Raw genomic sequence first — 71883 nt, 5'->3', positions numbered from 1 at the left:
AGGTGGCACCAGAAAGGCTTCCAGTTACAGAGAAACGGCCCCATGTAATAGCACCCATTGCTGCTTTCTCCCCATTGTAGCTGTAGAGGAAGGGTAGGAGTAGGCTGACAGATGAAGGAGGTTGCTGGTGGATAGAAAAGCCCTGCTGATTTTGGAAAGTGCTTCCAGGTGTCAAATGGGAGAGTCAAAGCACTTCATCTCAGCAGCAACCAACTCTATTTCCATCAAAAGCAAGGGAAGTTTATAAGCCTTCCACCTACAGGTGCTCCCTCCTCTTCCTCCCTGCCCTCTGCTCACTCATGCCCAACTGAGACAGGGTCACACCTGCTGGTGTGGCCACCAAAGGGACCCTTGTGGTGTGGTCACCCACTCCACAGCCCCAGGATTGCTGCTGGCCAGCCCAGCTCAGGCACAACCTTCCACTTGCCACATCTTTGCTATTCAAAATCCAACTCCAGCAGCAAGATCTGAGCAGCTCCATGGAGGCTGGCACCCTGTGGTCCCACCAATGCTTTACCAGGGGTTGTAGCAGGGATGCTCTGATCCCTGTTCCACCAGACATCAGAGGAAAGCATCAGAGATCTTCTTTCCGAGACTGGTAGGAGTGAGAAGTAATTAAATGTTGTTTCTCACTAGTTATTACTTTCCCTGCCTCTGCAAGCAGCTGTCTCCTGGCTCTCACTTGCATTTGGAGCTTGCTGGAAACATCCCTGGGTTGCCCTTTCTGCTCTTCAGCAAGCTGGCTTTCCCAAGGACTCTCTTCTGCGCTTCCCTGCAGGAAACAAAGCAAGCACTGCCTTCCTCCACCAACTCATAATCCTTTACTCAAACTTACAGATTATTTAAAAATAAGCAGTGATTTCATAGTGGGTTTTGGAGTGCAAGAGACTCGAGAGTATTAAACTCCACCATTTTATCTCTAGCAGGCTGAGTCCTAACGCCTTACTGCACAGAAATAGAGCAGCTATGCTGAGCACTGGAGGAGTGATCACTCTTCCAGCCCTGAGACAGAGATCCACATCTTCCACTGAGTGGGAAAACACAGGCGTCACAAGCCAGCACTGCCCACCTCCTGGAAGCAAAGCGGGCAGCATCCCAAGGGTCCTTCCACTGCTGCAACCGTGGGTTAACGTTGTGAATTCAGCTTCTGAAGGAAGGCAAGAAGTGCATTGTTCCACATCACAACATGCAACACAGTGCCTCCAGTGCCCAAACTATCCGTGACCACCAAAGTCAGCTCAAGGGCTACCCAGGAGAAGAGACCAACAGCTACCAGAAGGTGGTGAAATGGGAGAAGCAGCAGCAGGGTGGGCTTCTGCTGACTTCGCGACTTTATTCTCTTCTCCCTCCCGTCCTGTCTGCCCTGACCATGGGGAGATTGCATGCACAGCTCCTCCCACCCTCCCCACCAGCTCAGCTCTGGGCTCCCTCTATCCCAGGGCATCATCTAACCACCAACTCCGCATCTCTCTCCTCCTGGCACACTATGTCAAATCCCTGGTTGCACTGCGCTATAGAGCCACCTCTTTGATGCCAGATAAGCACCTCTGGCTGCTGAGATTGTGCCATGGTGTCCAAGGGTTGAGCTTACATTTCCTTCTCCTCAGCCTGCAGCCTTTTTTCCTAGAAGTCTCAAGAAAACCATGTTTCAGCCACATCCATCAGCAGGCAATAGCATAGCAACCTGAAGTCTGGATCCCTAGTAAATGAGCTGATAGAAATTAAAGGAGAAAAAAAAAAAGGAGTACTGGGATATCCCCAGTTTTAAGAGGTACAACAGCACATCAATGCCAGAGATGCTGCTGTGTGGGAACTTATAGCTCTGTAAGGGGGACACAGGGAACCACGCAGACCTGCCGCAATGGGAGGACATACTGCTGCCAGACACACGCTTCAGCACCAGCAAACCCAAGTCACCCCAGTGACCCACACCAGCACCAGCTTGCTGGCTTCCCATGCTCCTGGTGCTGGCCGACTGAGCCAGTGACACCAGCGTCAGGAGGGTGGGATGGGGCAGAGGGACAGGGACAGTTTAGCAGCACTGCTAGAGTAGAAAGATGCAACGACATGGGGTTGTTATCGAAGGCTGCAGCCTGCCTGTGCAAAAGCAGCTGACTCTGCTTATCTTTTAAATCTACTGCCCATTTGGTACCAGTGCAAGAGAGGCTTTGGCAATGCCTGTAGCCCTGGATGGAGGTGTGGGACATGAGCAGGTCTCCTCAGCAGCCATACAGGGAAGCAGAGTGCTGTAGTGCACAAACAAGTGTCCTGGAATTGAAAGGATCAGGCTGTTCACTAACCCAGGGGGAACCAGCAGGACAGGATGACATGTGTCCCTTCTGAGCACATGCAAGAGGAGCATTTCCCTCAGCTGAGGATGAGCTAGAGCCGGGTTGCAGTAGCGCCTTGCCAACATGCGCTCCTGAGCACAGCCACACTCCAGCACTGGTGCTCCTTCTGCTATTCCATCCCTGATGGCACTGTCCCAGCACAACTAGGCAGAGCAATGGACAGGATAGCAGCAGAGAAAGCCTCTCCTTACACGTTTAACCCCAATACACGTACCAGGCAAGCGCACACTTCTGCAAACTCTGAAGCCCTGGGCAGCAAATACTACTCAAGGAGCAGAAGCTCCTTCCCCCCATCCCACCAGACTTTCACTTTTCCAGCAAGTCCATATATAAGCCTGTCTCCACCTCCTTTCCCAACTGACCTGATCTTTACAATGAACCTATTTCCCCTCCTATCAGCCTAAAAACCCCAACAGGACTCCTTACCTCTTGCTCATGTATCTCTAGCAGCCTCTAGGAGTGTTACCAGCCACTGCTGACACCACGGCTCTCCTGTGGCCTTTGTTGTCCTCAGCTCCTTACTCCTCCAGCCATCACTATGAAGGACTTCCCAAACTCTTGCTGGAGCCCTGCCCTTCCTTTTAAGTCTGTTGTACTTCAGCAGTTTGTAATTGGGCAATTGATCGCAGCCTGGGTAGGTAATGAGGCACCTCTTTAACCCTTTCCAGCTAGTAGCAGAGTGGGTGGGATGTGTTCACCCTTCTGGTCGGGGTGAGAGGGTTTTCCCTGCCCTCTTTTAAATCCATCTCTGCCAACACCAGAAGCCTAATCATGGAGGGATGGGAAAGGTGGCCTGCATGGCTCCCAGGACACCATGCACGGTGGGACAAGCACAAGCACACTGAGACAGGGGTGCAGGACATCATGGAGCGCTCTACTCCGCAAAACAGGAGTTTTGCCACCCTGCCACCCAGCACCCTGCAGGCTGGTGTCCCAGTGTACAGAAATCGCTCCATGTGCTGTGGTCCTGGGGATGGGCGCCGGTGCAGCTCCAAGGCTGCGATGGTGTGGGGGGCCACGCATGGCTCCCCAAAATACACTGTGTGCCCTGCATGCCCTTGTCTCCATGTGCAGGGGCGATGGCGCAGCCCTGCGAGTGTGTGCGCGCTCAGGAGCCAAAATAACGAAGCTGTGTAGGAGGGAGGCTGGCTCTGACTCACCCACTGCTCCAAAATACCCTTTCCTCCAGAGGAATCAGCTTTTTCCTCTGCTCCTTGCTTTAAAGAGGGCTTTCAAGAGGTCTCCCCTCACCCCAAACCTGCAGCGTACTGCTGGTGGTGTCGCAGGTGGTAAGAGCCCGCACGTCCCATGGTGTGGCACAATTTTATAGTGAAAAGAAAGGAGAAGCGTCGGGGCATCCCAGCACACTGCTCGGCTGCTGAGCTGGGGGGTGCTCTTGCAATGTATGGGGTTTTCTCCCCAAAACACCACCTCTCTCCAAATGCCTCTAGTGACATGGCTGAGGTCACAGCGATGCAGCTGGATAGGTCTTAGGTGTGTCCCTGGGCATTTCTGCTTCTCCTCCCGTGGATGTAATCCTGTCTGTGAAATAAGAGCAATGTAAAATTAACATGACATTATGAAAATGTAAGATCTCGCATCCTTGCCAGCGACCTCACCCCAGCCAAAGTAAACAGTGGACTCCATAGAGTCACACATGCCCTCAAACGCAGCTGTGCTGGTCAGTGATAATTACAGAGGTCAGTCTACCGGTCCTGATGCCGAATAGGCAGAGGTGGCTTCAGTATGTGGCTTCTGCAAGGAGTCACAGTGAGTGCAATAAGGACGTACATAATACTTGAGAGGATGCCAGGCAGCCACAGCAAAGCTAAAAAATTCTGAAATTATGGGAAATAAGCTCCATGCTTCAGACAGCGAAGGAGAGCAGCATGTAACTGGGGGGGGGCGGGAGAGTGTCCGTCACACTGAGTTTCCGATCAGGACAGAGCATTTCGGCACAGGATGACGTGCTGCCTGGTGGTGCTCAAGAACCCTCCTTTTCATTCCCTGTGAACCTCCTGCATTTCCTTTATATAAAGGTCTTCATGTAATTGGGCACGAAAACACTTAAGAAAAGGTCTCCTCATACTGCCACCGGTCCTTTTTTATATTTCTTCTTCTTTTGATTCTACCCAATTAGCCCATCACAGACAAGCTGTATTTTTTCTTCCAAAAAAGAGATAGTATTTATTGCTGACTCCATGCTTGCCACCTGTATTTTCTCTGTTGTTGTTTTTGGTGGGGTTTTTTTGTTTGCTTGTTTGGGGTTTTTTTGGGTTTTTTTTTCCCCTGGCTTCAATGGCTCTGCATCATTGTTGCGCAGCTTGTTTACTGATCTCTGACTCTGAAAACTGACACTATGCTCAAAGAAACCACCCTCCAGCCCATCTCTCCATCCATTACTGTACGCTAACTTTGCCACTCTCACTTTTGGCACTACAGTGCAACAGCAATCCTATCATATGGTCATTTTCATACAACTTCAAACCGAGCATCTTTATTAGCAGGTGCTAAATTGCTGCTCCAGCTGCTGAATGGTAACAATTAACTCAATTAACATCTAAACAGATGTAATTTTTGAGGAAACGAACAACATTAATAACCACCAAAAGGGGAAAAAGGCTGCAATTACAAATGTGGAAAAAATCATGCACAGCTACAGACAGGCGTGTGCTCTTTTCCAATGTCCCCTGGAGAGCTGTTAGAGCACGGCCCTTTCTCTGAGTGCTGGCAGTACGTGCAGCTCATAATAGGCATCATACTTGCTGCTACGGCCGAGGCTGTGTCTGCAATGGATGCAGCACAGATTGTTTCTGCAAAAAAGGCTTAAGAGTTACAGACTTTATTTGTCACTAAGAGGCCCCCCACACGTTGCAAAAACAGGAGGGTGAGCCCCTCCCAGCAAAAGCAGAGCTTTGCCAAAACAGCTCTTCAAACCACATTGCAAATGATGGGCTTGAAAAAAATACAGATAGCTTATAAATAATATTTTCTTGCATCTCCACACTTCCTGGCTGTCGGTAGGATACGGTGAAAAGGTACTGGATGTGCAGATGTGTCGTGTGATGCATTGAACCACAGCAATGTGTTACTGAACAGTCACATTCTGCAGTTCACAACCCGAACACCCCAACGGGCTCCAGCGTTTCTCTGCCGGCTCCATCCGACGGCCCTGGAGATCACATTCCGAGCCCTGAAACCACACGGATGCTGAATGACCACCTAAACTCATCAATGAACTAGCTTCATCCTTGTGGAGTCACAGTCTCTCCTACAGAAAATGCATTCATTAAAGAAATCAGACAAAAGCTGCAAAGACCAAAAAAACCCAGGCTTCTGCATTGCTCCAGCTTGGTGACCTTTGTTTACCAGGAGTGACCTCCTGTCACAGCTCCGTGTAGCACAGAGACATCAAATGGCAGAGGAACAACACTGCAAATGGTGCAGCTTAAAAACACGTTATTGCACAGGTGGAAACTTTGGTGAAAAATGTAAATTTCCAGGCTGAGCTGTTGCCGTGGCCTTGGCTGTGCCCTTCCAGCTTGTAGGCTTTGTGAATGCTTGTGGAGCAAGACTTTTCTGCCCCAAATGTTCATGCAAAGGAAACGTCGTTGCTTCCAATCTATCTTTATTTTTATATCCACCGCTGCTCCCTGAAAACTTGAGTCTTCAAATCGCTGTCCCAGTGTAATTTGGTTATCATAAAGCACCTTTGAGAAAAGCTTTTCTCATGGCCTGTGAGAGCTCGGGAAGCTCGGCAGACAGTGCAGTGAGAGGGCGCTGGCGGTTACCTGTGTTGTCCCCAGAGCTCTATGGCATCTCCCCACCATGGGGCTGTGCTTAGTACCTTGTCTTCTGGGCTGGGGGCAAGGCAGGAGGTGATGCCCTGGGTGCTGGTCTCAGGGCACTAGCGGCCTTCTTCAGGGGAGGTGGGCAAGGATGCTCTCTGGTAGCCGCAGTTTGGTCACCAGCCCTAGAAGGGTCTACCCATGCCCAGCTCCCCGTGTTGCAGCTATTCACAGGCACCTTTTCCCCAGCAAGACGTGCTCCGTACAAGCGAGGGACAGGACCCCTTCCCTTGGGTCCTTTGTGCCCAGGAGCGGGGCGACGAGACAACAGGCATAGCGGCCAGAGTTGGGGATATAATGTCCTGAAGTGCCCAAGTGATCCAAGGCTCAGGACATCCAGCTGCGGGAGATGCCCAGGGAAGGAAAGACAGGCTGCTGAGCAGGACAGACAGCCAGGGATGCTCCCAGCTGTGGGGCGTATGACAGCTTGGGGCTCCCCCGGGCACCTTGGCGTGGAGGAGATGAGCACTGCACCTGGGGTCTCCCATGGCACCTCCAAAGGTGCTGCAGAAAGGGAGCTCACCCAGCCCCGGCAGACCCCACGGGGCTCAGGGAATATGTGCTAGAGCCAGCCCCAGCGGGCAGATACCCTAAGTGCAGGTCTCTGTAAGGTTTAATGTCGAGATTAAATTTTAAAGAGCGTTTAATTGGCAATCACTCTTGCTATTCCCATTTATTCGCCCTACATCTCGCTGCATTTGCTCGAAGGTAGGTGGCTTTTCCCCTAAATTTACATCTCATTCCAGATGTCGGCACGGGGGAAGTCAAAACCCAAATTTGTATTTTGCTCAGGATCCTGGCATTTCCATGTTAATTTTCTTTGCATTCAAGAAGAAAATAAAATGTGCTGGGACAAGCAAGAACATTCCCTTTTTGTTTCAGCCAATTCTCGATATTTTGTAATTACCATTTAGGTCAGGGGTTTCTAAAGAAAGCAAAACACAAGTTCCTTTGAAAGGAAAGAGTGCGGTGTTTTGCTTTGCTAGCAATAGCACAGTTTGCCAATGGTATACTCAAAACAGGATTTCATCCTGTTAATACTTCTTCATGAAAAGGCTCCGCTTTGACTTAACAGCATCTTTCAAGGGGAAGTGGCTTCTCTGAAAAAGTTTGGGGCTAATTATACACAAATGAGCTGGATGGGGTTTTGCCCTCTTGCAAGTTTATCTCAATTTTTATTTCAGTGTAAATACGATCTCTAGAGTGATGCACTCGGTCACATAGCCCACATCGTCCCCTCTTTAAATTTTTAATTTGCTGTAGTTAAAAGTCCTACTGGAAACAAGCAAACTTGGGGATAAAAATGCTCACTGTGTGGGGTTTTGCAAGGCAATGGCTTAACCCAGGGTTTGTTCCAGAAAAGGCAGCTAAAAGAGATTCAAGACCTCTCCCAACATGAATAGGAACATTTAATCTTTATTTAGTCTCTCATTCAGCTTAAGTGTTATGGACGAGAGTGGCTATTTGCAAAATATACAGGCTGCGCTCCCACAACAGCATCCCTGTATCAAGGGATGCTCTTCTGCTTTTCAGACAACACACAGCAAAAACATCTCTTGGCGCCTGTTCTCCAGGTATTTTTGCTTTTGTCCCCAGTGGCAGTGGGCCAGTGATTTGGGTAATGATGCCTCTGCAATTATTTATCACCAGTCAATACTTGTAGGGGTTTATCTGGCCACAGGTAGATCATCGTTTCCTTCTGGATGAGAAGATGGAGGTTTACAACACCTTAACATTACCCCAGGATGACCATTTGATGGGCTGATGACAGGACAGCTCACGTTCCCCCAGAAATCAGGGTGGCTGCCAAGGCTTCCCAGGGCAGGCAGCACCCAGGCCTGGTGAACCCCAGCATTGCCCAGTTCCCCTCCCGCTGGCATATTTACTAATGAGCTGCAAAACCATTGCAAGATAAGAAATGCTGCCTGGTGGGAGCTGGGGAAAAAAAAAAAAAAGACGACAGCTGTTCTCCTATCCCCTGGAGAAATGTTTTAATGAGACAGAAATGCACTTGGGTTTTGGTTTTGGATAGGGACAGAAATAGAAGTGGTGCTTGAGGGGGTCACCCCAGTGGTCCCACAGATGGAAGGTGCAGCGGCATGGCATAGGGTTTGTCCGGCCATGGTGCATGAGTCCACCATCGTGGTAGCCCAGGTTTCATCAGCCTGCTGGAAAAGAAATAATAAAAATGAGGGAAGTCTTTTTGGCTGCATAATCCATTACAGACTGCTGACCGGGTATGGACCCCTCCCAAAACCTCCATGCCAAGCCTCAGCAGCTTGTGCTGGTCTTAAATGCCAAATGCCACAACACCATGGGCAGGTTTTCCACCCATCCAGGTGTGGGCTGCAGCTCCCCTGGCAGCAGAGAGGTCACAGTGGGCTGTGAACACAGAGGGGACTCTATTTTAGTCCCCCACACCCGCAGAGTGACTGAGCCAGCAGTGCCCCATCCCATCCCTCCTGTGGGCACCGGGGTGCTCCTGAGCCAGCCCCCCATAAGCAGGGGACTGTGGCCTTCTGTGACCAGGGTGAAGCACTTGGCTCCTGTCCTCCAAGCTGTTTTGAGCCCCATGTGGTTGCCTTGCTGCTCACCTGCCCAGAAACACCCAGATTGCTGCCCGTTCCCCCAGCAAACCTGCTCATGGAGGAACTGACGAGTCCTGAAGAGCCGCTGAGGTCCAGACCTGTCCCCTCTTGAGCCCCAGCTGAGGCTGCCCGAGGATGCGGGAGCTGGAGCCGATCACACCCGCTCCTCCAGCGGGATGCTCTGGGTGTCCCACGGCACGGCTCTGCACCTCCTCGCGTGGCTCACATCCCAGAGGGGCTTGTGGGGACGGCGGGAAGCCAGGACGCATGAAGCCATCTGCAACAATCATGCTCACGCTTCTGGGGCCGTTGGTCCCATGAAAGAGCTTTTCAAGTAGGCAGGGCCTGGGCAATCTCTTCTGCATTTGTAGGCTTGAAGTGCGTGCCTGCGCTCTAATGAGGTTTATTCATGCCAGTGTTTCTCGGTATTATGTGCAGTATCTGGATAAAATAACCCCGTCCCTCAGTGGGGAGTCTCCAGCACAGTGGTCTACACAAATACAATAACAAGACTCAGTTGCTTTTTCAAGCAATAATGGAAGTCATTCAGGATATGAGCCAATTCCCATCTCTTTTAGCATCCACTTGGTCTCTACTCCAAAGCTTTTTGGAAACCCTTAACTGGTAGCTTTGAAGCATTTGGAAAAAAATGGTTTCCCCTCTTCATTGATGTACTGTCTCTTTTTTCTGCCAAAACCCACACTTTTTTTTGCCAAAATAAAAACCCACTAGTGTATGAAAGCAGAGCTCATCCTCCGGGGAGGGGAGAGCTAGCAAGTAAGAGCTGACAGAAATAGAAAAGCTTCCAGGAAATAATATCTTCAATGCCGTTTTATCTGCTTCATCATACCGCAGTCAGAAGAGGTTTTACCAGGGTCCATATGAGCCAAATTAAAGCTTTCTAATTTTCACAGACCTCTCCAGAAAAATATGTCGCAAACAAAGATCACAAAGACGTCGTGGAGACCATGTCACTCTTCACAGTTTCTATAACCCTCCTCTCATGACCACGACAAGTCTGGCTGTGAGGTACTGTGCCACACAGTGTGGCTTATGCCAAGTCCCACATTGTCCTCAGGAACACAGAGGTGGCCGTTGAACAACCGTATCTCTGCAAGAAATTCATCACCTGTTCGTAGTTCATTAGGCAGGGACAACAGACCTTTCTGGCAAGGTTTGCAGGAAATGCACCCGCGGGTGCTGCGGGAGCTGGCTGAAGTCATTGCTGGACCGCTCTCCATCATCTTTGCCAAGTCTTGGGAAACGGGAGAGGTGCCTGAGGACTGGAGGAAAGCAAATGTCACTCCGGTCTTCAAAAAGGGCAAGAAGGAGGACCCGGGCAACTATAGACCGGTCAGCCTCACCTCCATCCCTGGGAAAGTGATGGAACACCTTATCCTTGGTGCCATCTTAAGACATATCAAGGATAAGAGGGTCACCAGGGGCAGTCAACATGGCTTCACCAAGGGGAAGTCGTGTTTGACCAACCTCATAGCCTTTTATGAAGACGTAACAAGGTGGATTGACGATGGCAGAGCAGTGGATGTGGTCTACCTTGACTTCAGCAAAGCATTTGACACCGTCTCCCACAGCATCCTCACGGCAAAACTGAGGAAGTGTGGACTGGATGATCGGGTAGTGAGGTGGACCGCAAACTGGCTAAAGGAGAGAAGCCAGAGAGTCGTGGTCAATGGGGCAGAGTCTGGTTGGAGGCCTGTATCTAGTGGAGTGCCTCAAGGGTCAGTACTGGGACCAGTATTATTCAATATATTCATCAATGACTTGGATAAGGGAATTAAGTGTCAGCAAGTTTGCTGATGACACCAAGCTGGGAGGAGTGGCTGACACGCCAGAGGGCTGTGCTGCCATCCAGCGAGATCTGGACAGGCTGGAGAGTTGGGCGGGGAAAAATTTCATGAAATATAACAAGGGGAAATGTAGAGTCTTGCATCTGGGCAGGAACAACCCCAGGTTCCAGTATAGGTTGGGGAATGACCTGTTAGAGAGCAGTGTAGGGGAAAGGGACCTGGGGGTCCTGGTGGACAGCAGGATGACCATGAGCCAGCACAGTGCCCTTGTGGCCAAGAAGGCCAATGGCATCCTGGGGTGTATTAGAAGGCGGGTGGTTAGTAGGTCGAGAGAGGTTCTCCTTCCCCTCTACTCTGCCCTGGTGAGACCTCATCTGGAATATTGTGTCCAGTTCTGGGCCCCTCAGTTCCAGAAGGACAGGGAACTGCTGGAGAGAGTCCAGCGCAGGGCAACAAAGATGATGAGGGGAGTGGAGCATCTCCCTTAAGAGGAAAGGCTGAGGAGCTGGGTCTCTTTAGCTTGGAGAAGAGGAGACTGAGGGGTGACCTCATCAATGTTTATAAATATATAAAGGGTGGGTGTCACAAGGATGGAGCCAGGCTCTTCTCGGTGACAACCAACAGTAAGACAAGGGGTAGTGGGTTCAAGCTGGAACACAAGAGGTTCCACTTAAATTTGAGAAGAAACTTCTTCTCAGTGAGGGTGACGGAACACTGGAACAGGCTGCCCAGGGAGGTTGTGGATTCTCCTTCTCTGGAGACATTCAAACCCGCCTGGACGCCTTCCTGTGTAACCTCATCCGGGTGTTCCTGCCCTGGCAGGGGGATTGGACTGGATGATCTTCTGAGGTCCCTTCCAATCCCTAACATTCCGTGATTCTGTGATTCTGTGAAAGAGATGGTAGAATTAGCCTGATTTGGATGGAGTTTGTGGCTAAGAAAGCAAGCACACAAAGAATGCTCAGCTCTCTAAGGGTCACTCAATGTTCAACACTATAGGAGATGTTTTCACCAGGGGGGCAGAAGGGACCCCAAAAGACAACCCCATCCATGGAATCAGGGGCAGGGCCACCTCCCCGGTGACTTGAGGACTCCAAGGAACCGCCGTCCCAATTTCCTGCAGGTTTTGCTGAAACACCTCCCATCCCACCACATTTGAGATCTCTGGATGAGCCAGCCAGGCAGGGCTCCTCTTCCAAGACAGATGTTTGGGAGGTGTTAGTGACCAGCTCCTTCCCAGTGGTATTTTCCGAATGCAAAACCATTGCAAAGCTGGGAGGGCTTTGCCTCTGAGTGCACATTGCAAGGAGGGCTGGTTAAAAACCCCCCAAATAACTCCAGCCTGCCTTACTTTTAGCCAGGAGCTTGCTGAGGTTGCAGAGGTGACTTTGGAGAGTGGGAGCAGAGCTGTGGGGGCACTCACAGCAGGGTGACAGCAGCGCAGGGCAGTGAAGCCCGGGGACATCCCCATCAGACCAGCAAATAAGCCACGTTGCTGAGTCCCCTGACACCAGACCAGCGTCTCCCAAGCTCAGGAAATCTCAAGGTCCCAGGCCTCAGATTTCAATTAATCTTTCCCACAGGGAAACCTACAGGTTTCAGGCTTCTCCCTGAGCAGGGACCAAGCAAAACCTGACAAGTCTGACTTAACAGATGATGCTGGCTTGATTTTGCAAGGTGTGCACCCTATGCCTGGCGCTCAGCAGGGCTGTGATCAGCTCTGGGGGGATGCAATCCCTGCCGCTGCATGTCAAGTTTGCACGCTGGAAGATGCTCTTTGGGGAGATTGGCAGCAGGTCAGGCTGCCAGAGTCCCGCTAGGACACGTGTGTTCCTTTATGGGTCCAAAGGGAACGTTTCTCATTATCTCTCCTTGCAATTTAATTAATCTGTGTTCAGTAATGAACCTTGAAATTTCAATTAAAAACATCATTACTAATCAGGACAGGATTCAAAACAGTCAAGGGGCTCTTAATAGCTTTACAGAGGCAGGAAGTTTGGGTTCAGGCTAGGATTTGTATGCTCCGATCTCTTTATTTTTGACACAGATCCACAGAGTTTTACGCTTCTGCGTGTCCCTCCTCCCCCATCCTGGCAAACCCAAGCATGGGAGATACATCTTGAATTTCCTTCAGGCTTCTGCTTTTGACAGAAAAACACAAGCCTCCAAAATAAACCCGAAAAAGGGAAGTCAAAAAAAAAAAAAAAAAAAATCATTGAAAAAATATCAATCAGTCCCACCACCTACTCCTGGGACAGCCCCTGCCAGAAGCCGTGCACTCGCCTGCACATTGTCCGGTGATTAAAATCTCGCAAAGAGAGTTCTGCTTATCCTCAGCATCGCTGAGCTGCGCCGGCTGGCAGCAAATCAGAGAAGCTGCAGAATGCAAGTTCTGCCCCAGTAATGTCAGTATAACCTGACCCAAATGAGGCATCCCTCCCCGTGCCCAGAAAAGAGCCTCCTCCAGCGGGGCTGGATGTGACTGGTCGTGCCCTGCTGCTCCAAACACCATGAAGCCATGAAAAAATCACTCTACCTCCAATGCCTGTGCTTAAAAGTCACTCCTATGACTCTAAATACTGAGCCACAGAACTAATGTAGCCCTTCGTCTGGCTACGCTCCACCAAGTAAAAACTGGTTTGTGGTCAGAAATCCAGGGAATACTTATCTGGAAAAAATAGCAAAAGTAGGCAATGTAGGAAGGGGTAAAAGAGAAACCAATCCTGTCTGTGTATCCCAAGTAAATAAAAGAAAGAATAATAAGTATATTAATCGGAAGAGAATAAGATTGAGATTTTTTTTTTTTTCTGAGGAAAGCTATACTTCTAGAAAAGTTTTAGGTGGATCAGGAAAGCTCAGTGGGCAGGGGACACAGGAATGCCAAATGGCCTTGCAGTGCAACCTTCAAAGGGAAAAACAGACAGGGGAAGTCAAAGTAATATTTTTTTTTATCTGATCCCACAACACTTGGACTGTAGTTTTCAAGCCTGGGCATCCAGAAATGTTATTTTTTCATTATAAAACAATGCAACACGCCTTTTTTATTTAAATAAACTACAAGTGGTATTTTTCAGAGCAGTCAGTGCAGACTTTTCCTCATTGCTGTGGAGCTGCACTGGAAAGGTTTCCAGAGCACTGCATGTGCATTATTTCCCAGATACACAATTGCATGCTGATTGTAGCCTTTTGCAAAATGTCCGGCAGATTGAATTATTCAACCCAGGATGTATCTGTGTAACCATGCCAGCCTTTGAGCCAGGACAAGTTTGGGAAGAGCCGCGACCACAGTGCTGCTGTGACTGTCCCCATCAAGAAATGAAGCAACACACGGATGAAGCAGGAGTCCCTGGGAGGGCACCGGAGACTGAGGCAGGCAATGCCCAGGCAGATGCTGGTGCTAACTCCAGGCTGCTTGGTCTGGAAAAGGTTGGAGAGCAACATGGACTGAGATTTGCACGCGGGCATCTGAGCATCTCTTCTCCACTTAGAGTTTCTGCGCCCTGAATTTCTGCTTTGAACTGGATGCTCAAGAGCAACAGACACAAATTATTCCCCAAGGTGCCTTCGCAAATAGTTTTGAACTGTGGATATGATGAGAAGAATGAAGTTCAAGTACAGCCACATAAAGTGCAGGTAAAAGCCCCATCATCCCATCTGCCTCTCCAAGGAGAATGCAACTGAAAAAGGGTAAATGGCAACTCCGGAAAAAAACCTCATTTCATGTGCTGTTTCCAAAGCCTGGCTAGCCTACAGCTTGGATAATTAGATTTCAGCTGTAGAGGCAAAATTCACGGAGTAAATTATTAATCACAGATTGTTTGCCCAGTATCAAGTAAGAAAGAAGTGAGCATTCAAAAAGCCAGCAGCTTGACGTTTCCACTGCATTACGAAAAGACGAGGTGTAAGCAGCAGTACCTGCATCTCAAAGATATTCTCCCCATCGCCCGCCCTGCAGCCTCGATCCCCAGGTGGAAACTGGGATGGCGAGATGCCTCCTTCACATACAGCGTATTGCACACGCTGTACGTTGTGCCAGAGCTAAGCAGAAAGAGCTGGGCTCTCTTGCCCAGCACCAGGTGCTTCCCAAGCATCTCCCCCAAAAAAATCCTACTCACACACAGTGAGCATAACCCTGGAGAGGCTCAGTCTGTGCAAGGGGGGTCTAATCCCATTTCGTGGCTCCTGGCCCCTGCAGCTGGTTTGTGCCTCTAGTTACTGCCGTGCCTGCCCACAAAACGACCATCCTTTCTCTGAGCCTGGCTGGGCTCATGGCTCAGAGATGTTCCCTGGCAAGGAGCACTGGTGTAATTTTGTGTGGGGCCCACACCCAGGATTACGGCTTTGAAAAAGGAGGAAACATGGGAGCTTGGCTCAAAGGAGCACAATCATTACCTGAGCAGAGAAAAAAAAAAAGCGTCGTTTCTTTCCTGGTAGAAGGCATCTGATAAAAGCCTGAGACCAGTGGTATTTATATTAGCAGATTTTACATCCTCCTTGTGTGTACTTGGACTGCAAGATATAAATCAAAGCAGGGGTTCATTCCAAGAACAGTTTATTTTTATCTGAGAAGTATGTGCTAGCAAACCAGATATTGGTATGTTGATTCTGCTGGTTCGGTGTGATTTGTAATAGCTTCTATGGTTTTATAGTGTGTTTCACTCCGGAGTACCTAGTGTATCCAAGTCATGGGTTCAGGTTTTTTTGTTTTGTTTCATTTAATGTATATTTTCTTATGGGTGGTTTTAGGTTTTAGTGGTTGGCTGCAGTGTTGTAGCACTTAAATGCCAAGGAAGAACGTAAAACCATGAAAACAAATTCTAAATGGGCTTGCAATCAAACGTAACTCTCTCTAAATTGATTTGTGTGAGGTGGAAAGTAAAGCAGCACAGAGTGCTTCCCAATATATCATTGGGAATCCCTAGAATTGATGCATTGGGAGGCTGAGGTCCAGGGTGGCACTTGCTGCAGGGGAGATACAGCAGGTACCAGCAGGCTTTGGAGCCCTTGGTTGGCTGATACTGTGCATGGGATGCCATTAAAACTGTCAGCCTGAAATATTTGCTCACCAAAATGAAAATCACAGGAGGTGAAGGGATGTAGCAGACAGGAGACGGTGGGAAGCACCGTCCACCTCCAGCAAATCCTACCTTGCTGCTGCTCTGAGCCGGTTAGGAGGCTTTCCTACAAAACAGCTAGGACTTCGGCCCACATAGCCCTTTAATTTAGCTGCAGAATGTGGTGTGCCATCCAGGATCTCTTTGGTGCGTGTTGTACCCGCTGCTGGTGTCCCATCACAGACAGTGGGATGGAGCCCACAGCCTGCCTGGCCCTGCAGAAACCTCATCCTCACTGCCTCCCATGTTACTACACCAATGCCAGCCGTCTAGTCTTACACCCCCATCTCTTTTTGTTAGCAAACATGATAGGCACCATCACCAGGAAAGGAAGAGCCCTGAGAGCCATGCAGAAAAAAAGCTGTATTCATAGCTCTGCGCCCAGATTTGCTCAGCGTCTCCTTGACTCTCCCAAGGGAGCACCGCAATCCTGGCAGATTGTACCTGGAGTCCTTGCGAAGCTTTGCAGGGGGTGGGATTTTGGTGATTCTGCAAGGACACCCACGGTCACGGCTTTGCTTGGGCTCTGCTGCTGGTGAGGTTCGTGCTCCGGCCATGGCAAGGAGAGTGTGCCCTGTGCTGGGCTGCTCATCAGTGCGATGCCTACGGCTGGTGATTAAAGCAGGGAGAGAGAGGGACCAAAAAAAAAGAAAGGAAAAATCACCTTCTTCAGGATTTATGAGAATATAAACTTGGGAGCTGAGATGTTCCTATCACCACTGATGAGGCCCAAGGGACAGCTTTGACTTAATGTAGAGTCAGATGTTTCTCTCGGTTATGAATTCAGAAGGTGATCTGGGGAGTTCGAAGTGAGACGTGCAAGTGCTTAAAGAGGAGCAGCGCACAAGCCTCGGCACTGCCAACTTTGGTCTTGGTGTCTTATTTCTACAGCAGTACCCAAATCCCATAAACCCCATGTGGACTCAGGGAGGGCAGTGGTTTTGGGAAGGGGTGGGTGGGTAGCAAGGTCTGAAGCCCACGTCCCCAAAGACTCATGGAGACCACATCCCCAAAGGCTCAAGGAGACCTATCACAGCAGCAAATGGGCTGAAGAGATGCCTGCCCCACCGAAGAGAGGTTTGCTCAGGTGACAACATTTTGGTGACAAAGGTTTTGGACTGTGTCCTTTGGGGTTTGGAGCACCAAGTTCTCACCTTGTCCACCTCTGAGGAAAGCCATGGGGATGTTACATCCTTCCTGCTCTCCCTTTAATCCCAGCAGCCTATGGTGAAACCTCCATCAGGGAGGCCAGAAGGATCATGGCCCTGCTCTAAGAAACAACTCATTAAACAAGGAGAGCAAGGAAAACCAATGCTTAGGGCTCTCCTGCCCCAAGCACGCCAGTGCCATGGCCAGGAGGACTCCACACCAAGGAGAGGGAGGCACTGCGGACCCTAATATAGCTTAATAAAAAAGAAATGTAAAATGAATGTATGTCCAGGGGGGAAAAAAAAAAAAAAGAGCTGTGCCAAGGAGAGTCTTCAGGAGAAAGTATTGAAAATGCAAAAATTAAAACATCCAACCTGAAGAATTTGTATCCACTTTGGAGCAGGACAGAGTGAGCTGGAGCAGAAGTTTCTGTAAGCTGCCACTGACTTCCTGTAAGAGGCGGGTAAAGCAAAGAGAGCCTTAGCATTTCGGGTTTCGAACCCTCCACGGGAAACTCGTCCGCCCCTCAGAGTGATCCCCAACTTCACTGATGAAACAGCCGCATACATTCCAGTTAAGGTAATCTCCTACCTTAATAATTCATGGCCTGCTTTCAGGGGAGCTTGAAGCTCAGAGGAAATCTGAAAGCTGATATATACATTTCGATTAGCAGCACTGATCAGTGCCTACCTTTATAAAAAATAAAAATAGAAAACAGTGAAAGCATTTTTATTAAGCTACAGGGTCAAATTATAGCTCCTTCCAAGCTACAGAAGTCACGTCTGGTTTATTTACACTTAATTTCTCTCTTTAAGTCACATAATAAAAGCATTATCTTGAAAAGAAGAGAAAGATCTTAAGATGAAAGGCATGCTACATGACAAATATGCTTTTAACAGCCTGGCAAACCAGACTGCCTCATAGAAAGGTTGTTCTCAAGGAGCTGTCCTTCAATGGAAACATCTCCATAGATGGTTTGCATGCCCGCTTCCATATTGCCCATCATTATTACCATCATTATATTCTTTAATTGTCCTAATTGCATTAGTGCTGGTGGATATTATTCCCGTGGGGCCTTGTATCTGCTGAGACTTTGCAGACTAACCCAGCAGGTCAGGTGGGAAGCGAGGAGGTAAGGAGAGGTGTGGGAGGGCAGGATGGCATGGCCAGCATCAGCCAGGCATGTCCCGTGGTCCTCCCTCTGTCCCTGGGCTGCGAGAACCTGGGCTTCACTGAAAGGTGATGATGCTCTCAGAGATTTCAGCATGATATCTCAGGGCAAGGGCTGGCTGGCATCGGCCACTTCAGAGCTAAACCTGCCTTTTCCTACACCCGTCTTTCCTCTCAAGCCTGTTCAGCAGAGCCCCTTCTCCCTGTGTGCCTCTCTACAGCATCCTCAGGCTTTGCTGGGGCCTCTGCACGCAGGTGTTTGCTCTGAGTAGCATCACTCACCACAAAGGTGCCTGCACAGTCGTGCACCTGACTTCCCGGCCCTGGGGCAGGCTGCTCCATGGGTACCACTTGCTCCTGCCAAGGATTGGAGACATGTGCACCCTGGTGTCTGTGGCCAGGGGCAGACTTTCTTGCGATGTTCAGTGTCTGAAGACCTACATGGGCATGGGTTGCCTTTGAAGCCCTGGTTCCTCCTACCTCCAAGCACAAAGCCTTGCTTTACTGAGCCAAGCGGAAGCAGTGTGGTTAAGAAGACAAAACCCAAAAGTACCTCCAATTATAACCTATCATCTCCTCCTTCCCGGCAGAAAAGATGCCTTTCAAAAAATGTCTGAGGATGAGACACTCACCTAATTACAGCCTGGCATGTTGTTCAAATTAAGCAAAACCTAAAACATATAACAGGGTGGCTGTAAAATGGCAGAGCTCATGGAGGTCCAGGGAGATACTCTGATCTATACCAGCTCGAGGTCTGACCCTTTACTATTCAAAGACCCACCCTTTGCTGTAAAAGGAGTCTCCTTAGCAATGCACGGTCCTGGGAGTCAAGCAGTCAAAGCACGTGTGCAAGCCAAGCACATGAAGAGCCACCACAAAGCCTGCAATACTGCAGTGTGTCCTTATCTGGTTGCATCCCTGACCACCCATTTGCAGCCTAGCTAGGAGAAGCAGAGACATTGTCAACTTAAATTAGTGCTGTGCTCTGCCTGAGTGAGTGCCTCTGCTCTCAGAGTCATTCTGAGCAACACCACCTTCAGAGATGTGTCCCAAGGAAGTCCTGCCCAAGACAGCTGTTAGCTAACCTGCGGTTATACCAGAAGTCAAATCCCTCTCAAAAACTCATGTATTTAATGGACATTTCCTTCAAAACATGGGGATTCCCCATTGTCATAAACTCTGTGAATCTCATTTTGGATTTCAGCATCACTTTCCACCTCAGTGATGCTGCTTGGCACTGGGTTGCTCAAGTTAGTTGGCTGAAAAAGCACTTAGCTGATTAGTTTGTGATTTACCTTCCTAGAGTGTCAACAGGTGTCCCTTCTTCTCCCTTATCTACCCACATGAATAGATGTCTCCCTTGTTAAAGATACACCTCTACAGAGAAGAATGTGTTGGTTTTTCTCCTCTTAGCCGAGACACTCCTCTTTTCATTTTCTCACCACATCCACCCCTTTTCTTTCTACACACCTTCTCCATTTTACAAGAAGTTCTGGCTTTCAGCAAGGTTTTGTAATCCTTCATGAGCCTTGGCTGATTTAACACAATTCACAGAGATGACTGAGAGACAGAGGAGAAGAAAATGTCCCGTAAGACAGCCTCTAGATGTTTCAGAAGCTGGTCTGAATACCCTGATGATACAGACATGGTCTAACATACCCCTGGGGCTCTGGAGTCCATCCTCTAGGAATCAGAAAGATCCCATGGGGCTATGTACCATGCAAAATGATGTATGTTGTGAAACACATACAGCCTACAACTGTTGCAGTCATTGGAGTTTACGAGGACTTCGAAGTTCGTGAGGACTCCTCTGGTGTTCTTACAGGAGGTTTTCCCCATCAAGATTCATCTCCAAGAGTCACTGCCTGAGGACCAATACCATGCCCCTACAAAAATCTCCAAAGCTCCCAGTCTCCAATACCCTGATTATCATTTTCTAGCCCATGATTTCCAAGTCGATGTGGGATCCGCTGAAGTACCACCTTGTGGTACTTGGATAACAGCGGCTAATTACACCAAAGGACTCGACGAATTTTACGGTGTGGCTCTGACTCCCTGTCACATCCACAGTCATTTTACTTTTATTTCAGGCAGTACAGAATAATCCTGCAGTCAATTACTCCCACTTTCAGCCTTTGTGCACTGCTAGGTATTTCAGACAGTATGAAAGACACTCTTAAAATATTCTGAATGACTGCTCCAGGCTGTTGCAAGCAAACACTTAACCCAATGCACGGAAAAAATATATATCTCTCTTTTCAGTGAAGAAGTCAGTGGGCTGCATCTGTGATGAGGCAGTATCTTATTTTGCAAAGTACTATGACTGGAGCAGCAGCTCAGGCTCGGTATCGAGTGGGCTCAGTATGATGGATTGTTGCTGCTGGAGCAATATTTACCAGCACTGCAGAGTTCAAGGCTAGACTAAATTGGTCAAGTGAGGCTCCTTTTTAATTTCACCAAAAGGAAAGGCAGAAAAAGGAGCCAGGAAAGGAATAAATAGCTCAAAGGTGTCCAGGACCAGAGTGGGAAGATACAGAATCCTGTAGCAATATCTCTAATAAAACCTTGATTTTTATTTTTCCAAGTTTTCAATTATTAAATGCGCTTAATATTATTTTTACTTCCTCTCTCAGTGAAGGCAAGAAGACACGCAAACCCTATATGGGACATGCAAGGAACAAATGCAGAGGCACAAATGCATTTTTTAGCACAAGATGTGGCTTTAGCTGCTTGGTTTAGTAACTACATTTCAGTCAAGCTGCTAAGAGCCAGTCGAGGTGGTGTGGCCATCACTGTATAACCCAACTAACCAGGACTGCCGTGAGCATGCCAGTCTTTTCTTTTGAAAGAAGGCAGAAAATTTCAGACACCTTTCAAACCGGATAGAAAATGTCTGCTTTGAAATGTCTCTTACCATCACTTAAGAGAAAATATAGAAATGTCAGCTCCACGAATGTGTGTGCAGACAACCTCTCGCACCATCAAAAAATTTCTGACTCCCACTCTGAGACACTATAAATAGCTGTGCGCACAATTAGCAGGTTTCAGGGCAATCTACAGAAAATCATAATCCACATAAAATCAATAGGATCAGCTTTCCCCGCTGTAACAGCAAAGGTCAGAGGGAGATCAAAGAGGCAGAAGATACGACCCATGGGACATGCTGTGGCAGCAGCTCTGCAGCCTGGCGATGCTCCAGGATCCCCCCGTTTCCCAGGACCATCCCAACGGCTGCAATGGGCTGTGGATGCAGAGCAACATCTCCCCAGCAGCACGCACCACCCCACTGCATGGCAACACGTGTTTCTTGGGTTGAAAATGCGTGGTATCAACTGTGGCTGAGGTCCAGCCCCCTAGCCATGTGTCTAATGCTTTACCCACGCTGGCAGTTTGACTGGAGCGAAGGCATTACGTACCTCTCCAGCTGGCCGCTGCCCTCAAGTTGGAATGACACAATCTGACACGGAGTTTTCTCTTTTCTCACCTTTGTAGCATCCCACCAGCAGAAGCAGCAGCATCCAGGACGTGGTGCCCACTGACAATCAGCACAGCCCATGGCGTACACGGTCAGTACATGTCCAGAGTGTCACTGTCTCAGAAATCTCTGCTGGCTAATGTGAGAAGTGTGTTTGAAAGACAATTAAGCATCATCCTCACTAGGACTTGCTGTTCCATATGGAAAACCGACTTTCACAAACCATTGTTTGCTTCACCTTTAAGACAGTTTGGGGACAAAAAGCATCAATGAACAGAGTATTTATATTTCAGAGAGAGCGAAGCTTGACCATCAGCTGACAAAGTGCAGACAAAGTTCTCCAAGAAACACACATCTTACCTTCCCTTATTTTCTGTTGTGTCATTCAACCAGAAACTGTAGCATTGCAGTACTCAAGAAAAATACCACAGGGGTGGTCGATGGCTTTGCAAGAGCAGTCCCGTGCTTTGCTGATGCCCAGTAAATTATCCCTGGCAGGTAGGGATACGATCTGCTGCATCTCATGGCTCAACACAAGGAGTTTCCTTCTGTAGTCATTCCAGCGATGAGCTATGTAGATTTGGCTCAGAAGAGCCTCAGGACTTCATGTGCTTTAAATTACCTTCACAGTACTTTCTCTCTTGCATCATTAGGTCATAAACTGGATGGTACAGGCAGCACATGATCTTCGTTTCTCACTGTTGAAGATCACAAAGCTAGATCTAATACCAACGGGCCCTCATGGGTGGCAGACACGCCTGCTCACAGCGTGTTAAGCAAAGCAAGTCTGGGCTTGCAGCTGGACCAGGCATTGGGGTAACACCAGAACACGTGTTGTCAGCCCGTGGGGTGAGGCAGCTTGTTCCCACAGGCCACGTTATTTCTGTTGCCTCGCTCAGATGTGCGGAGTGTGGCTTGCTCACTCTGCCATCACAGGCACTCGTGGTTCAGGGGGTTCAGCAGCATGGGAGAGACCAGTGGAGATCCTCTTCTGCCTCTTGAATCTCCGCTTGGCTAGGACAGGGAGATGGAGCCTCAAATCTTGGGCAGGAACGGAAGGGAAGCACTTATGCAGCTCATCAGTAGTCTCTCCAGCTTGCTAGCCAGTTTCAGGGTGTATGCTGGTGTGCTCCGGGATGGACCTTCTTCCCAATGTGCTTGGCATCAGGTGTGGAGGTGGAGGGAACGGGAGTGAGGATGCCTCTGGGATGAAGGAGGATGGAGTTCAGCCCACGCTCTGTTCAGAGTCCATCAGACACATCATTCTGTGTAAGAAAAAAGAAAAAAAGAAAAGTGTATTTTAAAAAAGATAAGTATTTCTGAAATGCCATTTCCTCCCCTCTAGGATGGTTGTGATGGGCCTGCCCACTGCATCAAGCAATTTAAACGGCTCATTGCGTTCGGGGCCGTGCAGGAACTCACCCTGCCAGTGCTTCCTTCCAGGCAGAATTTCCCTTTACAAATGTCACGGAGGAAATTGTTTCCCCGAGAGCTTTATCACTGATTTGACACGGAAAGCCTGGTGTGTGCTTTTGCAGGGGGGATGCTTGTCATTGGAAATGACTGTGGATCAGCTTGCAGAGGTGAAAGCTCAAAAGCAGGGAAAAAAAACCAAACAAACCCCACCTAGCAAACACATCAGTACTGGATAATTTGCAAGGCAGGTGATGATTCTTCAAGATCCTTTTTGCAGTCTTGCAAGCAGCAGATGAGTGAACTGGCAGACCCTGGGTTTTTACAGCCCCAGAGGCCAAAACACTTTGCAGCCACGCCACCTCCGAGCACTTTGAAGTCAGCTGCTGTTAGCGCAAAGCTGTTCTTGACCAAAGATCTGCATGGGTCCTGTTGATAATTGTGTGCTTTATTTTGGTAGGAATGCTCCAGTCACACCATATTCACCCTCCTCTTTCTAAACCTTTAATCTTCCCACCCTTTCAAAGAGGCCACTTTCCATCTAAGTATCTCCATCCCTTTCCAGCAAAAATATAAAAACCTAACAACTAATGAGCAATTTATGCATTAGAATGCTACAGTTGACTTTTCTTTACATCATAATTACTCATGACAAAAGGCATATTACCCATGTCCATTTTAAAGACATGTTATTATCTCTTTTTTCCTACTGCTTGGTGTGTTTTTTTAGATGAACAATACAAGCTCAGCCTCATTTCTGACCTTGACATGCATGTCTCAGTCAAGCTTTGCATGAGAGAAGTGACCCACAATCAGTGAGAGAAGATGCTTATTCCCTGACCAGAAGGAATTATCAGGAAAGACCTGAGCCTTTGGTACTTGGAATAAATTGTCAAGCAGAAAATTGAATGCAGAAAAGTGCATGGAGAGCATGGCTTTGTATGACAGCAACAACTTTCTTTTTCAGACAACAGTGAGGACCCTGCAGGTTTGGTTTTTTTTTTTTTTTTTTCATTGTTTTATGCATTTTTTCTGATATTATGATTGAACAAAGCATTGCTGAATGCTCTAAGAGCTGTTGCTTTCAGGAGCTGATGGGAGGCTCTGGTTGATTTCAGACCATTAGGAGGTGCACTGCTTTGTGATGGAAGGATAGGAAGTGGAAAATGAGGTTGCCTTGCTTGTTTTTTGGGTTGACTGGTTATGGGAAGTCAACGGCAAACTTCCAAACACTTGTGTTGCACGATGTGGTCTGTACTGTGAAAAGCAGCATTGCAAAGAACTAAGGTAATAACAGGAGAGACCAGAGGCAGGTGCTCCAAATCCTAGAGCAGATGTGCTCAAATGACCTTTCTGTGTTCCCTTACTTTGGCCATTCCATGTTTAAGCATGCTGGCAGAATGACAACGTGCCATGTTTAGATAACCCCTCCAAACCATAGAGAGAAGATGTCAGTTTAAAAACCACTGAAGTGACTTTAGAGCCAAAGTCTGGCATCCAAAAACTTTCTAAACAACCAACATTTGGGGACAGTTGACACAGCCAATATGGGTCAGTTCTTCCAGAGGTGAGAACTCATTGTAGTCTCATTGATGCCATTAGGAATATCTGGGTGAGATTAAATAGATATAATGGTCCCTGCTCACCAGTGTGTCCTCCTACAGATCCTGTGGCAGATCCTGCGGCAGATCCTGCATGGACGAGGTGTACCTGTGCAAAGAAGGACCTCTTCATCTTCACATCATAGCTCCTGGTGCCAGCGCTTCAGGTCTCTGCAGGTGTGGGCAGCCACCAGCGTGTCTGTTGATTCATGTGTTCAAGGTCACCCACACAGCTGCATGGACTCACAGAAACGTAGCAGGAGCCAAATTTTTGGGAAATGGCCCCACGCTTCAGCTTCTACCACAGACCCGCACCACGAGGAAGCCTCTCCAGACACTTAACAGATGTTTCACTGATGGAAAGCCATTGAGAGAAAGCAGAGAATCACACAGTCCTCTCTAAGGACCTCATCTGCAGGGGAAAATACAAAGAGCGAATGTTCTCCCTCATTAGGTTCCAGCACAAATTCCCCCCAGGTAGCTGCTCTAGTCTCAGATGAAATCCTATTCCTCACCCGTTCAGTGCCCCCTCCTCCTGCAGCACTTTCCTTAAACATACCCCAAAAGCCAGGCTGCAGCTGTAGAAGCCAGCTATATATTTGCCACAGACCAGGGAAAGCCATAGCTTCTGCAGTTAAGTCTGGTCCTGGTGCTCTACAGTCGTCTGGAGGTTTAAAGTAAATGATTATTTCCTTTCCAGCCTGAGGCAGAAACGTGTTAACATGCATAGCAGCGGGAATGTCTCTGATGGTCCCTTTCCAGCCTTGTTTTGAGAGCATCTGCAGGTAAGCAACTCGGTGTCTCTTTGCTGAGGGATGACAGAGTATTTCAGGTCATGACTGCAATTTATATATCAGAAAAAGAAGCAGAATTGTGCTCTGCATGTCTGGTCCTACGCTCTTGGATGCCAGACTGGAAATGTCCATGACAACACAAGAGAAACACAACAGCAAATATGTACATGCTCTGTTGAGTACTGCACAGAATAAGAAAACACAAAGCGAAAATGTGAAACTATGGTAGCACTTTTTACCCTGGAGAAGTACCTAGGGCATGTGTTGCAGTGGTAGACATACATGGCTATGCGATGCATTGGGGTAGCTTCACCAGCAGCTCAAGGGGCACCGTCTCTGGTCCTAAAATTCAGCAGGTGTTTTTCCACACAGAGCAACATGTGGCACGGGAAGCCAGAAACATTCTCCCATTAACCCTGAAGAAAGCATCCAGGTGGACAGCATGGCTCACGTAGGAACACCAGTCAGATACCTGGGGAAGCTCTTCTGCCATCCATCAGAGCTGGAGCGAGCAGCAGTGTTTGGGAACTCATTCACTGGCAACCGCAGAAGGGTGGGACCTGCCATAAACTTTGCCAGAACACATCTGGATTGATTCCTGCAGTCTCGTGATCTCCAGATTCCAGCCCTGGGCATGACCCACTGCAGCACTGCCTGTGTTTTCTTGCTCGACTCAGAGCCTAACAGGGCTTTCAGCGCTTCTTTCCTCCAACGAAGGAGAAATCAAGGGGCTTCTGACACTGGACTAGAGCAGCAACCTTGCAAAAGAGACAAGTCTGTGGCCATTTCTGGAGAAGGCAGAAACAAATTATCAGGTGGGATTTTTCAGCAGGATTTCTAGATTCAGTACCTTTGTGATTATGGTAAAGCTAATTCCACAAGATGTCAGGGAGAGGACTCTGGATAGACAACCCTTCCACCAGCCAATTTGTCCCCAGCATCACTGCAAAGGTGATGCTTAAACTCACCCGGGGCACCTGACATGATGAGCAAAGCTTGCTTTCGCATCCTTGCAAAATGAGCGTTGTGACCTAGGTGTCTCTCAGGGTTGGAGCAATGATTCAACAAGTCAAAGAGGGGCTGTGGAGCAGGAAAGAGGCAGGGAAGATGCACTGTCCCACCCGGGGCTGGCAGGCAAACTGGGAAAACCTGTGAGGAGAGCAGCGTGGAGGAACCCTGGGTTGCATCTTCAGCTTACGCACTGCAGTGGCACAAAGAGCTCGGCTTGCCGTGGCATGCCAGCATGCTGCTGACCCTGAGGGAAGAGGAGGCTTTAAACACAAGGTTAGCAGAGTCAGAGCTCAGGCTTGAGATGATAACAGATGGAAGACAAGCTGGGCTGTGAGAAACATTGCATGCAGCACAGCTGTACCCTTCCCTATCTATTAAAACAGGATGGCTTCAGTGGCCATCTCCGTAGTGAAGACAGTAAGATGAGGAGCTTGTATGTGTTACAGCCTGGGATGTGTTGTGCATTGACCAACAGCCTGAAGCAGCAGTGGGTCTGCTTGTATGCTGTATGGTAGAAACCAGAGCAGCACTGATGATATGTCTTAAAAAGCGATGCTTGGGAAGAAGGCATGAGGGAGCAGAAAAAGGAAAACACGACGAGATACAATGCCAGCCTAGAGATGAACGAGTTCTTTGCCTGCAGCAGCAGCTAGAGGGGCTGTGCACAGGGAAGCCAGCTGATCACCAAAACCCAGCAGTCCAGAAATGCCAAGATCTTCACAAGGGGCCACACCATGCATTGCCTCAACACACCTCCCTGCCTGCACACAGACAGATCGCATGTAATTACGCTGTCCATCTGCTACGTTCAGGAGCACCTTTACAGAGGTAGCGGGATGCCTCCATCTTTCCTGCCATAATTTCACTCTTCAGCTCCATACAGGAATTTTCCATAACCCCTTGATACTTAATGGGAGAGCTGTTCACCTCCAAGCTGTACAGACAGCAGACTGTAACCCCATCAGTTTGCAATGGCTTATTAAACCCAATGAGCCTTAAAAGAGACTGGGAATCACAGAATCACAGAACAACCACAGGAAGAAGCTGGTGAGAAAACAATTCTGTTGCTGCATTGTTTGGCTCAGTTTTTGAGGGAGGGCTCAATAGCTGGGTGGGAGACTGGGCAGATTTCCTACAATACTCCCTCCCTCTTTCCCTGGTAAACACAAGGGCAGAGCTTCTGCTGCAGGCTGCAGCCATGAAGGGTCCCCCTAGACAACCAGAGACTGCTGACTTGATTACAATTCTCTGCTCGTTCAGATCACTCTGGATTTCTCTATGGCAGGGAATCCACTGGATACATAACAGTTTCCAGAGACCCATAAAACATAGCTCATCACTGCAAGGTTATTGTCAGCCTGCTACCGGGAAGTCTGCTTTTCCACTGCAGATGCTCTCGAGTCTGCAAATCTAAAGAGTATGGGGACAACCGCTGTGGGGTTCAAATTCTGTTGTAAGGATTCAATGGGGAGAGAGGCTCTCCCAGTCTGTATTCTTCCCATTCATCAGCTCAGAAATGTGACCTCTTAAAGAAAAATTTGAAAACGTAATTGTTTCTAAAGGAAAAAAAGAAAAAAAATGGGGGGGGGGGGGGGGGCATGGAAGCAGGAGGGAGGGGCCACCCACAAACGAAAAACAAACAAAAAAATCCTAGATACATTTTTTACCATGAGCCATCATTTCAAAATGTGGGTGTTCAGCACCTGGCAGCCTGTTTTCTAAGGATATACAGCAGCACAAGGCAGTATTGGCTCCACAGCCACTTGAAGAGAAGCGTTAGGACCAGGGTGCTCTGAAAAAGGGATAAGAGAAAGGAGAAAATGACGAGGAAGAATGGCAGGGCGTCTAACACTTTGCATCTAATGCCTCCACATGGCTGCAAGTGCCGTGGCAATTTGGCCCTGATAACACGGATGAAGGGATGTTGCTAACATATTGCTTCCTTGTCAAATGTCTCACTGGTTTTGCAGCCAAGTCTCCTGCCAGCGAGGCCGCAGCAGTGCCTCTCCATTACTTTCATATGCAAAGAGGTTGTTAACTCAATTGCCAATAAAATTCTAGTGGGTGGAGAGAAGGACATCTGCCTGTCTAGTCCTGTGCTTGCCAACATGGTTCTTTTATTCCTCCAGAAGCCATGAGCTCCTACTCGAGCTGCTATTTTGACAAGCATTTCTGTTTTCTTGACACAATGGGCAAAGTGGGCACAGATCTTGCATGCCACTCTTAATATGTTTTCTGTGCCGTGATTTGCATCCTTTCTGGAGGACGCCTGGCACAGCGCTGCACAAAGCAGAACGAGCAGCTTGGACAGTGGGTTTAGTCTGACATGTAAATGTACCGCTTAATTATGTGCAATTGTGTTAGGAGAATGTGAAGAGGATGCTTTGCAGGCTGCGATGGCTACGAGGCTCTGACAAATTTGGGTTGGGGGCGTGGGGGGGGGGGAGGAGTGATGGAGGAAGGAAAGAAAAAGGATGGGGATAATATTGAAGCAAATGAGTTGTTGTCACGAACCGCACGAAATGGCGACGACCATTTGTGTTAATTACACAACTTTACTCTTGGCTGCTGCAGCCCTGAGGGTCCCAACTAACTAGGATGGTTCTCCAGGGCAAAGGAGACTTACAGGACATCTGTATAGTACAGTTGCAAAGCTGCCCTCAAGTCCCATCAGTAAAATCGCAATTGACAAAGAAGGCTACCAAATTATTAGAGGTGACAGCCTGGTCACCAGGAGTAGGTAGGTGGATTTGATCTCCTGGGGCTTGTGGCCAGACGACGTGATCTCATCCAGCCCTTTCCAGCCCTGCATTTTGGGTAGTCTCTGCTTTCACGGCTGAGGATGAGCCACTACCTTTGCAAGCACGTGATGTGGCGATATCTCCACGAGGAGGCCAAGCAGCCAGAGGAATTACTGCGGGAAAGGTTTAGGCACATCAGACTGTACAGATGGTCAGAGCCAGAACCGCTTGGGTTTCGCACAGGGCACAATCAGCTCTCCTCCATCCTCATATTCCCCGGGCACTCCCTGCGTGCCAGCCCTGCTGCCAAGCCTCATAAATTTCCCTCTCTGAGCACGGCTCGACGGAGGGGAGTTGGAAGACGGTCCAACTGCACGCTCCTACGGCTGCCCAAGGGCACAGCAGCCACTGCTGCTGCTCCGCCTTCACCCCAAAAACAAACCCTCCTCCTCTTCTCAGGATAACCACAGAGCTAAAGGACAGCTAATTTCATGCCTTATAAACCAGATTCACTTTAGCACAAAAAAAACCAACAAACCAAACCAAACCAACAGAGAACTTTCTTACCTCTCTGGGGAATGTCTTGAGACTCAAGCTGTTTTATTATCTGGGTTAGTTTGACATCTGAGAGGAGAAGATTGCAATCTGAAATCTGGAATGGAGAGGGGGTTAGTCAATGTCATTTCCTATGTTCATAAATAAATGACCAAGAAGAGATACATGTCACTCTGTTTTCAATTATTGGGCTGAAGGTTCATCTTTAGAACAAAAGATCAGGAATTTATTGTCTTATTAAATATCTGGAGGCTTTTAATAAGGTGCTGTGTTACTTTGGCCATCTTACCATTCTGTAATTTGATTATCCAGTCTTTCCAGTTCTTAATTGATAATTAATTTGAATAACATGCAAAGAATTGAATGATGGAAGAGAGAAAGAGAAACAGATGGTTGGTCTATGCAGTAAGAAAACATTCAACAGGGGAAAAAAAGTACTACATTTGGAGTATAACAATATACTTTGTTCATCTCTAGGAAGAGACAATGGCATATGTTGTGGCTCGTGTCTTCAAACTTCCGCACTGGCAGAAGAAAGGAAGGAAAAGATACTGAATCTGCAGCATAAAAAGGTGGATGGGAAAACATGGAAGGACTAGAGAGTTAGCAGACATGAAGTCTGGTACAGCCTTCAGTGGAAAAGAGGGAGCCAGGACCCATAATTTGTTGGAGGTCATATTAGTGTGGACGATCTTAAATTCAAGTTCTCCTTTAACACGCAAAACACTTGAAGATGGAGAGGTGTAAAGATGCAACATAAGGGGACTCTGATTTCATTTAAAATGTGGTTGTTTGGGAGAGATACGTGTACTTTATGTTCTAAGATGAATTCCTTGCCTCTGAGTACATTACAGAAAAGATCCAACTTCAGGAAAATGAGAACAGGGAAAACGGCACCAAAACGCCATAGCTTTTCTTACCAACCTTCAGCATCACTCCCTAAAATCTTACTGGCCCTCCCAGCCCCTTATTACCATCTTCAAAACTTCTACCAACCAACAGACGTTTGGGTAGAAAGTGGGTACTGGAGTTTCTGCAAGAGACACCAGCGCCTGCCAAGGCAGGTGCTCAGGAGCTGACCTCCGCTGTTCCCCGCCAGCATCCCGCTGGTTTTCTTCCTTCCACAGAGTAATGTTTCAGGCTTGCAATCAATCATGTGTTTTTCAAGCCATGGCCTCTGGCTGCAGCTCTCTTCCTTCTGCTGTTTCTGGCCAACACGCGGCTAAGCCTCCTACAACCATGAGTTTCATGAAAGCATCTTTTCCTGGAATCTACACCCACATTTTTCAGAAGGGATGTTACTTAGATGCGTTTGTTTCTCTTTCAAGGACAGTCTATACTTACAGAGACAGGAGAGAGTAATGACTGAAGGTAGTTCTGGCTCTGAGTCCACGAGGGTAAGAGGAACAAATAAGCTATGTATTTGCATCCATACACCCACAGATGTCAAAGTAGAGCAGCCCAAAGCACTCACATCACTTGAAAGACGAATCAGTAGCCTACAAACACATTTGTTTTGCTCCTTGGATGGTGCCACACTGTTTCCAGATCTGAAAGATACCTCTCTAGTGCAAAAGAGCGTGCAACGAAGGGCTCTGCAGTGGTGCACACCAAACCTGACCCAGGATGAGGTGACCTCCACCACTCCCTCCCTCAGTCCATCATCAATGAAAATGTCTCCGTATTTACAGCAAAGCCCCTTCAGTAAGACAGGGTCTGTCTTCTCCACTTTCTCCTTTCTCTAAATCATAATCGACTGACCTGTTCTCCACCACCCCCAGCGCCTTGCTAAGCATCCATCTTACATGCATCATCATTTTTGCATACACATCTCAGAGGCTTAAAAAACAGCCTTCAAGATGTTCAATCTAACTCTGTGCAGCCACTAGGACATTTTCAAGGACACTGACACTTCCCAGATGGCCAAAGATTTATGGGTTTGGACACGAGGACCAGTGCTGAAATGAACACAACACATATTGCTCTTGACTTTGAGATGCTGTTTGCTGTTTCTCACCTAACAAACCCCTTCTCTTTTGCCAAGACACTTGTAAAGCCCTGGATATCCATAATAATGGGGGTCACAGCTCGCTCTCTGCTCACCACACTCCTCAGTGCTGTACCTGGTAAGATGATGAATGGAAATAACCACAACAGCAGCTGTGACGTGACTACTCCTTACACAGTCTTCTTCCAGTGTTCCTAAGGAGACACAGTGCCCAAGGTCAAAGAACAAACACAATGCATTTTGGTAGGGCCTACAAAAATCATTCCTTCCGTTTCCTACAGTCTCCCAACCCCTCCAATGGAGTAAGGAGCCAAAAAATGTGATTAAAGAGACCCAGAACCCATCAGATGGAAATGGATCAAAACAGTTTTTAAATGGGTTAAATTTGCAGCCTGAACTACTTGGCAGAATCTCTGAAATCATTATTCTTTTATTCATAGCCGTAATAAATAATAATAAACCTAAATATCTCAATGGTCCCCACACCTCCTGCATTTCCCTAGCTGCAGATCTCAAATATGAATAATAATTACAGCTTATCAAATCAGCCCATGATTAGAGACAACAGAAAGACATTTCATATTGTTAACTTCCTTGCACGAGAGGAAAAAAAAAAAAAAAAAAAAAAAAATCAGGTCATAGGGGTATTAAAAATTTATATCATAGCATTTGACTTGACTCATCTCTTAAAAAGAAAAAAAACCCAGCATGTATTATGTATTTAGGCAATTCCTTTTAAACCCTTTCTCAAATGAGCACAAGATAGGCCAATAACTTGATAGATAGATGGCTCTATCAAGCTAGTGTGCATATTTTATATACACAGACACGTGCATACACTTAATGCACACTCACACCTATATATAAAACCGTATACATAGAGAGAAAGGTATAAATCTATTTATATCTCTTAGCTGGAAACAGATGCGGAGCTAACATTAAAAAAAAAACACCTCTACACAGATAGCATCTTATTTAAACCTGGCAGCTTTAGTAGAGTAACTTTTTTGCCAATTTTTTGTAGAGTCGCATCAACCTCAGCAAAGCTTGGCTCATTATCTGCCTTGTTCCTGTTTACTTTTGATGGTTGTGGTGGGTTTTTCTGGTTGCTTGGTTTTTGGTCTGGTTTTTTTTTGGTTGGTTCATTTTTTTTACCCTTTGGTCATTTTTCTGGCTTCCCTGGTCAAAAAATACCTTGACAGGGGAGAAAGTCCTTGATTCCCTCACAGCGGTTGAAGCCCAGGTGACGAATAAATCGAGTAAAACAAGAGGCTAAATTTTCGACTTGTCACTCAGGAGATCAGGAGAGGTTCACTGGTCCACTGGTGCCCAAGGCTGCCTTGATCTTGGTGCCTGCTGCTGTCAATGGAAGAAGATGCCTCCAAAACTCTCTGAATGTCTCCTGGTTGCTTAGAGCCTTGCTTAGAATTTACTTCAGCCTGTTATAACCATTATAAAAGACAAGTAGCATCCTCACGGTACTCAGAAAAATCCTTCTATGTGTTTCCATGTGACAGTCCATTTTTATGAGAGGCACAGTTGTGCGTCCAAGGGTGTCAGCACCACATCTTTCCAAAATGATGCTGGAAATCTCAGCAAGGCAAAGACCGCAGAGTGCTACAGCGAACACCTCTGTGTAAATGCCCTGGTGTCAGCCTGCTGTTTTCAGGAGAGGTCAGCATATTTACATAGATGCGTTAAAAGGATAGCCACCAAAAATCTCCCCTAAGCTGTTTTGAAAGCTTAAAAAAAAAAAAAGCCCAAAAAACAACCAACCCTTCAAATATATTTTTTTCAACATCTGCAGTCAATGAAAGGAGAGATGCAAATCTGCTGTCATTTGCATGCAAATTTTTTTACATCAAATCAGTGACAGAATGCACAATAAACACACTTTAAATTGAAATATTCCATGTTCACTTCCTCCTAGCCTTGCCTGCAGCTGGGATCCAATATTCATGCACAGCTCCACACAGGTGACCATCCTCCAGCAGCTCTGAAGCCAGGAAGAGTGTGAGGAAGATGGAATTACAGAGGCAAAGTAATTGCAACCAGCTCATGACTCAAAAAACCAGCTGTCATGAGAGAGTAAAGATTCTTCAGAAATAAATGGTGTTAAAAGAGTCTGTATCTGTCTTAAACCCTAAAGCATCTTTTATGATAACCGCCAACATTTTGATCACAGGGAAATATGATAATCGGTCACCCCGGAGTCCACACCATCAGGAATAATAATACCAAATATCTCTGTAAGGCTTTTTTGCTACAGGCTTTAAACAGCTCATTTGACGTACAACGACAATGCAAGGGAGGGCAGCGCCCAGAACGCCAGTGTGGAGATGGGCAAAGGATGTGCAGCGATGCCGAGGGGTTTGCTTGGCTCACGTGGGAAGCGCAGCAAAGCTGGGAACTGAGCTGTGCTCCCCCAGGCCTTACAGTCGCGCTTTTGTGTCCCATTGCCATCCCAGTTCCCGGTGCCATCCATCCCTATCTCCATCCCCAACCCCATCCCCATCCAGGAAACTTTCTGTTCTTTTCTGTAGGAGGCACAGCAGCCCATCCAGGCTCCTCGTGCCAAGTAACACTGATTTTAGGATACACACAGAACTACTTCAGAGCCCGTCGGCGGGGTTGAGCTCAGCCGCAGCTGCACATCAATCTCTTCATGCCATGACTAACCTCACCACCGCACCAGGCACATCCCGCTTTCCCTTTCAGAGCTATTCCCTGTAGCTGGCGCTTCACTTTTCCTACTGGTAGAAAGTGTTTCCTGATGCCTGACTAAAATCCTTCCTGCTGTAATTCAAACCTGCTCATTCTTGTCGTAGTTGGTCAGCTGAATATTTTTGCTGCCGATTGCAGCAGCTCCCAGCGAACCCCGCAGGTTTGCACCTCCATTGAGTTCAGCCCCTGGCATTCCCACATTCACTAGGAGGGCAAACTAAAGACTGGTGTGTGTATATATATATATATATATATATGTATATATATATACACACACACACACTTTTTTTTTTTTAAATAGCCTGAGGCCAGTCTGCTAGGCTTTGGATTGCGGGATGTTCCCGTGCATCGCTCCCCAATGCTGTGGGAGCAGGGTAGGTTCACCTGGGCTGGTCCTGGCCAGACGGCTGGTGGTGTGGGAGCGTTTAAAAGTCGCCTGGGTCTGTCTCTGCCATGCAACAGCTGCTCGCCCGCAGCACAGGCATGCCTTGCCATGACTCACAAGATATTAAAAGCCACATTTCTCCCCCGTCCCGTATTGCTCTACCTAAAGGTATAGATAAGCGCCCAGTGAGAACTGTAAAAGCACTTGGGCTGGTTAGTTAGATCCCACTGGAAGTTAAGCACCAAGTTCACCTGCCTGTTAGAAATTAAATGCCTTTTGAAATCCAGCCTCAGGCACTTCTGAACTCCTTAAGCAAGCTGGAAACCCCAAATCACCCAAGACAGAGGTCAGCAAAACAGAGCTGCATGCACCTTCCCGTCCTCATTTCTGCACATGGCAAAGCCTACGAGCCTGGGGAAGTAAGGAGGGCACACGCAGGAGAAATCCTAGTGAAATTCTGCACAAAAAGCCAATGTTATTGCCCACTTGTTGCACTACCGCAAACACACAAAAAACCAAACCCCAGCCACTATACAAAAAAAGCACCACACCACAGCCCTGAAAGGGTCCCAGATTTACCTTTTTCTTCTTTGTCTGCAAAACTTGCTGCAGAGCCCAAGAAGAAATGTCAAAGGTAGGGCAGGAAGGTATGATGGAGTGTTGACTGCCCAGAGTGGTGTTGGCATGCACACGCATGTGTGTGTGCTCTCCTTTGGCTTCCAGAGTTTGCATTTGCTATTCAAAGCCCATTTAAAATACAGGATTGTTGAGCTGCCTCTCCCCACCACCCTCCCTCCTCCCGAAAGAAATTTAAAACCCTATTTGAAACTGCCTTATCTGGTAGGTGACGGGATAATTGGAAATGCCTTGGTATAGCTGACACGTCCAAAGATGCACAGAGAAGCAGCAAGAACATCTCAGAGACACACACAAACTTAATAAATGTTAGGGACAAATCTAATAACCGCTTTGCCGTCTCAACAGCTCTTTAGCTGATATAAGTGACACTAACATTTTCCCAGTGTTTTTTAGCTGTTGCTTAACCCTGTGATAGCTCAGGCTCTGCAAGTGTCCATAAAACATTTCCTGAATCAGCAGAACATCTGCCCAAGGTCTCCTTGGCAAACCTTGTCAGCTTCCTCTGGAAAAGCCCAGATGTTGCTGGCTGTGGGTCAGCAAGCAAATATTTCCTCCCCGGCTTATATGCCCATGGGCAGGAAGAATGCTATTTGTGGCAGTCTCTCACCTTTTCTGTTAAAAATAAAGTTTGAAAGCAGTTCAGGACTTCCTGGCAAGTGATGGGAAGAGTGAGGGCACCAAGTATTTACAGAGAAGCAGGCAATGTAATTCTTGTGCTTCACTCTTTTTTCCATTTCCCCTCACATTTGGCGGTGTAGAGAGCCTTCAAGGTTCATATCTGGCATTGGGGTGCAGTGACCCCAGAGCAGAGGACCCCTGGCTTCAACCGTGGAGCACCAGGAGAGGTGCACTTATCAAAAAACACCCAGCAGAAAAACGCATAACTCAAAGCAGAACTAATGGCAGCACCTAGTGCAAAGCTGGAGAGATGTGGTCGCCCTCTGCCAGATTCAATGTCCAGCAAGCTTGCACCCGTGAACTTAGAGCGATGTCCAAACTGCTCCATTCTGCAGGAAAGCTGCGTGGTTTCCAAGGTGGTCTGAGGTGACAGCAGACACCAAAGAGCAAAACCTTCTCATGTGCACGTGCATCTGCACGGGGAGATCTTCTCTCACCCGAGAAGGGCTGCAGCCCTGTGCTCAGACACATCTCACGCCTCTGCTCAACACCTCCCCATCGGAGAGATCACATCAGGTGCATCAGACTAAACCCTTGCTCTAAGAAAAGCATGCCTGCATGGGCAGTTATTCTGGACTAGGCATAATAAAAGCAACGCCGGTTAAATTTCCTCATGCACGAGCGGGTTTACCTGCCCTTTGGCCTCCCATATACCTTGCATTTTACAGTAAAGCTTTTAAAAACCAGTTGCATAACCTTATGCACAGACCATCAGCTTGCTTGGGGATGGCGTGACTGATTACCTGTACAAAGGCTGTGGAAAATTCCTGATGTGGCTGTGCAGCAAAGGTGTCTGGCCAAGAAGCGGGGCAGCCTTTCCCACCACGGATGTCCCAGGCACCCTCTGCAGTGGATTTGTTGACACCATCAGTGATATTTTGGCCAGGAGAGACCTCTGGAGGTCCCTAGTCCAACCTGTGCTCAATGCAGGCAGCATGATGCTGAGCCGAGATCATCGCAGGCGTGGTTTGACCAAGGTGAGCATCATGCAAGAGGTGATGTGGGCAGCATGTCCAGAGACAAAGCTGGAAATCATTTATTCTCCTAAAAAAAATGGGTTTGTGGAGGCCATCAGCTACAGCACAAAGGAGAAAGCAGTCGGCAGCGAGGTCGGTCCCAGCAAAGAGGGGCTGCCTCGGCAGGAAAGCACAGCCACTGTTCTGCATTGGGAGCAAGTGAAAAGGAGTTTAAGACCTGAAGACAGGCAGCCTCCCTTCCCCACACTGCTTCAGCAGAGAAAAAAATTAATCTGCCCTTTTCCAGGAAAGTGCTTTGCAACCTGTTTGCTCTCGTATCTGTTGATTAAACAAAGGTTTCGGGAGGAAATTCCTTGCTGCGGTGACAGACTGCGTTTCCAGGGTTATCCCAGAGCACAGAGCAAGATGACAGTCATTTTTCATCCCTATAATTAGAGAAAGCATGTTAGCAGATTAACGTTAAGCGAGATTTACATACGGTAATATGGTTACAGGACGGTGCTCCTAGCCAAATTAAAGACTGCCTCGCTCACCCTTGCTCACCAGCTTGCAGCAGCTGGGACTGTGTTCACAGCACCATTCCCAGGGGATTTAAATACCCCATCCAAGATGGCCACAAGATGCCCACTGACTACAACGAGCTTTCTGCCACTGGGTTTCTGCAGTTTGCTTTCCCTCTTGCTTATTACATCTCAGGGCCTCTTCCCAGAGATAGTTTTAAGAACAGCATCCCTCCACCGTTCAGGTTTCCTCAGGTTTGCTCACCACTGAAAGCAGCGTGGTGCCAATCTCCGGCCGGGACGCCTGGCAGCAATTGCGCATGGAGCAAATGCAGAGCATTTCCAGGCTCCCCTAACCACCTATGATGACATGCTCCATCTTCAACACCCCCCCAAAAAACCCCTGAGCTCAGCCGCTCCCAGCTCCTCTGTAGCCATTTTTAAGGTTCCCAGACTTAACTGTCGAAGGCTGCAGACACATTTATTATCTTTTTGCAGTGCCATCTGGCATTTGTGTATCAGAAGAAGACTACATATATGTCAAGCAGGGGGAAAAATATCTTTTCCTGTAACAGTTGTAGATGCAAAGAGGGGGGGGAACATAAAAAAATTAAATCCTGTGGACCATATGGAAGGCTTTCTCTTAAGCGATCCATCTTGAGCAATTAGGAAGTGTCACAGCCAATATGCAGATCCTGGGCTCACTGTGAGCGCTGGGACAGGAGTGGGGTGTCAGGGTCAGGCTACCTGAAACACTAACGCTGCGGCTGCCTGAAATAGCCTGGGAACATGAAACGCCCCCCTCTCCTCTCCCTGAACAGGGGAAGAAAAGAAAAAAGAAGAAAGGGAACCAAACAAGACAGCTTGCAGCATGCTAAGTGAATCAGAGCAATGGCCTTTCTTTGCCTTTCGGGGTTTTTATCATCACATGTCTTGCGAAAGCAATAGGTGTGAACCCGCCGTGGAGCCTCGCCAGGTTTTCAGTGCTTGCTCTGTGCCTCCTGATGCCAGTGATAGTGGAAAATTACTGGCTTCTCCTCCCAGTGCCACCGCACAAGCAAGCTTTGGCAGGGTGAAGGAATCAACCGCTGGCATGACCTGGGAAACACCGAATGGAGAAAGCATTGCCCCCACATGCTGTAGAGCAGGAGCTGGTGAGCACGGTGTGCTCACAGTGTCCTCTTCTCGGTGGGGTGAGCAAGGCGACTGCATGGTTGCAGCCTCACCCTGTGATGGCCAAAGAGCATCCCCTGCAAACCACCAGCTGCACCCTCTGGCTGCTGACTGCAACCCGTGACAGATCACGGGGAGGAGAAGAGCACGGTTGGCCAGGGAAAAGTCTTGGTGGGAAGGTGGAAAGGGCAACCGGGGATGTGTGGGTCCTCCTTTCCCACCTCATGGCTGGCTGTCATCCTTGTGCTGGGCTGCAGCAGCCACCAGCCTGGTGTCTGGTAGGGGAAAGCAGCTCCCACTGCACCCTAGCAGAGCAAACGGGCTCACACCAGCGGCACACAGGCAGCCTGGCCTCATCCTGCTGGGTGGCTGGGACACAGAGGGAGAACAAAAGAAATACCACAAAGTCAAACAGCATCGCCGTCCGGGGCAAAGCCCTCTCAGGAAAGGCATGTTCCTCACCTCCTCCCTTGCTTTCCCCTTCCACCATTGTCGCTGCTCTTACACAAATGATCAGTGAGCAAGAGGACCAGAGGTCCACTGTGAATCAGTTTAGCCCAGTATGTATTTTCCTTTCAACCCCAAAAACTTTCTCTGGGTTTTACCAGTGTCAAACTAAGAGATTTCCTCCAACACGCTTTGCCTCCAGCCTCTGCTGAATCATGCTGGCCTGGGCAGATGTTTGCTGATGTGGTGGAGGGAATCAGACCCCAGCTGCTCTCTGCGCTTCCTTTCATGGAAGTTTATGTCACAGTTATTTTTACCAGGAAATCCAGCTGTGATCAGCCCCTTTCTGGCAGCTGCCCAGCCCCGGGGATGAGACACACTGATAACCCACTGCTCCATCACCACCACCACCACACACTGTGCTGACCCCCGGCCGGGTACCTCTCCCTGTTCCCCAGCATCCCCCCTGCCCCTCAGCATCCCTCACACCAGCAGCATCGCAAAATGCGCCATGGCACAGGGCTGTGCCAGCGGCGAGGCAGCAGTGCCCTGCAGCTGCCACTGACACCCTTCTGCCTCCCCAGCCTGCGATTTCCAATCCCAACTCCCGCAATGGCATTTCTGTGCTGGGCCAGGTGCCACACATAACAGCCAGTGGGCCTGAGTCACCGGTAATGCTTCATTAAGGCTTGACTGTGTCACCCTGGATTTTGGGAAGAGAAGCCGGAGGGATGGAAAGCAGCCAAGGGGCATAGACGCTGTTGAATGTCACTAGGTTAATTTAAAGGAGTAGGAGGTTTAAGCTGAGGAGGCAGCACATCATGCAGGAAAGGCTTTATCCAACAAATACCGCCCTGACAGCCCCCCGTCCCCTCCAGCAAGGGCCATAGGCGAGATGAAGCAGCAGGGAGGGATGTCTGGGAGACAGTGTTGCTTCAAACGCAGCCAAGACAGCAAGCGCGAGCACCCTGGTGATGCTCCAGAGCCTGATCTCCTCTGCCCCAAAAGCCTGGTGAAAGCAATAGTAGCCACCTGCACTAAAAGGTATCACCCTGCCAGCCTGCCATTGCCCCTGTGCTTAAAATGACACAAGTCAGACAGATGCGGAAAAATTCCCATCAGCGCCTTTTCATTGTAAAAATCCTTTTAAAAATAAAGAATAAGCATAAATGTCTTCCCTGCTCATGACAGAAAGCAATTCGTTACTCAGATCTGCTTAGCCCAGGGTCCTGTCCAACAGCAATGGCTCTAGCAGCATCTCTGCCAGCTGTGTTCTGTAACAGGGGTGTTTGTTTAGGGAAAGACCATGAGGAACAGGCAAATACACAGTGATACTTTCCCAGGTAGATCTGCCTGTGCTTCAGGTCATTTCTGCGTGCTCCAGCTTAAATGACTGGTGCGATTGTCCTCCATAAAAGGTCTGCTCCAGTTATTGCTTCTGAGCCACCACTGCCGCGCAGCTGGGATTCCAGCAGCTCACTTACACACAATGCAGGAAAATGGAAAATGCTTCCACACAACTTACCTGCACTGCTGATACCTCAGTCTGCTGCTTTTGCCCTGCTGCTGAGCCAAGGACAGCTGTAGCCCACCCAGGGTGAGAAGAGCCTTGCCATGCATCGCACCCCTGGATGCACCACGTTAAACCTGCTCCCTGCAGGTGTGCGGCAGAGGAAGAGGAGCTGCCAGCTTTGCTTATTAACATTGATAACGAGCCTCTCAAAAATAACTGTTGTTAGAATATTGACTCAACACGTGTCCCAGGAGAACCATGAGGTTTCTCATGGATTGCTTGCTCAGGCTTCCCTACCCTCTCCAAAAACGTGCCTGGAGACTGCTCCAGGGTCATATCAAAAGCTCTTGCTCTTGAAAACAGGACACTTATCCCTGCCTTGACCTCTCTGCAGAAGTTGACATGCACCCCAGCTCCATGGAGCATCCCCAAACCCATTCATTCCTTTCTTTGGCTAGCATCAGAATGTTTCCTCTCCCCAGTTTGCTCTGGCAGCCTAAGACTTACCCAGCAGTGATTCCCCTGCCCTTCTGCAACCAGTTTCTCCTTTTCTCACCCCGCCCCTTCGTTAGAAAAGCCCTCACCTCTGTAAAATCCCACCTGGCTTCTCCTCTCCTGTTCAAGCTCATCAGGAGCTCCCTGCATCTCTGCAGGCTTGGGCAGGAGGTCTACCCTGCGCACCCACCGCAGCATCCTTGCTCTGCACCGCGGGAAACTCCTGTCCTGCACACCTAGGCAGGTGTGCAGAAAATTGGGAAAATCAGCATCGCCCACTCCCTGGTGAGAGCGGTTCAGCTGCCATGCCTTTCACAACAGAGATTTTGCCGAGCGGACACACTGGCACTGTGCTCCTGCCTGTTCACCGCAAGATGCTTCAGGCAGCATAAAATAAAAGCCAGTCACCAACATAACAATTACTTACATAAATACTTCTATAGCCAAACTGGAATTCATAACCTGTGTGCCGTCAGATATTAAACCCCAGGCCTGTGAGTCCCTGCCCTGTGGTGCTGCCAATCTGCAGAAAAATAAGGGGATGAGAAAAATAAAGAGATGAGAAAAATAGAGGAGTGACGGGAAGCTGGATGTCAGCTTGGAAACCGCTGAGTGGAAACCAGAGCTGGTAGTCTGCAAGGATCCCAGTTTTTTATCTACTATCTGTTTCTTTAGATTTTATTCCTATTCTGGAAAAACTGGGAAAAAGTGTATGTAGGGTCAAATGAAACATTTTATTTTGCTAAAACAGAAAGATTTAATCTCTCTCTCAACATTAGAATAATTTCCATTTCAAAAGGAGGCTGTGATTTTGAAATGAAAATTCAGACCATCCCATCCCCAAAGGCTAAAGTGGGATGTTTTGACAGACCTTTCCTTTTTTTTTTTACCTCTAGGGCCCTTTTGCCTGAGATCAATATACTCCTGCAGCAAGCTCTCCATTTGACAAGCAGCAGTTTTTCACCAGCTAAACATCCCCTTAAATCTTCATCAGTCGGGGGCTGAGCCACAGAGAAGCTGCAGAGGTACAGCCTCCTTCTCGAGGCCCCTCTGCCCTTGGATGCTGTTTACTCCATCCTTACTGCTTATTCCTCTAAGATGTTGTCTGGCAATCCACGCACGTGCCTCTCATTAGCATTTAATACATAGCGAGAGGAGATTATACCTCTTTCTCCCATCCAAAATAATCTTGTAATGTTTGAAAATAAATCGCAGTAATATGTACCAGCAGGTGTTACCTCTTCAATGTTGTCTTGTTTGTAGCCAGTCACAAGAAAACATTCTCATAACATCAGAGGTAAGCAGATGGCACTTATTAATTCACATAGCAAATAAACTCTAATACGTACGTTGAAAAGCCAGTTCTGTGGGAGGCAGCTTTACCTGGCTCACAGAGTACATCACAGGCCAAACTCCTCACTTCAGTTTAGAAACGGTGCTGGAAGAGCACTGCCCCACTGGCTTCGCTCTTGCTGGGAAAAAAAATTATTATCCTAGCCCTAAAATAGGCCTCTTTTTGAATTACTATTTTTTCTAATTACCTCTTTGGGTGCAAACTGTGTAGCAGCAAAGCTGGTGAGCTGGGCATATAGAGCAGGACACCGTGGCACAGAGCTGCGGGCTCAGAGCATTATTCCCCACGAAGTGTTTTTCTGGAACAGCTCTCAGAAAGTGAGGGAAATTGGAAAACCAAGCCAGGATGCTGTGCTTTTTTTGTGCTAGAATAAATGCTGTGCATTAAATGCACACCTCCTGTCCACCCAGGTGATTTCCAGGTGCACCAAAGCTGCTGTTGCCGTGACCTCAGCATCCCTGAGACTGAAGTTAGAGATTTCATCCTTGGCAGTACTACTCACCCTCTGCAAGATATATATATATCACTATAGCTCTATGCACATGTATATACATGCATGTAGCTGCACACAGACAGATATCTCAGACTCGCTCAAGCTTCCTAAGGTGATAAGGTGCAGCATGGTCCTGTTTCCTTCCATCTCCCTCCTCTGATTTCCCATGGCGGATTCGTGCTCCAGGGCAACGTGCCATTTTTGCATAGCGGCAGTAAAGGAGTTACACCAGAGGAACAAACGCATTTTCTACCCCCTTGGAGGCCTATTTCCACAGGTGTCAATCAGTGCCCCAGGAACCAAACCAGAGAAAATTACACCCAAAGTTATTAGAGGCAGCAAGACTCCAGGCAGCATGAACACAGCATATGTCCAAAAATAAACAGATTGCATGAAACTTTTCTAACATGCTGAGGGGCCATCAGTGCCAAAATCGCTGTTCCTGAGATGCTGAGCTGACCGTGAGGAGAGGAACGTGTGGTGGGAAGGAGCTGCTGGTGCTGTTTGTTCCTCCTCTTGCTGTGGAGCAGCATCCGCATCTGCAGCTCTGCTGGTGGCTCTGCTGAAGCACGTGCTGGCCCACCACACTGCAAGCAGAGATGCATGGGCACGCAGAGACTGAAGCTCTTGCAAAGCATCAAGGTATTTTCTTGGCCAGGCCACCCACTGTAGTAATGATTGGAGCTGGATGGAGAATTATCAATGCAGATGGACTTAGACCAAAATAGTTCCATCCCAGTTCCCCTTCCCACCTGCCTGTCCCCGCCCCCCTATCTTCTGCAAAGCAACAGTTGAAAATTGTCAACTAGCTTTCTGGAAGAGGCATAAATAAATTGGCAGCAAAAGGAACTCAAGGTCACCAAGGAAATCAAAGAGGTGTAACTTTTGGTGAACGGTGTCTCAGAGGTCCCGAGCTGGGGGAGCAGCAGCCAAGACTTCTTGGTGTGGGCACCATGGCTGCAGAACTCAGCCCAGCTGTGAAGACTGTGGCAAGCGAGAAGGACAGCACAGGGACTGTGTGTCCAACACACAACCTGCCAAGAGCATCCAGCCTGTCTGGCAACCTCTCTCTGTGCTGCCTAATGGAGGCGTTCAACCCAAAATCCAGCTCCCACCCATCCTGTCCGGAGCCTTTGCTACTCAGGTCCATATCTGGCTTCAGCCTGGAGAGATGTGGGATCTGGTCCTCCACTAGACATCCCATGCTGCAGGGTGGCTTGCTGTCTTCTTGGCAGAACCTCACGGCAGGACCCTGCCAGGCTGCGGGCACCCATCACTGGAGGTGCACACCTCACACACCCCACTCCACCCCGCACCTGGACCCCCTTGACAACTCGTGGGGCACACACGGGCTCAGGGCTCTGCTCTGTGGTCCATGTAGAAGTCCTGCCATGGGAAGGGAGAGGGTACTGGGGGAAGGGGCCCTGGGGAGCTGGGAGCTGAACCCAGCAGGGAACAGCACAAGAAGATAGATGCCTCTGTTCCAAAAATAGCTGGTGCTGTGGATGCTTTCCAAGGAGGAACCCAAATCTGGAGAGCACACGAGGCAGGCAGCGGCATGTTGGACAGCCAGAGGAGCCGGACAGGCACATTTCAGAAAGCCAAACAAGCGCACCCACAGATCGGTAACGTAGCAGCCAGAGGCCTGAATGAGCAGGTGGTGAAACTGCACGTCTTGCTGAAAGACACGCTGGGCTTGGAAACTGGTCGTGCAAGGCTGGCAGGGCAGCCCGCAGGCTGCCAGGGAGCCTGCCCGGTGCCCCGCTCTGTTGGAGAGCCCCAAACATGCTCCCTTCCCCCAGGGCAGGACAGACCAGCCAAGCACTGCAAGCCTGGTCCTGCCATGACCACCCTGGTGTGCTCCACTCCTCTCCCCACCATCCTTTGATGGGTTCCTGCAGCCCTTCCAAAAGGGAGGGATGTGCAATGGCCCTGCTCCTGTGGCTGAACCTCTTATCGATTTCCCAGGCACTGGAGCAGGAGCAGTGTCAGGTGGCAGGGTGGCCTCGTACCTGGCAGGGCGTGGAGAGCTGCTGGAGCTGCTGCTAATCTTCCACGGGCTCAAGGATTGAAGATGCACAGGTCCTGTGTTTGAAACAGCACCCTTCTCTTGGTGCTGCAGAGCAATGCCAGGACTGGGACTGCAGCATGCCCTTAGCTTTAGAGGGATCATTTCTTGCATCCCACGACACCAGGCTCAGTGGGAGACTGAAGGATAGATAGAGCATAAGTGCTCTACCTATATCCAGCTGCCTTACACTGCCACTGCACTTCGAGAGGCTGCCTCTCCCCCTCCCCATAGTGGCTCTCATTCTTTCCATCTCCACCACCTGGTGCTTGCCGGGTGTTTGGCCACAACCTCCAGCTGTGACCCTGGGGACTTCCCAACAGTCATCCCGCTGAGTGCTGGCGATGCCCGGCCAAAGCCAGGTAGGTCAGCACAGTGAAAGTATTGCTTCTGGCTCGTGTCCCCAGTGTCACCTGTGTTCAACAACTACTGTGAGCTCCAAGGAAAACAAACAAACAAAACAAGACAACAACAAAAGAAAACCAAACCACCAACAGCAAAAAACATCAGGAGGCTGTGCTAAAAAGTACAATAGGAAAACTTGAGACATTCAGAAGTAAGAGTTGGGTTCGTGTGGATTTTGCTAGTGCCTTCTGCTGTTTCAGCCTGCGTGAGTCCCAGCTGCATGGTCTGCCCTGCAAGCAGAGGAATAGAAGTGCTCTCACTTGCACCTTTCTTTCAGGAAAAAAAAAACCTCACACAAAAAAAAACCCAAACAAAAAACAAAACAAAACCCCAAAACCAAACAAACAAAAACCCCAAACAAACCAACAAACACAAACAAAAAAACCCACCAAAAACCAGAACAACTGATGGAGGTGGCTCAACAAATATTGCGGTGTTTGGGGTGAACACGCAGTTTTCTGTAGCACAACATGCACAATGCATTCTGTCACACAACAGTTCAAGTGGGATCATCTCCAGTGTTGATGCTGCTGTGTTGCTGTCAGAGAGACTGCAGGTCTAGTTTCGTTCCGAGTTCACAGGACAGATGCAGCCTCCTGTTGATGCAGATGCTCTGGTTTTTTGTTGTGTTTTTTTTTTTTTTACTGAAGTCATTCTCCAACAGATATTGTTAAAGCCTGTTCAAAATCCAGGTGCAAAATTAAAGTGCTTGGGCATTGTGGCGTAACATCATCCCTACGTGATTTCAAATCTGCATGCCATCAGATCTGAGCAAGGCAAACCCAAGATCTGGTGTGGCACCTGCCCGCTGTCCCCTGCCTGGCCCCCTCTCTGCTGCAGCCACCCTGGTGCCCATGGCAAGGGCTGGATCTGCAGGACCTGAGCGATGGGAGAACATCACGCACCCCTGCAGAGTCTGCACTCAGGAGGGGAAATTCACTCCAGCTGCCAGCCCTGGGTGATAAAACAATCTCTCTTCATCTCTTACTGCTGCTTGCTCCACCCCTTCATTCTTCTTATTTTTTTTTTCTGGTTGCACCCAAAAGCCTGTGCTCCCCAGGGTTTTTTACCCTGCTCTGCGTTCTCCCCTGATTACACTGCATCACATTGACGTCAGGAAGGCAGCGAGGGACACGCTTATGGGGCTTCTTTCATAACCTGCCAGCCCTGGGGGCACTCATTAATTGTTGGGGCTGCGTGATACGCAGGTAACGGCACCGGAGACCGATTGCAAGCTGTCCTGAGGGAACCCACACTCGTTTTTCCACACAGCCTCCCTGCCAGACCAGGAACAGAGCAAACAGGCTGAGAAGCGAGGCTGGAAAAGGGCAGATACCTGTCTTGGCTGGCAGGGCTCTGGGTGTGTGCACAAGGCAGTTCGCAGCAGTGATTTCTTCATGCACTGCTGAGCTGGCAGCAACCACGCAGGGGGAATCAATTCTAGAAAGCGAAAAAAAAAATTGTTTAAAACTCAAGTTGTTGCGGACTTTGGAGCTCGGCATGGCCATTTTTGCAGGGTTGGGGGTTTTTTTGGTGTTGTCATGATCAGCTGAGGTCACAGGAGATGACAGGTTCTGCAGCTCTGGTCAACAGACCGCTTTGTGGTCTGGGTTTCATTTGGATGGACTCAGGCAGAAATTCCCCATAAGAAGTTACAATCTGCTAGGAAGGGACATGCATAAAGCTGGAGGGAGGGGACAGGGCTCTCCATCCATTGCGGTGGGGGAGATCCCCATTGCCAGGCTCAGCAGGGCTGCTCCAGGGTCTGCACAGGACCCTCTGAGTCCATCCTGCGACAAAAGATCAGGAGCCCGGCCACAAGCCTCTGACTTGGGTAGTAATTCTTATTTATCCATCCCAGTCTGCCAGCCCAGCACTCCACTGTGGGTATAAGCACCGAGCATCAGCCCTGTCAGGAGCACATCAGAGTTATCCCACGGTCTTGAGCTGGACACAGTCACATCACAGTGAGGGGAACAAGGCTTCAATTTTTCCATTTCTCTTTTGCTCAAGCATCTTCTGGAAAAAAAAAAAAAAATCAATAAAAAAATCTTTAAGAGTTCCCCAGCCCTGCCTCCTTCTCCTTCATGCCTGCTCCTTGCTGGAAAACAAGAAGGATTACCTCAGCTGCTGGATTTCTCTTGCTCAAGGAACGTTGTCTGCAATAACTCCTGGCATGGCTATATCTTAAATGCTGACCCAGCCTGGGTTTCAAAGAGCCCAGGTTTTGGGAAGAGGGCATAAAATTAGGCTTCATTTTGGGCCACAACCCTCGTTTTCAGACTTTGATCTCTCCTTCCTGCAAAATGAAAATCCATTTCTTGTCTTTGGGGAGTCTATTGTAGACAGAAGAGAGCAGCATGGTTTGCACATGGAGAAAAATTACTACAAGTTGCTTTTAAAAACAATTTTTATTGATGCGCTCCCGGTCTCCTGTTTGCTGGTGGGTAATTAAGTCAATTAACAAGCATCTGTTTATTTATTTCCCTCATTTATAGATGTAAGCAGTTCGGGTAGCAGTTTGTAACAAGGGCCTGCTGTAGCTTGCCTGCCGATACATGAATATTCAGGCAATCGCTTGCGTCTATCCCCGGGGACCTGCCTCCTCTGCCTTGGGGAAGCTGGGCACAAGCTCCATGGTGGGCAGTGACAGGGAGGCTGTGCCGGCATGGGGCTGGGATCCTGCCCTGGTATTTTCCCTGGGTGTAGGCACCCATAAAATAAGTTCCCTCCTGATCCGCATTTTTGCAAAGCCCCTCAGACACTCCTGAAGCCCTGCTGGGATTTTGCGTCCCTCCCGCAGATCAAGGCTTCAGCATCCTTCGGAAAAACAGGCTTTGGGGAGCACGCTTGCAGGGAAACCCGCGGAGGTTGGAAACCAGCACTCACCTCCCCTCTGCTGTCATGGGGGAGTGATTTAGGGTTCTGCCTGTGGAAGGACGGCCTGATTTAACACATCCACCCCAGCCATGGCACCCCTGCCCTCCCCAAACCCATGCACTTTGCTCATCCCTGATGGCTGCGAGAGTAAGCACCACTAGGGAAACAGCAGCTCCCTGAGGATTCGACATCCCTGGGTTCATGTGGGACATTCAGGTGCATCTCTACCGAGCCCACCAACCCTCCTGGGCAGCTGGCTGGTCCCAACCTTCTGGTGGAGGCTTCTCCCCAGAGCACTTTGTGGTCACCAGAGCATCCCAGACTCTGCTCTCCCCAGCTCCCTCGCAACACAAGCTCCGTGTGCCCAGAGCTAAAGGGAAGCGACATTCCCGTGTGGAAGAAATAACTTCTAGTGATGTCTTCGAAGAGTTATTTAATCGCAGGGAGCACAATTAAGGAGGCCTAGGAGCAAGAGAAAAGGGATTAACAGTATCTGGGAAGAGCATTCATCACAGCGAGCAGTTTGCAGGGGCACATATGCTGCTGACTCCTCTCTTCCAGATGCACCGGTTTTATTGCCATGTCAGCAGGATGAATGTTTACTCCCTTTTAAAGCCGTCAGGCAACTCAAATGCCGAAACCGCGTAATGCTAAACATGCTTGTTTTCTAGAAGAGGGGAGGAAATGATGCTTAGAGACAAGGGAATTGCCAGAGCAGATTAGATTGACCTCACATCTTCTGCTCCTGACATGAGACACCACCAGCAGCTCCAGAAGAGGCTGCAAGAAAGCCTGCGGCCAGCAGTTGTGGGGCTACCTGCCCCTTCCATACATATGCCTGGGAGAGGGGAGGGTAGGAGTCCTAACAACCCTTTCAGAATTCTTTGGGTTTGGTAATTTAATTAGTTTAAATGAACAATTAGAGCTCAATTTAGCACTACCTCATTGCAGCATCCACTGGATGGCTGAACTTTCCCCCCCCTCCCGCTCTTCAAACAAGATGACAGAGTTTTGGCATCTTACAGTAAAAATAATCAGGGCTGTCAGTGCCAGACCAGGCGTGTGATCAGGGACGGAGGCATTGCATGTCAAGAAAATACAGGTGATGGAGGGCACACGTGGGCATGTCATTTCCAGGGTGTGGGGAGCATCAGGGCACTGCAGGGCCAATGTTGGAGATGTGCATCTTGCTATTTGGCCAAAGCTCTCTGGGATGGCTGGGACCACACCTGCCATGTGCTGCCAATGAACTGCTGCTGCTGTTTGAAGGGCAGGCTGTTTTCTGCACCACCTACGGGAAGCACGTGCGAGGAAGGGATGGGAACAGAGATAGAAGGTAAAAAACTCATGCAGAAGCAGCGGCGTGGCTGACTGCAGATACCCAGAGCACCATGGTGGTTCCCAGGCAGCAGAGCTTGATTTGGGGGATTTAGGGTGTCAGGGCACTAGCACAAACACACAGAGAACCTTCTCTCATGAGCAACGTGGACAGAGGGTCCCCGAAGACACAGAACACTCACTAACACTCATTTCAGAGCTCACAGAAATTTGCTATCAATTTTGAGACAACTCAACTAAAAAATTCAAACCAATCCATTCCCTATTTCAACGCAAAACAAGATGAGAAACAGCCAAGCAGAGCACCAGAAATGTTGGTCTGTGCATGCAGGCCGGTGCGGGGAAGGGCTCAGACCTTCCTGCTGCTCAGCCATCCTCCAGAACAAACCAGCCTCTGTCACCAAGCCACAGCGCCGGCCAAGGCTTTGACACATCAACCTGCAAACCTCTGGCTCGAGCAGCAGCATCTCTCCTTGCTCAGCTGCTCACGGTCTCTGCTCCTGCCCAGGGGGAACCTGAAGCCACCCATCATCACCCCAATCTCTTGCTGTCTCTGGAGGGTGTTTATTAGACTCCTCCAAGAATGCAGAAGAAGAGCATGGCAGTGCCAGGCTCGCCTAGGCAGTGATTCACATCCACCCTGCTCCAACAAGAGATCCAGAAAAAGCCTCCGATCTTATTTACAGCAGAAGCGGGAGGTATAATAATACTAACTGGACAAAAGTTTGCCGTAATGGATAGTGCACTGGCTGCAGCCCAAAGCTGCTTAACAGACCTGCTTTCCATGTGACAATTGAGTGAAAGCACCGCAGAAGTTCACATCAAGTGGCTCTGGTCGATAACTAAACTATACCTCCGGGGCAGCGAAGAGCTTGGACCTCAGGTGGCAGCCCCCTCGCCACACAGTGGTTTTGGGGTCTGCCTGGAGGATGCGTGTGGTCCCGTTGGGGCAGTCCCTGCCAGCTCCCGTTTTATGGCTGGCCACGCTCTGCCGGAGTGGCTGGTTTGCTGGCTGGTGGGAGCAGATGGTCTCTTTAAAATACAACCAAGGCTGCCAAGGCCTGCCGCTTTTATTAGCTGCCTCGGTGCGCGCAGGCTGCGAAGTGGCACCCATCCATCTCCTGCAGCACCCAGCCCCAATGGCGTCCCCCTTTCCCCCTGCACCATGGATGCTGATGGGATCACCGCTGACAGAAGGCAGCCTGCTGTTGATTTTTGCTTCATTTTTCAGCAGGGGGAGAACAAAGTTTTCATTTCTGTCTTAAATTAGCAGGGTGAGATCAGAGGCTGCAGCGATATTGCACAGCCTGGGCTCACCTGCTAATGAGAGCACATCAAAGACTCTCGGGGAGTCCTGCCTTCCCCATCTCCCTTTTTCCAGCATGGGAGTCTGGGGAGGTAGGTCTGGGCTTTACGCATGCCCCACAACCATGCTGGATGAAGGTTGCACTGATCATGTTGCATGGAGGTCCCACCAACCATGTTGCATGGAGGTCCCACCAGCCAGCTGGAGCCAGGGCACAGCGTGACCTCCCAGCCAGTATCAGGCTCCCCAGGGTGCCTGGGACACAAGGTGAAAGTGACGGCAAAGTTGGCCCTCAGCACAGGGAATGCTGAGTTCAGCTTCTGCCCCTCGTCGGGACTGTCACTGTGGACACACTGCCAAACGTTGCCAGCTGACACCACGTTTGGGGCACGGGAACATTTTTTGGTAGCAAAGCAAGATTAAGGTATTCTGCCCCCATGGACTGCATGGTTTTAAAAGTAAAGAATAAACTGCTCCTTGCCAGATTTTGGTGTCTGGCCTATTCCAGTGTTTCATTCTGTATGTTCATTTTGGCAGGGCGGGGGGTGTTGGTAAGGAGTTACCAACACTACTACAGAGGCAGTAAACTGCAGCCCTAGGGCAAGTATAAACCTTTGGGACACAGGGGAGGAGGGAAATTTCTTCTACCCGCTTTGCCCCCAGAGGAACCACGCTTATAATTGCATAATGCTTTTTAAAGTCTCTGGAAGACACACATGAAGACTGTGTATTATTTTCCTGGGCAAATGCAATGATGTGCCTTCCCTCATGGAAATTTTTTCTATTCTGCATCTTTCCTTAATCCCACACAATTTGAGAGACAACTGATTTATAGATTTTTCAAGGTTCTTTTTTTCCTGCTGCTGCCAGAAATGAAACACACCATGTATAAGTTTAGATCCCGCACTAGATGAGGATGAGGTTTTTCAGCTGCAGACTGCCTGGATGCAGGGACACGCTGGAAGGCAGCGCGTTTGCTGAGCACTCCCCATCTACCCCGTGGACCAGGCGTGTAGGGACAATGGTGAGAGAGGCTTTTAAACAGCTGCCCGGCTCCTTGGCTTCAAAGGACCCGAAAAATGCAGCATACGTGTGAGATCATCTTTTTGGTAGTCAAGGTGAACTTCCTGAAGGCAGCTTGGCACCAGGCAGCAGAGAAGCTGCACTCAGCATCTGTCCTGGCTGGGACACCTGGGATCAGTGGGGTTATCAGCACCAGATGCTGAAATTTTGTAAAGAGGAGGCTTTGGTGTCAGGGAAGCTCCCCAGGCCCTAGGAGAGAAGAGAGGAGGGGTCTCCTTCCTCACTGCATGCACCCAAACAAGAGCCTTTAACAACCATCTCCTGCGTCAGAGCTGAGTTACACATCTGTGCCACCGCTTTGTGTGGCTTTTGGATCAGAGGACACAGTGAGCGGCATCGGAGGGCTCACAAAGGATTAGAAGAACTATTATTCCCCACCTTTCTCTTTACACATGACAAGGTAGAAGGAAGATATGGAGGAGGCGTATAATGACCACAGAAAGGGACACTTGATGCAAATTCTAGGAAAAAGAAAGAAAAATTTGAAGTGAAATGAGTTAAATAATTGCTGCACAGGAGGATGAAAGACAGCAGAGCAAGCAAAGAGGTTACATTGCAGGGCTGGTAGTTTCAGTGTCTTTATAATGCAGCCCAAGTAGGGTCCCTCACACAGTTGTTCTTATTACCATTAATAATTACCTCTGCCTAATGCTTTCTTCTTCCAAGCTCTTCACAAGCACATGGAGCCAACAAAGATGCAAAGAGCACTAGGGGTAGGATCCAGCAAGACTGAGCCCTTTGGAAAACACAGACACAAGGAGAGACGCCCTGTCACCCCATCCATGCCACACCTGCCTCCTTGAAGAGGGAGACCTGCATCATGGCATTCATTTGGGAAAAAAAAAAAGACAACCAAACAAAAAAGCCCACAACAAACAAACGCCCAGCCAAACAACAAAACAACACATTTTTTTTGGTTTGAACACGGAAAGCTTTTTCTGCAGGGAGTGAGATGCAGTTAGTCACGTAAGACGCCTTTTAGCTAAACCTCCTGACAGGCTATCCTTCGGGTACCATCTACCCTTTACCAATTTTTTTGTTGTTTTTTGTGTCCAATGCACCCTGGTTTTATCATCCGTTTCAGCACAGCTTCCTCCAGCGTTCCCCATGACAAATAGCTCAGGAGCTGAAAACCCCCCTGTGGCCATTTCTCTGGGACATCTTGTCCTTCCCAGAGTGTAAAACTCTCCAGGACTTGCACGTGTTTGTGGCCCCTGCCCTGTGATGGTGTAACAGCCCCGCACAGGAGGATTTCACTGACAAAGGGACTGTTCTGGGCTCCTGTTCAACAGGGAGATGAAATAATCCTAATGGCATCATTTCATTTGGCCTTTCTTTTGCTCCAGCTGTTCCTGCTTCTCCCCGAGAGACGCAGCTGCCTTTGAGAATTGCTGAATTGGAGGAGGAGAGGCTTTAGCATCTGTCACTCCAGTGCCCTCTGCACTTTCCGAGGTGGCAGGGCTGTTTTCCTGAGGAGACCTGTAACGCGAGCAAGACGAACGTTGGCTGTCTTGTGTGGTCACGTCTGGATTTCAGGGCAGGCTTTCCTGTTTGGACAAACGCAAGGCTCAGGGCGAAATTCAAGAAGGCGAAAATCCGCATGCTACGCATCCAAGAATATATCAAAGAGAACAAAGCTCCAGCAGCAATTTCCACACAACCCTGGACACGGCCACAGGCTTACCAGAAGATTCTCACCTTCGCCTCGTCTGTTCTGGCCTCTCATTTCTTGCAAGAGGGGCAGAGACCCTGTGGCTGCCAGGGGTGTAGCCCAGCCTGCAGGCGAGGGGCTGCAGAGATCAGAGCAACAGGGCAAAACACAGTTTTCCCAAATTTCCTCCCAGAAGCGACTGAACTAAGGGTTTGGTGAGGCTAAAACTGGGGAAAAAAAAAAATTAAATACGCTTGAGGCACCAACACAAGTGATTACTCCATGCATGCTTGGGTTTTTAGGCTAGGTTAAAAGCAAACAGGAGTACAAGCCTGCAGCAAACTCAGACTTCTGCTTCCTCACCTCCTGCCACGGCTTCGGTTCAGATGCAAGTGCTACTCAAACAGCTCACATTCCTGTGGAGTGGGTAGAATCCTTGGCTGCTTTATAGTTTGTGGGCAAACCTGATCGTAACCCATCCCTCATCCTGCTCTTCAGGGAGGTCTTCTCCATGGGCGTTTGCACAAATTGGGAAGGGGAATGAAGCCAGTGACAAACAGGGGTCCTAAAGCAGCGAAGAGACTCTTGGTCTCACTCCCAGGCTGTGAAGCTTACCTCTCCGAATCTCTTCCTTTGAAAGCTTCTTGCTCTTACTAAGGACTAACTGGAACTCCTATAGTTCAAGTGAGGAACTTAAACTGAGCTCACCTGAGGCCATTACAGGCTACAGATGCCCGCCCATGCCAGAAATAGGTGAAAATGCTCTTGCTCACCAGCAGTAAGTCAGGAGGTAGCACCTGGTGGCCACCTGGTCTCCCACCCTCAGCCAGAGTCAGCAGACACAGAGCCATGGGAGAAATCAGTATGGGGCAGGCCTGGGGAAGAAACGACGTGCAGGGAGAGGCAGGGAGGCTGGGGATCATTTTGAGAAACAGAATCAGAGGCTAAGCCGTTTTCTCCTTTCTGTGTCCTTATCCTGCAGACTCGCTCTCCATTTTCTCAGTGTGCAGAAACTCTCACACAGAAGCAATGGACTTCCTCTTAAATTAAGGCTACCATTGAGACTTCCCTCTCAGAATTTCCCCAAATGGCACAAAAATATGCTACTGCTGGAGGGGCTGCTGAAGCTGGCCTGGCAAATACACCAAGTACTGATACAGTGTTGTGCTTGGAAAAGAGAGAGCAGAATTGTCTGCTTCCAGGAGCAAAACAAACAAACAAAAACTCATCTGATATTCACATGTCCCCCAGGAAGAAAACCTGATGTGGAAAGCACCCAAAGCACACACTGCCAGAATAGCCTACTCACCCCTCTTCCCTGGTAGGGAATCACAGACATCCTCCTGGCAGCTGCAACCTCTCACTAGAGCTTCAGACATGATGTCCACACGGACCACAGACCCCACAGTCCGAGGATGAGAAATGCAATAAATAACTCCTTCCTGTATAAAAAGGCATTTGAGAAACTAAACATACAGAGACTTGCAAGCGGTTCTGATAAAAGGCAGCAAACAGATCCCTGGACCTAAGAAGAATGTGGGGTACTTATATTTGAGAGGCACAGCTGAGAGCCCTGCCAATCTTCTGAACAGGTGAAAAACATTTCATCCTTCACAGCAATCCTCATCACTGCTGGGGAAACTTTGCTGCCTTTAAGAGCATCCTCACTGGGAAAACCACAGCTTCCTCAGTATTTGCTACCATGGGTGATGGTCTGCAGCTGAAACACGCCACTGTCAGGGCCCTTCCTCACCCAAAATGCTTCAAAGGGCTGAGGACGGACCAGCCAACATGCAGAGCAAAAGGAAAAAACACCCAGGACTGCTGCCTGCTCCATGCTGCCTGGAGCAGGGTGACACAATGGAAAGATTACAATAAGCCCATAAATCAAGGAGGGGAAAGCAGGGAGCATAAACACCAACGTGGTCACTGAATACACAGGGAAGTGGACTTATAAGCAGCGGCAGAAGTTTTAGTAAATATGCATTCCTGGGGAAACTCTGCCTCTGGCACCAGCAGAAGGGTTTTCTGCTGAGCAGAGGCAGTCAGATGGCTGGTGCCCCATGGGCAGGACCAGCAGGTCATGTGCACCCACCGAGGAGACAGGATGGAGCCTGTGACCCTCATCCCGTCCCTGCAGCCCTGCCTGGCGGCGGGTACAGCTCAGCCAAGACACTGGCTACTTTGGGCAACCCCACAGGATTAGCTGCTGGCCCACAGCACAATAGCAGAGGAAGCAGCTCCAGGACTAGTCACAAGCCAAGGGCACCCCCTACACAGAGCCCATAAAACTGCAATGGAGAGATGCACTTTTATAAGAAGTCCAGGGGCACTGACCTTGGGGAGAAGGGTGGGTGAAAGGCCACAAAGCAGCTTTGTCCACAGCCCTTGGGTGGCGTTTGGTGTGACTGTCAGACAAGGCCACTCCAAAGGGCACCCTGAGGGACGTGACTTTCGCTTGAAGTCCTTCAGGTCCGACTGCTTGGGACTGGGGTTCACCAAAGCTGCCCAGTGTTACTGGAAGCTTGCCGCCACCACCTTTAAAGATGTGCACATTCAGGACTGCAACTAAGCAGAGCCAGAATGGGGAGTGGGAACATCAAATGTACCGGGTCCTGCCAGCCACGACTGCTAAGGCAGAGAGGCTGCAAGGTGAGTATCGCAGCTGGGGAAGCCTGAAGATGCAGAGGCCACGCTTTGGGTGTATGCGCAGTCACCTCTTTTTGTAACTCTGCTCACTTTGCTGTCCTCCCTTCACCTCATGCTGGATTAAAACAAAAGCAGCATCTAAAATGATTGCCTCAAATCTCCAACCCGGCTGCAAGCTACACTTTCTGGGCCAGAAACGTCTGACAACAAATTCCCTGAAGGATGCAAAGAAGTCTTCAAATGTGATGTGGCAGCCTTTCCTTCCTTCCGTCCGTCCTTCATTACAGGCAGCGCTTCCTTGGGGATGACCCCCACATTTACACCCTCAGCTAGAGGAAGATGGTCTATCACATGCGGAAACAGGCTCCAGCTCTGCAGAGGGCTCAGGACGGACTCCAGCAGGCGGTCGGTAGCATAGCCGGCATCTGACTCCATCCTACTGCCTCCTAAATCCCTGACTCCTCAAAATCCCCCACCCATCCAAATCCCCTTGCAGGGCTGGTTGAAGAGCCAGACCACACACAGGGTTAAGCTCCTGGAGGGTGCAGGGAGGAGGCAGCAGAGTGAACCCAAGACCCTGTGTCCACAGAAGCAGCTCTGCAGTGTGTGAGAGGAGATCCCTTCCCCTGCAGCGTTCTGCTTGCATAAGCAATGTTTATGCTATTAAATTCAGAAAAGCAATAATATCCCCAGCAATAGATGCTGCTCATGATAGCTCAGGGAACAGATAAGAACCCCAGAGATATGTTATTCCCGTTCAAAGTCTTGGTCGCAGTGACCTCCACGGACATTTTAAAATCAAGCTGGTTTAACTCTGGTTCTTTATTTATTTGTTGTTGTGGCTGCTTTTTAAAGAAACTTTCAAAGACCCTAAACTCTGCTGTGTTATCTTTTGTTCACTAAGTTTCCTTTTGCATTTAATGAGGCAAAGGCCAGTTAATTAAAAACAAGATCTCCATCTCCCAGCTGACATATTGCCCTTGGCCCAAGTGATAGTGCTCCCCACCCTGTGCACAGAGCTATTGCTGCAGTCACCTGGGCACAACGCAAACTGAAATGGAAATGCAAAGCACAGGCTGTGCAGACAGAAACTCTTAAGTGCCCCTCCGAGCTCACGGAGTCTGGAAGCTCCCATCGAAACAGGAAAGCAAAGCGACAACTGCAAAACGAACCCGGCAGAATGAGAACTCCCCGCTTCTCCCAGATGAAACAAAGCCCTTTGAGGGGATGTGTTTGCACCATATGCGATCCATTAGAGAAGTGACAATGGCAAAGCGGAGCAGGAATTAAATCCTTCACTGCTGCTTCCCCCCAGATCTAACAGATAAATTAAAAAAAAAAAAAAAAAAGAAGCAGAATCAGTTTATAGCTCATCAAACACCGAAGCCTGGGCATGTTGCTGCTTTGGGGTGCAGCATGGTTCTGTAGCACTCTTATGCTGCACCCCCCAGGCCAGCACTTCTTCCAGTGAGTTCTCCACCACCCAACAGGAGATGCAGCTCCAGACCCACACCCTGCAACACTGGCCTCTTCTTCAAGCTCTTTAAGCGTGGGTAGGAGGTAAAACCTGCTTCTCCCAAAACAGGCTCATTCCTTCCTTCCCGCAGGGATGCTCTCGTGGCAATACCTATTTGGTACCCCCATATCTTCTCCTAGATGGGACAAGTCCTGGAGAGCACAGCCAAGATCAGCCTCTCTCCTGGAAGAGTCAGAGACCAGAATGGGCAAAATGTGGGCAGATTGGGCAGCCAGCAAGCAAGCATCCCAGCTGGCAACAAAGAGAGGCTGGGTGGTCTCATGGAGCCCACAGACCCCACTGCAAAGCTTCACGTCCCTGTCCCCCCACCATTTCTAATGCAGAAGGGCTGCTTCAGCAGCAGCAGATACGCACGGCTTCGTTCAAAACCCCTTTGTGTAATTACAGATCCACGGTTTCTTCTAGGCTTCCACTTATTTAATCATCCTTTCTCATTTGCATTTAATACCCTGAGCTCTGTCAGAGGGCAAAAACACAGCCTTTACATCCAGAAGGACAAGAGTTCCCTGCAACAGCTGCTATATTTAACAAAAAATACACTGGGTTGTCATGGCAACCCTGGTTTCTAAAAATAGAAATGCCATATACAGCACAGTTGAACACAGGCAGCGCTAACGGAAGCTGCTTTAATAGAGAGCTGGGAAATGGAAGTAAACTTTCATTCTTCACGGGAACTGGTATCAAGCAAATCATGCAAAATCACACAACCCTTTCCTAATTAAAGCCTTGATCCAGCGCAAAGGATCTCCATTTCTCTTGGCTCAAATACTGCTCCATGCTCTCTAGTGCCTCAGCTCAGAAGTGTGCTCCAGAGAGGATGGGGGGGCTGAAGCAAACCGGACCGGCTGAGCGGCGATGGAGCTGGCACACCAGGGCTGCGTGTGGTTGCTTTTCCTCCTGGCACTGACATGCCAAGGCCCAGCATGGCCAAAGCACCATGGCTCCAGCATCAGGGCAGGTTCCAGCTGCCCAGGAGGTTGGGGAGGTTGTCAGGTCACCCTCAGCTAGCAGATCTGTTCAGGTAAGGCTGAGTTTTGGTAACCTCAGTGCTCACAGCTGGTGCTCAGAGGAGCATCTGGCCCTGCCTTGCTTGCTTTAAATAACCTACAGAGCGGGTATCAGACCCATGCCCGAGATACACAGGTTTCCAAATGGCCTTTTCCCCCTCCACTGACAAAACCAGGTCTCTGGGCATTAAATCAGGCTCCTTCACGGGAGTCTTCTCCTTTCCCACTGAAATACAGACCCCCCCACCAGCACAGCATTGTTAGCAAAACATGCAACGAGCACCCTACAGCATGAGCCAGCTGAGCATCTCCTGAAATCTGATTAGCAAGGCTGAGTAGTCACAGCCTGCTTACGAACAGCAGTTGCTTCCCTTTGCAGTCTAAGCCTCCAGTCATCTCACTAATTCTCCTTGACATTTCTTGCTCCGAGTGGAAGGCGCGCATTGCCAGATTGCAAACTCCCAGTGTTGTTTCCAAGCCCTGCTTCCCCGGATGGGAGGATCAGCTGCACGCTCGCTGTCGAGTCCCCTGTTTTAGCTCTCCCTGTGTAGCGCTGGCTTCTAGGAATCCTTGAGTGTCGCAGTTGAGTGCTGCATGCTTTCTGGATGATGCGCAGCTCTGCTTGACTTCTGCACCATTCTTTAAAGGAAGGCATTGGATAGAGAGGAAGGGCTCTTGAGGAGGAAAATACTTCACATTGTTGCTGCAGCGTGTGTGAGTGTTCATTTTCCCCCTCCCCCCCCTTAAGAAAAACAGATTGCCAGACCTGATGCGAACCTAAGTCAATCCAGTGCAATATTTTCCATATTTCATGGCTGATACCAGCAGCCTTGAGGGAAACCAAGAAATCCTGAGTTGTGCATTTGTGGGATTACCTGCAGTAGCTCGCAGCAGTGCTAGCACTTGCCCAGCACTTAATGTGTGCTCTGCCTCAGTTTTCTGCTGCTCTTGTGTTTCCTGGGTTCTTCCCATTGACTGTAATATTTGGAGTTTTCTCAGTACCTTTCAAAGCAGGATCTTGAAAAGGACACATTTAGGCCTCTGTATAGAAAAAGGGGGCTTAAGGTACCTTGTGATCTCCAAGGACAAGTTCGTCTGTCCAGGGATCAGAGGACTCCTGTGTCCTGAAACCAATACATAATTTTACTGTAGGTTGAAATGGCATTGAAGATGATGTCCCGTGGTTTAAAACCTGGGTTATTCTATAGCCCAAACCTTGAGCTGCCAGCTGAAATAATTCCAGGCAGCTCATGGCGCCTAGCGAGCCATGCGTCTACCAATCTCATACTTTCATAAGTGTAGATGTGGCTGTTGTTTCTGCAAGCACATCTTGCCATGCAGGGTTTAAGTGACTGGACCACGTCACATGGACACATGAAGCCTGAAGCTGAACCCCAGGGACAGCTAACCCTTGCTAAGACCCAGTAGAACAATCCTAACGGACCTCGGACCTTCTGAGCCTACCCTTCAGTCCTTGTGGTTGAAGATCATTGCTTTCCCTGAGAAAATGCAGTGTGATTAAACACTCATCAGGAGCATCACTTGCTCTGTTGGACAGTTTGCCAATGCCATGCCAAGCCCACAGCCTCCCTCTGTGGGCTTGCACACCAATTCATCATGCAAAACTAAACTCCTTCTCTCTGCACACTTAAGCACCAGACCTTGCCAAACACGTGAATCCACATTCCTTGCTGGGCACGCAGGGAGACCGAGGGGGTGAATATCAGCAAGGAGCAGGGGTTCTCTTGACTCATTGTGTCTCTCACCCGTGGTGGACACATCAATATTGCCTCTCTTCTGGCTCGTGGCAAGGGAACACCTCTCCCCTCCATCAGCTGTGCCTTTGTGTTTGCTAAATACACCAGCATGACACAACCAATGCATCAGCACGTTCTGTTACCCAAAACTAGACAAGATGAAAATGTTTATGTGGGTCATTAAACTGATAAGTGTCCAGAGCATGTTACTGTGCAGTAAATATGACTTTTAAATAGGCACTCACCAAGCAGGGGTTGCAGTCGCATCCAGCTGGCAGAGGCTGGCCCTGGCTAGAGGGTGCTACAGCCAAAAAGAGTGCAAGAGCATCGGCATGGCCTAGGTGGGGGCCTTGCTCAAGGTCTTCAGGTTTTGTTTGCTTCATCCTGCTTCATCCTGACAGCTCCTGGCCAATCCCGACCCGCCATGAGCTCACTGCAGAGGGCATATAAATAACAGATGTTTCTTTGAATCCCTCCACCACCTGTGCTGCCCCCATTACAATTTCTGCTCAGGATCTTTCTGCGGCCTCCCTGGGTCTCTGGAAGCAGAATGTACTCACCCTCATGTATTTTCACTCAGTTTTGGCCCACATTTACCCCCACTCACCCTCATGTATTTTCACTCAGTTTTGGCCCACATTTACCCCCAGCCCTGCATCCTTCCTCCCTGCAGTGACTGGTATTCAGAGGGGCGGTGGTGTTTCTTTAGCTTACAGCTACTGAAAACCGCATGTCAATGGCTGCACCAGCATCACAGCAGCACCTCCTTGTTACTGACAACGGCAGTAAACTTGTGGCACCTACAGTGCGAGAGTAAATCCGTGCCTTTGTAACGTGTGAAAGAACTTTAATGGTGCATATTCTCCAAAACTGGCAAAATGGAAAAGGGCACGGATGAGATTTAAACTAAATGCCCGTGTGATGGCAGGTGGTCCAGGTCCTCGAACTGGGCACAGCTGCTCGGCACTGGGCTGGACCAAGCGGACAAAGTAGAGGATGCTTGCTGCTGGGGGCTGGTGCTTTTAGAGCAGGGCAGGGAGTTAAGTGCACAGATCCTGTTATTGCTAATGGTGTTTGTGTTTAGAGCTCCTCAGGTGTTGCTTTAGAAACTGCCATGTCCAGGCTGTTAACCCAGTCTCACCTGCTGTTTAGGTTTTGGTACTTAGATGCAAAATTGCATTGTGTTTGGATGCGCAGGGCATGTCCTGAAGTGCTTGCTGCAAGAGCCGCAATTTGCCTCCCACACTCCTGCCTTTCAGCCGCTCGAAACAAAAAGGAGGTTGAGTTACAGCATCTCGGGAAGGGTGGACAAGCAGGCAATAGCCCAGCCTACCCTGCTCACCCAAATGCCACTGACGTTATGGGAAAGGGGAAGCAGTGGCAGTGCCTGATGGGTGGAAATGAGAGCCCCTTAAAGGGACTTCAGCTTGGCTCCAAACCCTTCATCCCTGCTCCAGTGACCTCCTCCAGCAGCCCACCCAAACAACTGGTCACAGTGAGTTCTCAGCACTGGGTACACATGGCACGCCAAGGACAGCAGCAGCAGAAGTATCATGGACAAAGCTTAGTTGCTTAAGGTCCTTCAGTGACCCACCTCATCAGTAGCCATTGCACAGATGAACCATGCCTTCATGCTGGAAGTAGAGGAAATTTCTTATGCTGACTTCTGTTAACGAAAAAATCCCAGTCCCTGGTTCCCCTGTTGCTGGACACTGCAGCATCCCCTTCTGGGACCTTTCTCTCCTGGTTTCTTTCTCAAAAGAGATTAACTGGAGATAATGAAAGATTTCATGAGGACATTCTTCCCTCCCCAAGAAGATTTCCATCACTTAGGGAGGCCAGACCACACGTATATGTAACAGCAACCTTCTGGACACTGCAGGTACAGATTCACCCAAGCGATGCTCACAGTCAGGTGCATCCTCTCTCAAGGAAACACAGCTTCTGACAATACTGCCCCAGCTTCAACCTGCTGACATCAACTGCAGGTATGCAATAACAATCCTGCACAAAGCCATAAGGCTTCATCTACACAGACTGATAAAGCTGGACTCTGTGGCAGTCGTGCTCCAAGTCAAATACAAGAGAGATCATGAAAAGTGCCCAAAATTTACAGGGATGAGGCAGAATAAACACAATAAGCTGCTTAATTTTGATGTGAATCTGGCCAGATTTCTCTCATATGCTTAACTGGGACACTTGGAAGAAACTCTTTTGGCAGCACACTCCCAGCCTCAAAGAGACTGAGGAGACACATACCAGCAGGGTCAGAGCATCAGCACATCCAGGCAATACCTCCAGACAGGAGGTTGACGCAGCTCACTACAGAAAGCTGCATCCCAGGATGTCCACCCATCACGAATCCTCACCTTCCTCGTGATCTTGTGCCACCAAGCTGGCTCAGGTTTGTGCCCTGTCCTTGCAGACCTCCCTAATCTTATGGCATGTGTCCCACGGTGAGGGACTAAGACGACGGCTCAGCGTCAGTCCAGGATTTCTCAAAGAACAATGAGTTGTGGCTGTCCACCAGACTGGCTTGCCAGCAGACTGCACGGCATCACTCGAGCCACCACGGTTCCTGCTGCTGGCTACCCGAAAACAGCTGCGCTCTGCCTGACCTCCCCTCCAGCAGCAGGATAGGCCAGAGGCAAAGTTTTGCTGCCCTCCTGGGGATCTGTGCAGCGTGGGTGTCAAAGGAGGAGAGCAACTGTAAATCAGAGCCATCTCCCATTACTTTGGGCCTCCCCCATTCTGTTCCTTTTGGCTCTAAGTTTACAGAAACTTTTGCTCCAGTTTGCAGAAACAGCTCTACAAAGCCTCCGTAGGAAACCCAGGGATGGTCACAGGCAGCATAGCCTGCGTGCTTGTAACACATCCAGCCTGCTCTGTGCTTGCGAACATGCCCAGTGTGATGAACGTGCCCTCTTCTGGCAGGTAAAAACTGAGAAAAATCACAGCAGGACTTGTGTTTCATTAGGAGTCCACAAGGAACCCCCGTTACAAGCCAAAGGACTCTCTGGTACATCCATCCTGCTGGAAATGATCTGACCCCTTCAATGACAAATGTATCTGCAGAGATCCCCAGAATGCTCAATAGAGCTGTTGTCTTAAAGAAGGGTCAAATCACAGAGGCAGAACCTTCTGGTACAAATTTGGCCAGGTTTCTTATTTCCAGGAGTCACAGATCAGGAAAGAAAGAACATTATTCATTATCAAGCCTTCTCATTGGCAGGCACACCCTCTAAAACAGGTGTGTCAAACTCATTTTCACCCAGGGACCATATCAGCCTCACAGTTGCCTTCAAAGGGCCAAATATAATTTTAGGACTGTATAAATGTAGGAGTAGTTTCATTTGGCCCTTTGAAGGCAACCCCAGTGAAAAGGAGTTTGACATCCCTGCTCTAAAATAAGAGCAGACATTTGCTACGCCTTGTCTCAATCTGCATCATGTGCACTTGTATTTCTAAGGTGTCTTTTCTTCAGAACACATTAACACTTCCTGGGTCAGAAGCAAGCAAGAGACACCACTCACTATGTTAGGGGCTTCCTAAGAATCTCAGTGCACAGGTCCAGAATGTAAGTAGCATGAGAGAATTTCATGCGCTGCAGGAGATCAATAAACCCTTGAAACAACCACCAGCTACAGCAAATCCTCTCCAGAGCAGCCAGCAAACAGATCACAGCTCACCCCACGAAAGGGGCACATGTTATGCAGGAGATGAACAGCAACCGTGCACTGGTTTTAGCTGTATTTTCATTAGAGAGAAATGAAAAGGGACAGTTTTCTAGTCTATTCAAGTTGAAAACTGTATGACCAGACCTGGTCAACAGAGTAGAGCCAAACAAACATAAAACTGGATGCTGTATCTCAGTGTGACCTCTCCCCTCAGCCTTCTCTTGACCAAAACCTGATATAACCACCCTGAATTTTGCCTTGGGTTTCACCACTTTGCTTCAAGTTCATCTGGGTCTGTCTCCAGGAGTCAGGAATTAAGTAGCATAGCTATTCCAAAGTAAATTGCTCTACAATTGCTTTTCCATAACAACGTGGTTGTTTTCTTAGGGCAAACCACTTTTATTCTTGAGGAAAGTGTCAGCAGGAAGAAGAGCCAGAGAAAACCTGGCTATGCTGCTATTCTGGAGCTATTATCATCAGGTAAAAAAACCAGCGAGGAAATCTCTGCAGTGTTTGTGACCAGGCCAAGCTGGCAAACAGGAATGACCCGCCCTTTAATTTTAGTTGAGGATGTCAGAGTCGGGGTTCCCTATAAATATCCGTGGCTTAGGCTGGGGGTGTGGGGAGAACGCTGTCTCCAAAATGAAAGGGCAGAGAAAACATGGAGCTGCTCCAGTGAGGGAGAAACGTCTATAATTAATGTAGTGGGAAAATTACACGTTTATATAGCCCCCCCAAACACAATAGCAGACATCCATTTCCTGCAGGGCTGTGGACGCTTGCCAGCCCGCAAATAAATCACAAAAACACAAAGCCAACAAGGAGGAAAAGAAAGGCGAATTATCACATAGGATGCAGCAGCCTTTTGTACCAGGAAAATAATCAGTGTCTCCACCAGACATCTATTGTTTATCAATAACATTCTCTAACAATCCTGCCATTTGAGTCTCAACTGGGAAGTGATGTTCAAACTGAATGATGAAGGTCTCCTTGGATTTTGCAAGCTCCAAATGCACAACAAGGTGGTAACTTGGGAGATGTACTGACATGCTCCAGAAGCATTTGTGGGACCAAAACCAAAAAAACACAGCAAACCTGATATTAAATAGACCTTTGCATGGATAAAAAATGGAATAAAACCCAAACTCCCCACTTTGCTCCAGGAAGAGGATGCCTGGTGTGCAGGGAGGGAGGCACTCAATGGCCTGGCAGCACCTCCAGAGGAACCATGTGCAGTGATGCTGGAGATGAAAACTAAGGGAACAAACAGTTTTAGTGAGAACTAGCAGTCCTACTCCCTGCCTTCGTCTTTCCCCATAGAGGTTTAATGACACAAGCTCCAGCTTCACAGCACATTCAAGTCAATGAGAGCCTCTCCATTGACTTTTAGCTGCCTTCGGCTCAAGCACTGTGATCCTGACACCAGTTTTATGAGTTCTCCTGTGGCTTATGAAGTTGGGCTTTATCAGCAACAGTAGACTGGAGGAGGAGGCCTATTAGTGGGTTTCAGAAGGGCAGTTCCTGTTTTCGTCTTAGCCTGGGGCTGTGTTGAATGAATTATGGGCATTTGCCACGATTTCCAGAATATATTTTGGCTACAGCAACACTGGCGAGTGTGTGAGCACTCCCAAGTTTGGGTTTTTTTTTTTTCTTGCTTTTGTGCAAGATCCATGAGAGGATCCCCAAAATGTTTTACCGAAGCAAGCTTTACATTAAGTTCTTCAGGTGGCACCCAAACTTTTCCTCTGCTGCTCACACAGATGGTTCTGCACCACCTCTTTACATGCTAGAGGAGCACTCAAGTGAGATGTCTTGGGCTGAGGTTGGTTTATCTGACTGAGCACCCTTATCTCACTGCCTTGCCACCAGACCTCCAAAAGGACCAGAGGTCTCCCATGACCTGGAACAGCTAAGATGCAATTCCTCTCCCAGTCCAGGCTCACCAAACCCAAATCTTCACACTACCTGCACTTTATCCTCCCATCCCTGGGAGGCACGGAGGGAAACACAGCTGACACTTAGCAATGTCAGGGGATCAAGCAAAATGCTTCACCACATCTCAGGCACTTAATCTTCTCCTTTCTTTCCTTGGATTGCTAAAAAAACCCCAAACATGTATATATTGACACACACACAAAAGTGAAACACTTGTTTAGGAGAAAATAACGTTTCTCTTGTGATTACTGGCTGCCATTCAGGAGGCAGGGAGAACAGCAGCCATTTATGTCTGCCTGTTCCTCAGCGATTTGTGCTTTTGTGTTTTGAACGACGTACGTAATTCTGATAAAGGTATTAGTGTATATCTTGGACTGAATAATAAATTATTAAACGCAAAGCCCTCTATTTACATACTTTAATGCTGAGAACTTAAATGCAAAACACTAAAGACATTCAAACACTCAAGGTCCCCATAGCAGCTCTCTCCACACTGCACAAATGAAGTACCCAAACTGACTTGGCTGTATTTATGGAGTGCACATTTCAGGGACGAGGGCAGGGCCTAGGGCAGGAATGGATGGTTTTTGGCTGGCTGTTTCTCAGCACTTTGCTCAAAGCTGTCTTGAACCCATCCTGCAGTGGCTCCTGCAGCAATATCCTCTGAACTGGGCACATCGGAAGCTCCCTCTTGAGCTCATTATGACTAAGTGGCGCACAGGTACAGGTAAGCACATTTGGGATAAACACATCTGGAAGCAGCTTGCCAGCTACAAAGAAATGGTTATTAACACACTTTTCAGGGTAAAAATGGAGCAAAACTAAAACATGGCAAGCACGGTTTAGAGTTTTCATGTGGGGAGGAAGGGTAGCCATCCTCAAACCAGGGCACTCAAAGCAGCTTTGACTTTTTTCAAACAGCAGACTTTTAAAATTTAATTTGTGTTTCCATTTTCTTTTAACCGATACTACTCTTATTCTGGCTTTGGCTTGTTGAAAACCATCATTTCTGAACTAGAACTGAGATTTCCACAGCACCAAGCCCTCCCTTGCTCTCTCCCCTGCAATCAAGGGGGTTTCAGAGGGGCTTGGCAGGACACAGCTCACTGCAGGCTACATCAACACTTGAGACCACCTATGTTACCTTTCTGAAAAGGTCCTGACTGCTGCCCAACTCAACTCATCCAGCAGATGTGCTGGGCCACAGCTGGAGGTGAGTGAGCCAATGCTGTGTCTTCTGCAGTGACATCTGCCAGCACCAGCGCTCCTGCTTCTCAGCAGCCCTCGGCATCCACCCTGCAATGAGGAGACCAGCAAAGGCACCCAGAGCCTCCTTTCTGCCCACAAATATGGCTTGCTCACCCCTAGTTGTGCATCTCCAACACCCCACACATGTCCCAGGTGGAATACGGCTGGGGAACCTGCACCACCCCAGGGACACGGTGGTCTTGGGGGGCTTCAAATGTCTGCAAGGATTTCACCATTCCTGCCCAGGCTGAGCCTGCTGAGTTCAGAGCAGTGCTGAGCTCCAGCTTGGAAATCTGCAGCCTGGCACGCACACCTACAGAGTCAGAAAAAAAAAAAAAAAGAAAGCATCTTTTTATCTTTTTCCCTTCACTTCTATAAACAGGAAGAGAAAAAGAACTACAAAAAATTGGTTTAGGCTAATCCTAAAATGAAAGTTCATTTTCTTTAACTAGATTTCAAAACCAAAGTCTCTGTTTGACCTGAAATGTTTAATTTGACCTAAAATCTTTTGCTTTGCTTTTGGTTTCTTGGATACTTTAAGGAAATGTGCCAATTTAAAAATCAAACAATGGCTTAACTTCTGGGATTTTTTTTTTTTTTTTTCCCCAGCCTCCAGTAATTTGTTTTCCTTTTTTTTTTTTCTAGCACAGTGAGTCTAGCCAATAAAAGCCATAGGACACTGTCCAGGCTGTGTATGTGTCACTTTATGTAGTGAGAAGACCAGACCTGGGAGACGAAGGGCCATACCACAGTGCAAGATGGGACACCTGCCTTTGGGTGCATCCCCCAACTAAAACCTCAGCTCAGGCTGTTTACTCAGTTTTTGACAAGAGAGCAGGTTTCTTAGTTTTAAGATCTGCCAGGGCAAGGGTAGAAACAACCATTTCACATCATGCTGAGTGCCCTTCAGTTGTAAAACAACTCCTTTTAACCTCATTTAAGAACAATACCACCAGTTGCACTCTGTCTTCCTTTGCTTTCCCAGTTTGTCCACTTGGAAATCAATTATGGCCTCATAAAAATGTATAAGGCTACTACTAACCTTTAACTGATACAGTAAAAAATAGGTATGGGGTACATACGGAAAGTAACTACTCTGCATAGGGCACTGAGTACTTTATAAACCTGAATAACTCTACCATGCGAGTGTCTTTGCTTTTGCCACTACACAAAGCCAGGATCAAATCACCAGAAAGCGAGACATACAAGAAGATGCATTCAAACCAGGGACACTTCACACTGCCATGCAGAAAAAAAACCAACCCAACCTCTTATTTTTCCTTCCAACTAAGCACCCCCCTGAGGTGCTTTGTCCTCCATCACACGGCATCCCAGCCACCGTGACTGAAAACAGGAGAGTTAAAGATGTAAAAAGGAAGTCTGGAACCTGTAGCAGCTCAAAATGCAAAGCACAAGTGCAGGCAAGACTCATACTCACGTTTCAGCTGCTTGTGGGACATTCCAAAGGCCCCTGGGTACCACCTAGCCATCTGCAAGCGGAGGCTGTGCATCCCCTGCAAGGTCCTTAAAGCAACATACCAGTCCCACGCAAGCACCTTAAAAAAGAAGCTTTTCACTCAGGGTATCTGCTACCTTATAAAACCTCACTCGCATCCACTTAGCCTGACCAAAAACATGTTTCTAGCTAGAGGTTCAGCCCAGTTAGGAGACCAAGTAGGATGCATCATTTCGCACCTCTCTGCAGACTCCCCAGGGCTGGCAGCGGAAATTTGCTATGCGAGATGATTTTCTCTTGCTAACTGCTCCAAAGCTCCCAGAAAGCACCAGCCTCACCCTGTCATCACCAGCTCTAACTGTGCCCTTGTCTGTGGTGGTGCACAGAAATAAAAATTGCTCATTTTCTTTTCCTTCCACACTAAGGTTTTCCTCAGTCCAGTCCCTTTGAACTCCAGGGACTTCTCTCCAAGGAGAAACTGCTTTTTGATTTTCATCAAGATATTAAAGACAGCAGGGAGCTGCAGGACACAAGGACAAGAACAGAGCAGGCTACTTTTCCCATGTGTTTGGGGAGTAAACAGAGTGAAACACAAACAAGAGTTGGGACAGAACTAAGTCCTTTGCAGATATACATCAAATTGATTTAACTTGAAAGCAGAGCACTTAGGACAAATTAAAAGAGTCACAACATCATGCTGTTTTCTAGATAAAAAGTCTTTGGTGATTTTAAGCTGTTCTTCCAGTAGTTTCTGTACCATTGCGTTTAGCTGCCCACTTTGAATTTTCAACCAGTTCCAAAGGCAACCCAAGTCCCACGATGGATTTGCAAGGCTGCCACCAGGCTTGTCTTCTCCTTCGAGCACATCGCGAAGGAGTAAGTGACCTTGTGTCTTCCCATGCTGCTGGGGAGGCAATTTTCAGATGACAGCCCTGTTAGGAAACCACATTTCATGACGGGCAGAAGACGAGCTGGCAGAAGCCATTTGGAAATCAGGGGACCGCACAGCTCATTTAAAAAGAGCACTCACATGTCTGGGTTTGAGGCAGGTGACAATAAGAAGCAGTCATAAATGAACAACGGTCTGCGTTCACAGAAAATGTCTCATCTCGGCCATGTTCCAGGCACACTGCCAACAGGGATGCATTAGTTACCATTGTAAAAACTGCTCCATTTCACACACAAAAAAATTAAATATTCCCGTGGCCAAATGGAAAGAGTGGGTGATGCCTGGGTAGGAAATGGATGCAAGTGTCCCAGCCTGGACAACTAAAAGTGCCTCCAGCTTTCTAGATGTGAATAGGTCGTTTTCCATCTCTTGCTATACCATTAAGTGATTGCCTGTGCTCCGCTGGGCTGTGGTTCCTACCAGGCACTCAGAGACCTAACATTTAGCAGCAAAAGCAATTATAATACAGCAGTACTCTCTAGGAGACCTGAACCATGCAGTCACAACAGTCCTGACCCACAGAGTAGAGGCCAAGGTTATTTTTTCAGGCTTGATTAACAGCAAATGGCACCTAACTCACAGTGATCTTGCTGGCATCACCAGCCTTACCCACAGAACAGAGTCCCTCTCTGATAAAACTGCTGGGCAGTAATGGCATTTCTTAAGGGACAAGGCTAGTGGCAGGCATGTGGGACATTCCTGATGTGGTGCATTTATCAGACACTGGGAGACATAAGCATAAATGCTCTCTTCACTTGGTGCTTGCAGAAGTAAAAGCAAATGATCCCTGATGGCAAGATCCAAGGAGACACAGATGTAAATAAGAAGAGACTCCCACAATATCCTAGAGGACAAGGGCTTGACTTTAGCAGTTGCTGCTTGATCTGGAACAGCCTGGTGTCCAGCAGCACTTAAGATTTCACTTGCTAGAGGAGGCTTCCTGGAGAAGCCTGTGTGTTAGCGTATCTACTTCATCTCCCACGCTACATTTTCCTTTCAGCCCCTTCCAGCATCCCAGACATCAGCTCATCATTTTCTCACCATTACTTGCCCACCATTATTACTAAGAAATAGCTGTATGACTGTATACATCCAGCTGTAGCTCCAGCTGACATGAGTTTTAAAATGTTCTTAAACCCAAGCACAATAAAGGGCTTATAGCTCACCATACATCTACTTTAGACTGAAATTTCCCTTCATTTAAGACTTCTCTAATTATCCTTAATTAAAAAAAAAAAAGAAAAACATTTATCCCCTTTCGTAGCTTGCTCATGTATTTTGCTAGCTTCCTGGTTGTAGCCTGTGCTCAGTGATAATGACTCAACATGAAAGCTTCAGCGTGTTACGAGAGCAGACTTTGGTCACTGGAATTTTTAGCCTATGTCTGACACAAGGCTTTTGGGGGCAGAGGATTTGTTTTGTCTGAGACCATCGCCCTAAATACTTCCTACTCCTCTCAATTTTCCCAGACATTAAGTGATCCCGGAGGGCATTTCACATTCCCTCCAACTTAACTGCAGTAGAGTCCGAAACTTGCATTGCCTCTTCCAGCACCTAATAGACTCTCATGAGAACAACAGCTTTTTGTGTGCGGTTACTTTCTGTATCTGAAGGATACTCCTGAACTTTAGCCTGACTTTTGCTTTTGGCTTCTCTCCTTAGGACTTTGATCCAAGAAACCCTCTCAACATGTTCCATTTGCTCAGCTGGGGAATTCAGCACTGCAGTATCTTGCATTGCAGATTATTTTTAGAGATGATCAAATCAAGACAGATAAAATAAGAAACAAGCGGAATCTTTGCTAGAGCTGACTGCAGAATGCTGTGACTTACCAGCCTTTGGTCTCAGGGCCAGAGTGGAACTCCTGATCCAAGAAAGAGGAAGACATATTCCTGATGGACCTGATTCAGAGTGGGACCTTGAACTCAGCTGC

General features: G+C 48.5%; 1 long non-coding RNA gene across 1 annotated transcript; it reads right to left on the bottom strand.

The window, feature by feature from the left end:
• Positions 1 to 21513: 21513 nt before the first annotated feature.
• LOC135990564 (uncharacterized) lies at positions 21514 to 35413 on the bottom strand. Its single transcript, XR_010606434.1, has 3 exons — positions 35315 to 35413; positions 29631 to 29715; positions 21514 to 22768 (listed from the first exon to the last, which is right to left on the bottom strand). It is a non-coding gene; the product is annotated as an uncharacterized LOC135990564 (long non-coding RNA).
• Between the last annotated feature and the right edge of the window lie 36470 nt (positions 35414 to 71883).

Source organism: Caloenas nicobarica, chromosome 6 (assembly GCF_036013445.1).
Source record: "Caloenas nicobarica isolate bCalNic1 chromosome 6, bCalNic1.hap1, whole genome shotgun sequence".
Classification (NCBI taxonomy): Eukaryota; Metazoa; Chordata; class Aves; order Columbiformes; family Columbidae; genus Caloenas; species Caloenas nicobarica.
This window is presented reverse-complemented; position numbering and strand designations above follow the sequence as displayed.